This window comes from Ambystoma mexicanum, chromosome 4q (assembly GCF_040938575.1).
Source record: "Ambystoma mexicanum isolate Mex_15411 chromosome 4q, UKY_AmexF1_1, whole genome shotgun sequence".
In the NCBI taxonomy this organism is placed as follows: domain Eukaryota; kingdom Metazoa; phylum Chordata; class Amphibia; order Caudata; family Ambystomatidae; genus Ambystoma; species Ambystoma mexicanum.
The window spans coordinates 479200282-479272370 of record NC_090928.1 but is presented as its reverse complement, the minus strand read 5'-3'; positions in this window follow the sequence as shown (position 1 = coordinate 479272370).

The following is a 72089-nucleotide window of genomic DNA, read 5'->3' as shown; positions in this document are numbered from 1 at the left end:
GAGATTAGGGTTCCAAGCATCTTTTCTGAGTCATTCTGAAGCATTACAGATTTAATATACTTACAATAGTTCTTGTATGATTTCTTAGTCTTCCCTATGAACTTTCTGCACACTGCCTCATCTTGATTAGTACTCTGAATCTGCTTTATTGTTCTTCTTAACGTCTAATTTGCAGATGCTACATCAGAATTATAACAATGGGCATGCCTAACTTGGCAAAAACCATTTGTTCTCATTCCCGAAGCCATTTTATCAGTCAATGCGTGATGTATTTGTAGCACCCCGACACCACTGGCACCTCATTTAGGACTACGGGGGGGCTTTACTGTCAAGCTTGCATATACCGTTTTGCCATCCACTTTCAGGGCACGAATCTTAAGGTCACTCCACTTAATTCCGCCCTACCTTGGCCACTAAATTTTAATTTTGCCCACGTTTTCTAGTATTAAGAACCCAATTAAATAGTGCAGTGAGAACGCAGAGGTTGCTCCAATCATTTTTAAGTATTTCAAATGACAGGCATAAATTCATAAGGGAGGAATCTACAAAAATATAGTCAATCAGAGAGGAACTATCCCCTCTGTGCCAAGTATGCCATTTACTAGAATTCCCTGATTCACTGCTATTCCCAACCAGTGGAAAGAAACCCCTCCCTCCCAAATTCATTAGCCATTTCTGACCAGCCACTTCTTTCGCTGAAATACCCCCACCAGTCAATTCCAATTCCCCCAATCTATGAGAATATACACAATTTGCATTTAGATCTCCTATGACTATGAGCCTGCCATCTGGGTGGTTTTCCATCCACTCGTCCAGCACCCGACACAGGCCATCTATGAATGGACCAACCAGTTCAATACCTTTGTGCCAATAGATATTGAGTAATAGTAAAATAAGCGAACCCTCTATTGACCTACAATCGACCCCAATACACCAAAGGGCAAATTTGCAATTACTGCCCCACTGAGGCAGAGGGAAATATCTACAGCAGTCAAAAGGCCCCCTTATGGTCTCCCTCCCGTCCCATCTCTAGCCGATTGGAAAAAAACACTATAGCCGTCCAGAGTGGATGCTGAGTTTAGCCATGTCTCTTGCAGACAAATACAGTTCGCCTTTCTCAGGGTTTTCATACATACAGGATTTGTAAATAGGTTGATATTACCTCGAGTATTCCAAGATTTCAAACATAACGTTATACTCTTCCAATTATCTCCCACAGGTGGAGTCTGTTCAAGGGACCAATTTTTGCCATAGAGAGGAGATAATGGATGCCCAATCCATATCATTAGAGGCCCCCCGTGGCCAACCTATCAATGGTGGAAGCAGCCTTGGGACAACTAGCAGTAGATTGGCTCATCCCATTCTTAAGAAGTCCCTTTGTTAATTCCTGAGTCAGAGAAATTTCAAAACCCATCTCTGCTAGTTCTTCTTTTTGGGTAAAAATTAGTTCTCTTACTAGCGGAGAGGACAAATACATAATACTTGTACTCAAATCTTTTCTAACTGGGAAGGAAACTCTCCCAATATCTGCAGAAGACACCAAAGCCAAGCTTGGGATAGATGCAAAAATGGTTAAAATATTTGGCCGATTCAAACAAATCTGATAGTCTGAACCTAGAGGGCAGTGGATCTTAACTTGATGAGTTGCATGGTCCTCACCCTCACCCTCTGTTGTGTGCCTATATTCCCTGTGAGTACCTCAGAGTAAGAATGTTTTATTGGAGTGGCCCCTGCTGGACCAAAGCACGGCTCTGCATACCCTACAGGAGCACCAGAGGGCCCTCGAACAGTAGCACTTGAGGGGTAGTAAAAGTGCTGCAACAAATTCTTCATACTGGCTGACACTCTAGGGTAGTTAGATTCCGGGGGAGGTCTACCACCTCTTTGAGGAATATTGATTTTCCCATTCCAGATCCCCCCACCACCCTGTCTATAGGGAAAGAAGGATTAGGACAGGGGAGGGGCAAATGTGTACTAGGAGTATCCCCTGTATCCAACGTGGGTCTGGCAGGGTCGTTTGTAGAACCCCGACACCACCAGCACCTCATTTAGGACTACGGGGGGCTTTACTGTCAAGCTTGCATATACCGTTTTCCCATCCACTTTGTTTCCCAACATAAAAGAGGTAGTTGCCCCCTCTGATGGACCCCAGATTGACGGAAATTGACTAGAAAATGGATTAAATCTACCGGGACCTCCTCCCTGATCAACCCAAGACCCAGTTAAATATGGGAATGGGGTTATGGGAGAATCATTCAGTCTCACGCCCAGATTCATATTGGTAACTCCCCCTCCCCTTTTAATATACATACACTTTACCAGTGACTCTATGATAGGAATCTGGAGGGCCGAGACCCCAACCACACTATCTGGTATAGTTGAAATATTCTCAGATGTGTTCTGAGCTACCAACACTGGTTCCGGTAATGGAATTACCTGTTCCGGAATGGGGGATAGTCTAGCCTGAAACAGAGTCCGGTGGGCCTTTCTTAAAGATAACAATCTGTTTTTTTTGGCCCCCGCCCTCCGCTTCAAAGCTTTACCTTTCACCACAGTATTAGGTTTTTTTTTTTAGAAACTGGGGGGGTTCTCTTGCCCTTTGGCTAGGGACCCTTCACCCTCCATGGGTATATTAGCCACCGCCTCTACTGGGATTATAGCATTGGTAATATCAGTTATGTCCACCACAGTCCCAGTAGTTCCCTGTCCTGTCAAATTAGTTAAAGGGTCCATTCCACTAGATGATGACTTCGCTGCAATGTGAGTTGGCCGATCGTTTGGAACCAGATCATCAGAGATTTCAATAACAGACCCCAAGACATTATCAAAGTTTACCTTAGGCTGTAGAACAGATCTAATTTGATCCTTATCTCTCATGGGCAAGTTAGCAAACCAAATCTCAAACTCTAATTCCTCAAGTTTTGAAGTAACATTAGTCAATATAGTGTTGGTGGATTTCAATTCAGCCCATATGTTGTCATATAGGGCAACAAAAGAACTTAACACCATATTCAGAGCCGATACAGTAGGGTCAGATAGGCGAATATGTTCATCTACCTCTTTCAATGTATGGTGTAGCTCTGAGGAGCCTTCGTGAACTCGCAGGTCCTCCCTCATTGGTAAAGGAATTTGACAGTCTTCTTGGTTGTGACCAGGTCATTCCTCATTTATGACATCCACCAAGGGAGTTGGTGAATCAAAAGTAGCGGCATTATGAGGCCTCTGAGACTGTGGATTAGAGTGTTCCATATTCAGGGCCTCCAGTTCGTCTTCTGCTTGATCAGCCAATTCAATGATGCTAATGTCAGTCAGATCTCTAAGACCCCCAAAATTGGGCTGCGTAGCCATCACTGAATGGTCCAACATGGCTGTTCCCTTTAAGACTGGTAAGGATTTAATCTCAGTGCTTGTGGTAACTGTTTTAACAAAATAGTGGTCCATAACTCTTTGACCTGAGATGTGCTTTAAGAGCTGCATTGAATTAGATGCCCGCAAATCAGAAACATGTGAAATTACTGCTTTACACTCCTTCTGATACCCTCAGGGTGTAATAGTTGAAATCGGGAGACTTTCCAACATTGACTCTAGGGCCTTTGTTCTTTTGCCGATCCCTTTACGGATCGGCCCTATTGTTTCAAGTACACAGGCTGGTTTAGTAGGCATATGGACCGTTTTTGCAGATGTTTTCTGAACTTCACAAGCCTGAACCTCATCATCAGTAGTAAATGTTATCCCTGTTTCTGGTGGTAGTGGGATATTTGTCATGGTTGGAATACTTTGCCTATTCTTTGCAGGTATTAAAACATCCACCAGCTGGGTACCACTAATTCCACAAGGTAACATAATAGGCTCTTGTAAGGGTGTACATAAGCTAACTCCACTTCGTAATCCTGATCTCATTGGGATCAATCAGCAAGGAAATTACTGGAGAGAAATTGGGTCAAAGTGTAAAGACAGCAGCCTCACCCCGCAGTCCCCGAATCAAAAAATGTGTCTGAATAGAGTGAAATAAAAACAACCTCAGCCGAAGTTGTAGATGCTAAACACAATGAAAACACTTTGCTTATTCCCCTAATGTGTGTGCTGTTTAAATCACCAAAGTTACGAATAAAACAGACAATTGCATCAAAGAGGACTTGCCTCAACAGTCTCCCACTGCAGTACTCTTGCACAGCCAAGTGACCTGCACCTCGCACAGAGCACAGCAAACAGCCAAACAGCACCAGCCCTTCTACCACTAGGGTTTACGCCACGAGTGTGACGCTGGCTCCAATTTCAAGTGTCCAGGGAAGTCACGTGATACTGTCACGTGATTGGGTGTAGCTCCGCCTCCCTTCCAGCAAGAGCCGACTGCTCGCAGTGCTGTGAAGGGGCCAAGGAGCTTGCTTTGAGCGCACCAGAAACGATTCTAAAATCACACCAGTAGCAGGTCAGTATTAAACTTCTTCCAATGGAGGTAAAAACGGCACCACTCGGCCGGTGCTGGCTGCAATTTCAAGTGTTCAGGGAAGTCACGTGATACTGTCACGTGATTGGGTGTAGCTCCGCCTCCCTTCCAGCAAGAGCCGACTGCTTGCAGTGCTGTGAAGGGGCCAAGGAGCTTGCTTTGAGCGCACCTGAAACGATTCTAAAATCACACCAGTAGCAGGTCAGTATTAAACTTCATCAAATGGAGGTAGAAACACCTTTCTTTCGAAAAAAGTATTGTAGAAAGGTAAACCAATAATTTGGTAAAGGTCTTGAAACAGCATATGGATGGGGTGGATGTGGATGTCTGTTGCTTTCGTGCTAATTACAAATCACTGACTGATGAACAAAAGATAACGGAAGATGAGAGCAATTGGGAACTGCTCTAACAAGTGATAAATAGCAAGGAACAAACAGCATTTTGGAAATTGGTACCTCAAGATATCAAATATAACCCCAATGAGATCAAAATGAGTATACTTGAAAGAATTTGGTATAACGACTTTGGCACACTGTGCAAGAATGGATTACAATCTATCTCTAGTATTGTGTCCAGTTATTTGGAGCTCCATATTTATGAAGGATAAGATTTCAAATTCTCAGCAACTGAGTTTGCTATTATATTAGATGCCCAGAAACCAAGAAAAGCCCACGGTCAAATATGCTCCATGTGTAGCTTTTAAAAAGTGAACCTGTCATTTTGTCTCATTCCTGCAGAATTGTATTAATGCAACTAATATGCAGGGCGAGTTGCCAGATAGTTGGAGAAGCAAACATATAATTCTTGTTTTTGAAAAAAAGGGAATAGAAAAGGTCCTGTAAATTACATGACAAAATCATGTTTTTATCGGTTAGTGAAAGTACGGGAAAGTTTTATTACAGCAGTTAAATATCTAGCTTCTAGTTAAAAATTTCCAATCTCACAAACATGAAGGATTTAGGCTTTGTGCCAGCATGGTGGCCCATGTCTTTTGACTTTTCCTTTGCATCCAAAAACCCATCATAATAAAGAGGGACCATTTATATTCAATGATAGTAGATTTAATAACAGCTCTTGACTGAGTTATATGTGTTCTGCTTTGCAACAGCCTAAATTCCTGTATGGTACCATTTTCCCTCCTAGCCACATTTAGAAAGCTTTACACAGATAATAATGCAGGTGTGAGGTTTTGTCAAGGGGGTGTGGATACAGGTTGTGGTGCACGAGCCATGTCTCCTCACCCTTTCATTATTTATAGAATTTTCAATAAATTAGTGACTCAAATGTTACCCATTGAAGCCTATGCCCCTAGATTGAATTTGGCTAAAATAGGGATACTTCTATTTATGGGTTAGGATTTAGAGAAATCTACACTAAGAAAGGAGTAAAAGTCAATATTGGTAAGACTGAGGTTATGGACTTCCACGAATGCAGAAATATGAAGCTTCACCCCCAATTGGATAGAGCCATATTCAGTACTTTCAATCACTTTCATTAATTGCAGATTGACTTCTCCAAAAATCGTTCTTGGACACCACATCAGATGAAAAAAGAAATGTCCCTGAAATGGGAGAGTAATCACAGTAAGCATTGAAATGTATAAGGCTCGGTCACATAATGCTGTGCTTTGTGAGCAAAACTATTGGGACTAACAAGCATGAACTCCTTGGTAGCTTCGGAGCCTAATTTCTTCATGCAAATCTTGGCACTTTCATGGAGTACATCAAATTATCTTTTTACAGAAGGAGGTTCAACTCTTAGGAATTGAATATGTGGCCAGGTTGAAACTGGCATTTTACTGGATTAGATGTTGGACCTTTCAGGCACTAGCTGGCTTTAAGGAAGAGCAATGGACTTGACCAAATCCCAAAATGTTTCCTTATTCTGTGGACTCAGGAATAATGGGCTGAAACCATTGATGAGAACTTGTAGGATTAGTTCTGTAGATGAAACATTAACCTTTTGCTAATCTACAGCCAAGGAATATTCTAACTGCATTAGTGGAGTGAAGTAGCTCCAAAGCAAGTATTTGAGGACAGCATCTGATGGATTGCTCACTTTGAATGGATTTTAGAGCACCATACTTCCAATATCAAAACAATTATTACCTTCCTGATTAAAAGAAGGGTATTTAGGGACAGAGGGAGAGTTATCATCGTAAAGATGTACGGACTGTATGAACTCCCAATGTAGATGATTTAGATGTCAGCTTTCCCCATTTCAAATTGTACTATACAGAGTGCTTTGCTTTTAACATGATATTTAATGTTTCTGCACTAAGAATGGATGTTATGTCTTTTCATTTATGGATTTTCTATATTGTATTTTCGATGGTTGGAAAGAATCTGTTTGGTTTTATGTGTCAAAGACATGAGAATAAACTGAACATGAGGATGAAGATTATGATGATGATGGTATGAAAGTGTTTTACAGTTGCAAAGGTGGCACAATGATCCTGAAAACTTGTCAATTCAGTCATTTATTTGGCACATCCACCATGGCATATCTTGTAAACACAACCTCAGGAAAGTGTTGGACAGTATTGTTGTCTTGGCATTATGAAAGAGTTTTACAGTGGCAAAACGGGCATATAGTATGGGTACATTGATCATGAAAATGTGGCAATTTATGCATGTATTGGGAACCGTGAAAATGTGTTATAATGAAGATGCTGGTATATATTGTGGACACAACATCAGTATGCTTTCACTTGACCTATAGTTAGTGTCTTTGTTTAAAATGGTAAGCATACAATTGTCTGGTCATTATTCAACTGACATGCATCTGGTATTTTATTACTTTCATGAATTGGAGCTCTTAAGCAGCTTCCAAGTAACTGCTGGCCTTTATAAAAACACGTATTAATAAATGCATCAAATAAATGAAAATACTTGAGTTCTTAAAAGAGCACAAGTGCCACTTGAACATCAAATGCCGTACATCTCAAAGTGGGTCACAGCCCAGCGGAGGTGAGCCTGGGGTTAATCGAAAATCTCCCAAGAAGTTGTACATGAGAATCCTGAGGAGAATGGAACTTTTGAATGTTTGTTTGTCACATCAGGCCCTTTGAAGTAAGAGACCTTGAATGGCAAAGAGACTTTGAAATAGAAGGCCCTGATACTGAGATTTGAACTGCATCCTCGTGCTACAGAAGCCAGAGATTGTGCTAAGCTTGAGTGTGCAGCCTTGTCATGTCCTTTCTTTTGCATAACATTGTTTCCCACAATATTTTGTATTTCGAAGTAAGGATTGGCAATGGGTTTATAAGTATAGGCCCGTTTATTTTGACAGATTCGACTAGGACTGTGTTATTATTATTTGATGGTCTTAGTTTGCAACCATCTTTAGATTTAGGTTTAGATAGGTGGTTTTCAAAACAAATTGAAGTTCAGGAAACACCCTTGAACTGTGGTCACTTGGGTGTTTCTTACTGTTTGATACCATGCCTTCCTTATATAAGGCGGGGGCAGTGAGAAAAAGCAGTTAAGTGAGTAAAAACAAAACATGGCAGTACAGTGTCAGTCAAAAAAAGCCAGTAATGCATAGGAACTGAAGATTAATTTTCATTGCACACTGATTGGACATTGATGAGAGTTAGTAGGAGAAATTAAAATATGATTATTATTATATAATTATTATAATTGTGAGAGCGGAAGGATTTCGGGGAAGCGGAGGGACATGAGGAGGTGAGAACAAGCATAGGAAATTTCACAGATCAGTGATGAAAGATGGTAAGGAGAAAGTAAAATATTGACAAGGTGGTGACTGTCTATAATGGAACTGGGTATGGAAGATACCACCAAACTCATTTCCATTGACGAGACGATCCAGGCAGATGGCATCCCCCAGTCTCTGCTTGAACAACGATAACATAGAAATCCTGATTGTGGGCAGCCACACTAACCTCTCCAAACTCAACCCAACCTAACACTCACTCCTGATTGATGGGGCCACTATCCATGTATCCCCAGTCATCAAAACACTAGGTGGATAATGCAACGCTACCCTCAGCATGACACAGTATATAAATGCCATAGCTTCTTCGGCTGTCCACACCTCAAAACACTTGAATGCCTGCAAACCCTTCCTCACTTCTGAGAGCTGCCTTGCTATTGCATGACCCATCATCGGCACAGAACTGGATTATTGCATTGTTCTTCTCGCTGAGCGAAGCTTGAACAAATCACAAGTTATCCAGAACAATGCCCTTACAGTTGCCTTCAACCTCTCAGAATACGATCACATCAATGCCCACAAGAGAAACGTCCACTAGATTCCAATTCAAGCCTGTATTAAACACAAGACCCAGGCCATCACCCATCAATGCCTCTCCAAAACTGCACCTTCCTACCTCTCACAAAGACTGCCCCAACTAAACATATCAGACCAACACACTCCTGCAACAGTCACAAGCTGGCTGTTCACAGATTCAAAAGAGCAAGAGCTGTTAGATCAATCTTCCCTGTCACTGCCCCCTCCTCTGGAACCCCCTACCACTTGCTCTCAGAACGGAACCTACTTACAATTCCTACAGGAAATAACTTAACATGTGGCTTTTCAACTGACAATTCCTCCACCTGCCATGACACTTTGCTGACTTCTTGATCCCGCTATAACGCCCTGACATTGCAACTTCACCTTTCATTGAAACTTGCTCCTCTCATGTTTATCAACTGTACCTCATGTAACTAGCGCCCAGTTGCCTGCGGGCTCACTCGTGCTTTACAAATGCAAAATTAAGTAAATCATTACAGGAGGACTTCACAATATGCCATGAAAAAGGTGAAGCCTGACAAGCAGGGGCAAACAGGGTTGAGTAGTAAATACCCTTAGGAGTAGCCACCCTTTGGAGGGGATCCCTGTGTGGGGGTTCCATGGAATACCAACTATATACTGTAGTAGGTCATGAGAGTGAGCCATTGACCAAGATGGAGGCAGGTGGAGGGGCAGCATCATGTTCCTCGAAATGTTAAGTAGCTTGTTTCAATTGACTTTTCTAGAATACTGTTTAACATTCTGACATGTCCATTGAGTAAAGGGGAGGCCTCTATTTTCAATAACGGGGAACTAGAGAGCTTTAGATAGGCTGGGAAGTCATGACTTAATTTGACTTTTAACAAATGAAAGCTTTGTCCTGGACCCTCATGCATTTTTCAATCTATGGTGCATGTGCATCCAGGGTAAAAAAACGGTACATATAGTGAGTGATATGTGTGTTTACAAAAGTGTATTCCTATACATGTAGCATTGAAAACTGAGGTGGCTAGTGTATTCCTCACTCTTCATCATTGCCTTTGGAAGTTTATAGATGTACAATCTGTTTATATTTAAATTGATTCAATTGTTTCTATTTTATTAATAAATAGAACCTCTGTGCAACCATGTGTGTTTCTTATCCTGAAAGGGGATGGATGATGGAAATCAATATTATTAAATTTGGGGTCCCAGGTTGATAAAAAGAACTTTATTAAAGAAATGAAAGTTGGACTAGTCTCATTTGGGGTAGTTGGAAAATTCCCTCGTAATACATGTCACCTGATTAAAACATCCTACAAAAGAGATGTAAAACACTGCATTAGGAAACAGACATGCAGCAAGGAACATAGGTGACATCATATATCATAATAGATGTAGAAAACGGTTACATTCACAGCAGGTGGTAAAGCAGAAATATTTTGGTGCATGATTGCTGACATATGAATGGTGCTTGTAGGCATAGACAATGATAGTAAAGAGAGATTTTCGGATATATAATTGTAAACATACACAAAGGGTACTTACTGGACATGGAAGAGAAATCATGTATTGTGAGCCTAGATCCCATAAGTTCAAACAGTGAGTATGGTCGTCCTGCATTACGTGGCAAATATACACGTGCGCGTGCACGTGAGAGAGTGTTTACTAATGTAGACAGAGGAAGGAATGTAGTGCAGATGGAGAAAAAGGGGTGGTGTGAATTTTCATGGAGTGCAGGCTCCCATGCAAATGCTTTGTACCCCTCGGTGCCGCTGCGTGGAACTGTACACTGTACGGAATGTCCTGCTGGTGAAGAGAGCAGCATCTGCCTGGAGGTAACTGTGTTTATAGTGGGCATACAACTACTACCCATTTCAATAGATATGATGGCATTTGTAACGCGCCTATACACAAGTGTTTACAAGTGTATACAATAGTGTGTGCTTGTTTGCTTTTACGTTAGTGTGGACTTTCCTGTGGGTGACCAGGTAACCGCCTTGTCAGAGGGAAACACATTCTGTGTCCTGGACTTTTAATTGCACAAACGGAGGCATTCTGCTAGTCTTAGTCTTGGATTACTGCAATTGGACATATCTGGCTTGATAGCAATGGGTTTCCAGCACTGGAAGAGAGATGCCTTCGTGAGAAGGAATCTTCTGGCCAACTTATCTTTTGAGATATTGGGGAATAATGGATTAATTTAACTTCATTTGAATACTGGGTCTTAATGCAAAGTTTTTTTTTTCTACACCTTTGGTGATCTGCCGATTTGTTTTTTACTATGGTTTAAATGCTGCACGTATTTTGTGTAATTCTCAACATATGTTCCAGCTAAACACTGTGCGAGGCAGGTCGCAAAAAAGAGGTACTTCTTTGCATTCAAGACATCTTTTTTACCCAACAGTGTCAAAGGGCCTCTCCCCTCTCTTCTTCAATCCTTTGAGAAATACAACACATGCCTCACACGCATGACCTCTTGACGAGGAGGTCAAGCTACGGAAAGCATTCAGCACATGCCTGGTCCTGTTGCTGCCCTAATTGGGAGAAATGAGTTGCTATGAGAGACGGTTTGTAAAAATTATAAAACTGCATATTCAATTTACCCCTGACTCTCCACCTTCGATATGTCTAAGACAGCAGCAATTTCCAGGAAGAAACACATCCTGCCTCGGCTTTGACAGGAAGTTCCTTTCCCCTTCCTTTTTTTCTGTTTTCAGAGACACAGTTTTGCCATTAGCGATTATTGATGATCTCTTTTCTCATTAAATGAATGCGATGCAGACACCAAAAAAAAGCAGACAAGCACTAATAAGCAGGCGCTATCTATGTGACAAACAAGGCGGCTTTGCTTATTAATGCATTCCAATGCTCCCTGCGTGTTGTTATTTATGCACTCTTAGGTTTTCAAGGTTTCTAGTTGGTATTTTGAGAAATTGGGTTTAGTGCGTCGTCATTTCTCTAGCAAGGTGTGTGCTGTTAGGAATGAGTTTCATGGGGCAATCCCAAAACAATTGTAGGCGGCCGTGAAATGCATGACGACAATACAGGCGCACTCTGACCGGAGTGGCACTAGTATGTCATGCTGTGTTTTGTTCACAATGTTGTAAGCATGCGTTCCACAGGACAACCCTGTACGTGTCTCGCTGTAATTGTTTATGAATGTGACATATTTCATTTTCATTGAACTTATATACGGGGATGCAATGACGAGGAGACACGATTGGACCTGTAATAAAATGCCACTAATCCCGTGGCAGGCTTTACGGTCAATATAGGATTATTAGGGTGAACTAGTTATAAACACATACTGTTTCCATTGCAGAACACATTTTCTTTCATGGCACACTTTCAATGAACATAGTGCAACAGATTGAAGCTATCACAATTGACCATCATATGCAACTGCATGTTCCCATTGTTTTCAATGTAGGCTCATCCCTGTGGCATGATGTTCAGTGAGGTTTTGTAGGCTTCAGGCAATATTGATATTACCAAGTTTTGTACTCAGTGCTTCGTGCAGTAATATCCCCCACTTCTACCCGCTTTAATACAAGCTGTTATCATTGCCAAATGTAATTGTACTCAAGTTAATAACCTCGAAAGTATAACAATCTGAGTCGGCCATATTGGGAGTTGAATCTGTGCTGCAAAGGCCCTGTTGCCTGCTCCCTGCACTAACGTTGACACTCACCCAAAAAAGTATTGGCAGTCAAATGGAGCTGGATTATGTCTGACGTCTCTGCATCTCAAAAGGTTGCCTGTGTGCCTTAGCAAATCAAATCAATCGAACGTCACCGATAAATGTGACCCCTATTGATTTTTGAGTTTGCATTATCTCTTAGATGTCATTTGCTAAAACATAGTGGCACTGGCGGCCCACTCGGCCAATCATGAAACTCAAAAACAGAGAAAGACCTATGAACCATATAGTGTGTGAATAATTTAAAATAAACCGAGATGTTATAACTATACCTTACTAATTAATTGAAATATTCCTTCTAATGGTTAAATACATTTAATGAAAATTGCATCATTACTAAAATAATATGACATCATAATTGAACGCTCCAGAACAATAATCAGACAGATTGGGAACACATATCTAACAGTTGTGTGCTTTGAGCAATAATTATACAGAAAACAGTAGTTATACAGAACAAGACATTGCACATTAATTATACAGCACCTACATTCATTGCATGACCCTAAAGAAAGTACAAACAAATGCCAGTGTTACTTTTGTCACAAAATACAAGTGTAAGCATATGATTCACTGTGACGTTATTTATGAAGGGGAACACAACAAGTGATCATTTATGTATTCCATGCACACAATGGAAGGAATTAGCCAAACATAAACAAATTCAACTTGTTGCATTAGCAAAATATGTATTAAAGGAATTTGTTTCCAACTCCACTTGTTTGAAAGCAACAAAAGATTTTTGGTTATTTAACATGGTTAGAGTGATATGGCTAAGCAATTGATGTGAACATTCAGCCTATTCTCAAACGTCGTTATTACAATAAATCCTCGTGATGTATCCAACACATGTTCTTCACTGTGTGCCCGCCTTTGATAAATCAGTATGATTCCTCACAAGAAAAGTATTTGTCTTCTTAGCTTTATTTCTGAAAACATAAGTGCTAAAAACGGACAGACTATCACAGTGAGTAAGAGCCAGAACAGTCTGCAGCACGGCTCAGGATGGTCTGCAGCACCAGTGGATTCTCACGGCCAGGGTTGGATTGCGCAATCAGTCTTTTAGCCCGTGGCAAACAACTTTGAGCGCCCGGGAGCTGGTTTTATGGACAGCCACCCCTGGGCTGGTTTTATGTCCAATATTGACATTATTGGTAACTAATGTTACTTAAAGTAACGTTAGTTACTTTTTCCCTGGCTGCCTGGGGAGCGGCGAGCCAGCTCGCCGCGGACTGGGGATGGCTGCAGGCAGCAGCATTCATCAAAGCAAGGTAACACACACACGTTACCTTGCTTTGATGAATTATCATGCAAGGACAGGACTGGAGACAAGAGGGACTGTGCTTGCTGGGCTGCCTCTCAGTGCCTGGCTGGCCATGGAATTCACGTGGTGCCAGTCAGGCAGCAGGCTGCGCTCCTAATTTTTTGTTTTGTAATATCAAAATCACTAACACTAACCCCCTACCTCAGCTCGCATCTTACACTGCACTGTCTGCAGACTGCAGACACAGTCCATTTGCAAGTTGCTTTCAACTTTGTAGGTGCCAACAATAAATTGTTGTTGCACTTGCAAAGTTGAAAACAACTTTGCTGTCTGGTTGCCCAGGGCCGGCGAAATTGCAGCACTGACAGCACAGCGAGTCAATTAGACTCTGTGTGCCTGGGATAACGGAGGTGATTAATTGGCTGGGCCTGGTTGGCCCGGCATTTTCATTTGGGCGCACGCACGCACATGCACACTGTGAAAGCCATGTGGGGCTCTATTGGCAGCTCATAAGCTCTAGCACACCCTGAGCCCCGTCCACGATGCAGGAGGTGTTATTTGTGAGTACCAATTTTCTAAATGTTTCCCTACGTGCATGCGCAGCATTTTGTGGGCAGGATTTTTCCAAGAGCGCTTATTGTTGGGAATATATTTTAAATGCAAGTTATGAACGCATTTTTTTTTTGTAGCTGACCTATTTCCTTTTTACTGAAAATGGTTGCGTTTGGCAATTCGGGGCGTGGGCATGCTTGGGCACTGCAAACAGAACCTAGGAGAGAGAGGCTGGTGTGCTGTGAAATAGGCTGATTGATTTCCCCAACTCTGTTTGCAATATGGATTAAGCATTGGGTCTGGGAGTCCCTTGTCATGTTTGACCTGTGTGACCCCACTGGACCGGATGTGCTTGCAAAGCCTGTTTACAATCCAGGGTATGAGGTACCTTGTCAGCCTCCGTGATGTGCAGAGGGACAGCCCCCCACCCATCCACGAGCTCACCCATTTGACTGAGAGCTGTTGTGTGCCCAGGGTTCAGGCTTTGGCGGGAGTGGTGTGGGAGGGCCCGTGATAGATCAGAGGCTGCTTCCAGCTGTTTTGACAGGTTAGGTTCTCAGGTAAACTGGGATGGTCACTATTTGTTGCAAACATCTAATTCAGTCAGTGCAACACTCGCATAGACACTCTCAAGATAGAACTGGTTATGGAAGGAACCGGTAGCTCGGCCATGCTACATCGTGTCTCCGCTAACGGGGCAAACATGCCGCATTTAGCAAAAGAGAGACTCATTGCGATTAACAGTGTTAACTTATAATTTGTATTTTGGTCGAATAGGTATGTGCTGTGTTTTGCAAACCCGAAACAAACTGTATTTGGCAGATTATTGGCTGGGGTGTTGCTTTTATTTAGGGTTTAGGAGCCCAGTGGTGGGGGGCTGAGAAGCACATTAGAGCTCGGTGCTGACAGAGTGAGTGGAAAGATTTCTGGTGAAATAGCAGCCTCCATCATACCGTAAACCAAAGCATGTCAGTTCTGGCGTCAAGACTTGACATTGCGATCTGTGTTGATGGACGGTCCAGTGTCCAATTGGTGCCGGTGGGAGGTTTCTCAGTCATGAGGGGTACCCAACGCTCCTGCTGTGTCTGGCAAGAAGAAGCATTACAGCTCATAATATCTGTATGGTACATAATACTAGGACCCACAAACTCCCTTATATCCATGACGGTGACATATACTGGCCCATGATCATTGTGTATTAATTAGGACTAGCGACTTTCCAAACACAACAGCAGATGGTGATATTTCCAATTAGTGTGAGATGGCCTGGTTGTCTGAGGGCCTCATTCATTTGAAGGTGACCACACTCATCTACAAGTCACACTAAAGCTAGTGACTGCGCAGATAGTCTGTCTGCAGAGTGCTTCATGGAAGGAATGTTTTTGAGATGAGAGGGCATTGGGAGTTGGGATTGTGCCCTCCCAACGTCAAGGTGCTCGCTAATTGGCTTTTCTGACCTTCCCAAACTTCTTATTTCATTAGTCGGTTTAATACAACTTTTAAAGCCATGAAGAAAGTGACAAAAAGAGATCTGAAGAATGCAGGTGTGACTGGGCACCATTGCCATCTGTGAAAGACCTCTTGAATGGTATGGCCTCGGACTGGCAATTGCTACTCATAGTCAGCTAATGTTAAACATTGCTATATTAGGTATTCGGCCAGCAACTTGAGGAGTTGAGGCTGTATATGCGAACTCAGGTAATTTGTAGGTGCCTGGTGATTACTTGCAGATGACTAAAGGTCCTGGCAGTACCATGATATAAAATAAAACGGAAACGCAGAAAAGAAAAGAAATCTGAAAAGAGTGGTAGAGATAAATGCAGATAGAAACAGGGAAGCGAACAGAGAGAAAAAGTGAGCGATGTAGAAAGAGTCAGTCATTCGGGGCATCAAGACAGACGTAATCAGACAGGTGCATTGACGGTCATCAATGTATAGAGCAATAAAGAAATGGAGTGATGGAGTGAATGTGTAGCAGCATGTCAGACTGACAAAGAGATGGACACTGAAAGAGGGAGAAAGCAGTTGTGAGAGTGACAGGGATGTCTAGACAGACAGTGCCAGAGATTTGCCTCTTGCTCATCTGTCACACTCATTTGTCTCCAAATAGCTCTCCTCCTATAGCAAAATATTTGGGAGACCATTATACATTTTGCAATCAGCCCCTGAGAGTCCCATTTTGAACCATTCATGACTCTTATGTTTGCAGCATGAAATTCCTGGGATGCAAATTATTGCCGCAAACGATACTGAATTAATTGAACCCCCGGCTGTTGACAGCTGCACTAACTGGATGATCCTCACCTTGATGTCTTCTGTGGTCATGGACCAATTCACCTCTTTTCACTCAACTGGAATAGGGTGACATGTTCTCCCCATGCCGCAACTTTGTACAACTACGCATCTTCATTTTACATGGCCCGCCTCTCATCCAACAACACAAAAGCGCTTCTCTCATTTTGGACTTTACACGTTAGCATTTATGTCTGTGTTATATTGAATGTACTGCAAACCTCGCTAGGAAGCAACAGCAGGCTGTATTTGTATAGAATACAGCAATAGGGTATAACAGGAATGGAAGAAGTATTCATGTAGAATTAGAAATAATGGAGAGAGCGCACTTAGAGGTTAAAAGCAGGAGATGTTATGGACGATTTATATACCCAGTGTTAGAAGGGGAGCTGCCATAGGGTACTAATGTTCCCTCTACTAGAACAGGTAGTTGTGTGGTATGATTCAGTTGTACAATTATTTGATGCTGTGTTCATTGGTATTTGGCTACTACTATGCATCTACCAATGGCAAGGCCTTGTAATAATGCAGGCTTGTTCAGGGGATTCATTGCTCCGTGGTTCAGGCTTCTGAATGCAGTCTGAGGATGTCATTCACTGATACCATGAAACACACAGTAAACAGTTAGGACTTCATTATGAGTTTGCCCGTACGGAAAAAAGGCGGCATTCTTTAATACGGTCTGTTTATATCTCCCGTCTGATATGGGGCCTAGCACAATTATCGCATTAACTATGCCACAGGAACATTTCATGCAGTAATTACACTGGTAATGATGATATCAAAAACCTTTTTTATTGTACTACACTTTTTGTTCTCGAACCAAGAGGTGGAGTTAAACATTACAAAAAATCCCTTGAAGTTACCAAACTTTTGTCCTGGTACTGAATGAAAGTGCAAGCGCTTCCCTTCTGTAGAGCACAATATGTTTTCTAGGGTTCATGGTCATGGGAGTGAAAAAGTGGCCATCAGTGATGCCTATTTCCTCGCCACCATTGCTATGCAAGGGGACCATGTGCTGTGGCTAATCCTCCCCATCCATCAGAGTGGATGGCTGATCTCATATAGCGAGATGCCCCATACCGAAAACCAGGCACTCCTGCACCTCAGAGCTGTGGACTCTCTCACAGAACTGTATGCAAAGTTGTGTTATTTTATGAGTTACTTTCCAATGTCATCATTTGGCTGTACTGCTTATTAAATGCAACTCTATTTTCATTACTGGTGGCAACGAGTAGACATGTCTTGAGTCTAGCTATGTGATGATAATTTTTTTAAAAGGAAGAAAAAGGAATGTTATCCATTTCTCAAGCGTTTACGCAAAACATAACATGCAGACACATGCATCCTCCATAAGTAGCAATTTCTGTAAAGTTGTGAATTGATGCAATTCACGGATGAAGGTTTGATGGCCACTTTTTGAGGCAAGGGGGGGGGCACTTTTTTTTGGGTGTACAGGCCTGTTTCTTGTCCCAGTCGATCCCTGGTCATGGCCTGGTATGCTACGTACTCCATTGGTGGTCTGAAGCACCACAGACTCTTCTTCCTCTTCTGCATCTGGTGCCTCTTCACCTGCATATGGACAGAAAAAGACATGTGGAGTCATGTGCAACATGTCTACTGTAAACATGTGTATCAAACTGCTTTCATGCAACAAAATGCAGGGCATGTCACCATAAGAAAAACAGCATCCACACACTATGTAAAAGAAGATATCTGATCATGGCATATGCAGATTGGCAACAACATTCCCTGCTCAGGACAATGCTGCCAGTGGACACATTGCCAACCAACAGGGTCGTTAACAAGCACATTACGGCCCATGGCACATCTAACTATTGACTAATTCCATTGAAGTGGGCATGGCCATGTGGCTCTGTGATGTGCAATTACATACATGGCAACAGGCTGACACATATGTCCATATCCAAGTCTGCATCTGTCTTATGCCACACCAGTGTTGATCTGGTACAGGGACTTTACACAATGGGAACATGCCGTTAGTGTGTGAAAAAGGAAACAGCCCCAGTTGATATATGGATGTAAGAGTACCCCCTAGCCAAGGTCTGTGATGTGGAGGGAGTAAGTCAATGGAGATGAATATCAGAACAAGATACAGTGACTCACAAGAGGTAGAGGGGCATTGACCCATGGAGTTTGTGCTGAGTGTGGGAGAGTAACAGGGATCAGGCCTCCCAGCGATTTGCCTCAGCAGTCATTGCCATTGGGGCAGCAGGGATCTGCACAGTCTAGACATATGCACACTCACTCAGGGCACGCCGTAAGGCATGTTGCTTGTCCTCTTGGATGTTCTATGTAGCATGGGAGCACCTACGTACATTTGTGAAAAGAGAAATGCTACCCTGCAGGGAATGAAGTGTAACTCATATTTCGTATGCAAGCACATGTCTAGCAGAGCAGAGTCACAGACATCAAGGATGCAGCTGACAAGAGGGCAAGTTGTGGTATCATGTTGCAGATGCTGGGAGGGTACGGTAGTGGGGGATGAGTACTGCCACATGGCCATGTTCAACTGATGTACAATACATGGGTTGTATCCACTCTTGTGTACACTGGACAGGTGTCAGTACACCACGACATGGTTCACCCGGGGCAGTCATTCAAATGCAGCCAGATGTACACCACAATCATACATCTTGGTGATGCTTCACTACACGTACTCAGAATGCACAATCTTGGTCACTTACCGGACGTGTCCTCATAATTTTTCAGGCCTGCCAAGCCTTGCACCTGCTCCAGTAGAATGAATTGGCTCATAGCCTCTTCATGCTCGGTCAACTCCTCCTAATCTGGTGACCCCCCTCCAGTTGTCAGAGCAGAGGTGAGTTTGGCACCCAGCTTGGACTTGGTGCAACGGGTGAGGTTATTCTAGCACTTCACTACCTGTGCTGCAGTGCGCTTCTCAGAAACTAAGGCTTTGATCTCACCCGTGACATGCTGCCAAAACACCATACAATGAGCATGTGTATGTGTGCTCCCCAGTTGCTGGCACATGTCACTGTGGTGCATGGTCACATAGTCCATGAGGATCTGGAGTTCTTCATCATGGAAGTTCCTCTTCCTCAATGTGCAAGTGTCCTGTGCGGTGCCATGGGGTTGAACCTCTTCCTGCTGTGCAGGCTTTGCCTTCTTGCCACAAGGTGTTGGTGTTGCCCCTGTGTGGCTGGGACTACTCTGGGGTCCCGATGCCGACCACTAGAGGCCTGAGGCATGGCATTACCCCAGGGGCTGGGGCAGCTGCTTCCGCTGCACGCCCCTTACCCTTTTGGGCTGGGACAGCTGCTTCTGCTGCACATCCCTTACCCTTGTGGGCTGGGAGAGCTGCTTCTGCTGCACGTCCCTTACCCTTTTGGGCTGGGGCGGCTGCTTCTGCTGCACATCCCTTACAATTTTGGGCTGGGACAGCTTCCTCTCATGCACGTCCTTTACTGTTTTGTGCAGGGGCTGGGACAGCTGCCTCCACTGCATGTCCCTGGACCCTTGGGGCTGGGACAGCTGCTTCCGTAGGATGTCCCTGAACCTCTTGGGCAGGGACAGCTGCTTCTGCTGCACGTCCCTGGACCCTTGGGTCTGGGAGAGCTGCTTCTGCAGGACGTCCCTGAACCCCTTGGGCTGGGACAAATGCTTCCACAGGACATCCCTGACCCCAGCTATGTCTGCCCCCTTTCCCTCTTGGGGCCTTTCCACTCATGTTCCAGGTGTAAGGGAGAAATGGAAGGCACACCAAGCAATTCTCCTGGGCAATTAGAGTGAGGGGGCAGTCTAAGTGATGGAAGATGTAGTTCTGTGGTCCAGCAAGGCACAAAAGTACCCCAGGTGGGACAAATATGGTAAATGTAACGCACAGGCATCCCAAACAAAAATAAAGATAGCTTCCAGAAAAATAAAAAGCGGTATACGAAATGCAGTGACACCCAGCAGCATAAAAAATGTGTACCCAAACCCCGGAAAGCTACTACAAAGGTAAAAATAGAGGTACGCTATAAACAGGGACACTCAGAGTTGGAAGAATGTGTACGCAACTCACCGTTAGCCTCGCAAAAATCTAAAGAATATGCGCCTATGTGCGGAGGCAAATCCCCCACCAAAATAAGGAGTTTGTATGGTCCCTGAAGTGAACGGATTGTGTGGCACCCCAAAATACACAGTACTCCACTCATCCATCTCCTCCCCTTCACACGCACGTTCGTAGTTGCTTCTACACATACTAATTATGGTGTGCTCAACGCCTGTGTGCTTCACGTGTCACCTAAGTTACACGGTGAGGACCTTCCCTCAGATTTCACGTGCACACACTCATTTTGTACACGCAAAGTCCCATCACTCTGATTTCGGCTGCCATCAAAGATATTCACAAAAGACCCACGCTCCTGTCTCTGTGGCTTTTTACCTGCCTCCTACTGCCCTATGCTGCCTCCTACTTCACGGGAAAACAGCCGTTCTGATAGCACAGTGAGTAGAGCGCTCGCTTTGACATCTGTGCAGAGCCTGCTAATGCAGGTTCAAATCCTGGTGGGGCCAAACTCAGCCTTTCATCCTTCCGAAGTCGATAAATGAACACCATACACCGTGGGTAATAACAAGCAGCGCTCAGATACCTGAGGATTTGTAACACTATATAAATGCTAAATTATTTTTTATTATTTTACTTTGCCATCTGCTGCTGCCTGTCCAGTGTGTGTGCCTGCTGCCCACCTACACTGTGTTTGGAGTGCCTGCCATCCAGCCATTGCCTCTGCTCCTGTCCTTGGCCCTGTGACCATCTCAGCTGCTTCATCAGACTCCCACCACACCATTCCACCACCACCACTCCACAGCCCAGCTCCAGGACCACCTTGCCCGCTCACACCTGCCCCACGGTTTGCCATTTCTGAACCATCATCATCAGACCAGAGCAGCAACTCCACGGCAGCGAGGCAGAGGGCTGTCAACTTCACTGCCAGGGAAGTTTACATCTTGGTGGAGAAGGTCCTGGAGCATTATGATGCCCTCTTCAACCCTCTGCTGCAACACGTCTAGGAATGACGTCAGCAGATCTGGGACGGGATAACAAATGCCATCAACGCAGAGAGGGTGGCATCCTACACCTTCAAGACCATGCACAAGCGCTGGGAGGACCTGAAATCTAGGACTCACAGCATGGCCCTGCACTACATCCAGGTCGGTGCCACCATAGAGGTGCACCATGCGCGCAGGTGCCGAATGTCAGCTAACAACATGCGGGTCCTGGAGAAGTTCGACCCAGTGCTGCACACCTAGGTCTGCGAGTTACGTGAACGTCTGGAGTCAAATGGTGAGTAGCTATGTGGTGCAAAGCTCTACGGTGCATGTGCTCTGTGCATGTAGCAGCATGTTGACAGTGACCACCTTAGGCTTGAAGCAAGATGCTTCTGAGACAGATGTCTGCATGCATGCCCCAGACATTGCTCTCCATGTGTGCATTCAGCCGATATGTATTTTGAGTGTGCTATCACTTGCATTTTGTGTTGTAGTACTGCGTTTCAGACCGTGCACATGAAATGTTACTTGTGTCTGAGACATGCCAGGGTGACAAGTGTGACAGTTGAGGTAGTGTTGCCCACGTCATGTGCTTGCATAATGTTCATGTGTATGTGCCAAAGTTCACACGTGGATGCAACATGTGCATTTGGATGGCTGACTTAGTCATGCAGAGGCATTGCAGTTCACAGGACTCCAATGTGATTGGTCATCACACTGCTTTGGGCCTCTCAGCTGATGTGTGTGCATGACATGTGTATGTGCTTGTTGCTGTGGCATGCTCAAATGTGCATGTGCAAATGATGCATTTATGTATAGCATAGGCAATTCATTGGTTGTGATAGTGGCAAGTAGCCTGATGTGAATGTGTGGAGTGATAGCCAGGCAAGTGTCTTCATGGATGTGGATTGCATGTCCATGTGTGTGGGTGTGGAGGTTGATGGTTGTTCCCTTGACTAGTCATGTTCATGTGAATGTTGGTGTTGCCACACACGATTTGCTGCATTACACTGATGTTTCTGTTCTGTGTCTCCTTTACCCAGTTGCATATGATGAAGAGGGCAGAACCAGTGCTGTGGAGCATGGCAGCAGGGATGCCCCTCCACCAGACAGAGGCAAAGGGGCCCAGCCACTCCCCGTGACAGCTCATCTTTGGGGAGCCATGTGACTGTGGCAGCGCCAGTGACATTGGGTATGGCTGCTGGGGGTATGTCCAAGAAGGTGAAGGTGGGCGTGGACTCCTCAGCAGTGGTGGGCTCAGGTGATTTCACACAGGGGCCATCAATGGCAGAAGATGCCGAAGTGTCATCCAGGTTGACAGAAGGGGAATTGGAGGAGGTGCCCATTGCAGCCCAGCCCATGGGGTGAGGGGGTGTGAGGTGGGAGTGCCTTCTGCAGTCCAGTCCCAGGGCATGAAGCTGTGCAGGCCACCATGGAGGTGTCTGTGCAAAATCCTGTCCCTGGGCCATCAGATGAAACAGTGTTCACCTGCCGAGATGCCTCCACCCAGACCCACCACCCGGTGTTGGCCAATTTTTCAACCCAGACCGACACCCCTTTACCATGTGATGTATGCATCCGGGATTATGTGCTAGCTCTGCCTGCCGGATTGACAATGCTTACAGGTGTGATTCGTGATGATATGCAGGCAAATCATAATATGCTTGCCTGTCATCACACTGAGCTGCACAGCCTCATCAGCTGTCTTGCAGTATGCCTGTTCTGCTTGTCCTTCATAGGATGTCCACTGCTGCAACCCCCTCCTAGTCTTCCTCCTCTGTGCGCAGTCATCCTCCAGGGTGCCTTCCAGCCCATATATCAGCAGGGCCCCTCGTGCACCAGTCCCACCCACATTGCCCAGTCTGGTGGAGCCAACATCCCTGCCCGAGTTGGGAGTCCAAAGCACATCAGTTGCGGTGGTCACAATGCCTACCCAGGCACCGACAGGGTCACCGGCAATTGAGGGACAGCAGGCAACAAGAAGCAGTGCACGTGCTGTACGACCCCGGGTAGCATCATCAGCTCGGAGAGCGGACAAACATAGCAGGCAGTGTGGCAGCAGGTGACAACAAGGAGGAGGCTATCTTTTTCAGGGCAGACCATCCACAGGGGGAAGGTGCAAGAAGGTGTGAGGCGGGAAGCACATGTGGATTTGATGGGCAGGATGTCTTCCATGTTCAGAGGATATGGAGAGAAGATCAAGGCAGCGGGCCCGGGAAACAGGGGTTGTGATGGCCAGGGCTGAGATTGCGCTGTGTCGGGCGAGGAGGCGAGCTGCCATCCTGGAGGCCACTTGCAGGGAGGCCGAAGCGATAGAGACACAAATGCTGGAGATCCTGCAAGCCCTCCAGGCAAGAACGGAGGCCCTCATGAGGGGTGAGGACGTGGTGCCGGACTCAGCCCTGGCTGAAAGGCTTAGTGATATTAGAGAGGAGGAGGACTAGCTTGCTGCCTGTTTGCATAGTTCTTTAGGTGTAGGTTTCCTTTTTTACGTATTATTTTCCCCAGACTTTGAAGACATTCCTTCCCTGTTTTATAGTGTGTAGTTGTTTGGGTGTAGGATATTAATTTTATTTCATAGTTCCCCTGGACTACTTTGAGCTTCATTCCCTGTTTATTTTTGTACATATATAAGCCCAATACATCATTCTGTTAGTTACATTCCATGCTTCATGCAGTTCATTTGTGTGTTGGCCTCTTTGATAGTTCTATTTTCAGCCAGTAAATCTCTCCATTGCAAGTCGTATGTCTTGTGGCGTGCATGCTTGTGTGTTGTTGCTGGGATGGTTGCAAATGAAAGGATGCACATGGGCCTGACATATGGGGGTGGGTCAATCAGACGACTGGGTCTGCACTGTATGCTTTCATTAGCATTTACCTGTGCAGCATCACTGTGTGTTTGGCATCAGTGTGGTTGTGGTGGAGGGAGGTGGTCTTACTGTGGGAGTGTTCCATGGTCAGATTCATAGCACATTAGTTTGTCATTCCTGTGCAAAACCCATGTCATGCAGACACGTTCACCAGCATGTGTAGTCACTCAATGACTTCTCTCATGTGTTTCTCAACCTCTACCTCTAGAATGCAGTAGTGGGCCATGTTTGCTCTTCCGGAGTGGCAGCACAATTATCCAGTCTCTGTGTGTCATTCTCTCTTTGACTGCCCCACCATCACCCATGCATGGCCATGTCATGTGATTGTTCCCTCACATGTATTTTGCCACCCGGGTCACTCATGCTCAGGCTGTGACATGCCTGGACATTGTTTGTGAATCTTGCAACAACTTTTGGTAGGTTTGCTTCTGTCATGGGCACACATTCAGTCACTATGCGCTGATGCCTTGGCAATGTGCCATGGGCAAAATGCACATGTATTTGCTTTCACTTGTCACATGTGTATGGTGGGGGCTGATTAAGGCCTGCAAAGGTGTGTCAGCAGATGCGCCACTCGTGGATGGGCCTCCTGTGATTCTAGTTTGTTGTATTTATGGCTTACATGTTGGTGTTGCACTTCGTGGCGCTGCCAGACCACAGAGGTTCAGGTGAGCTGCAGACATTCATTGCACTGGTATTGTGGGAGACTATCAGGGGGCTGCCTGGGGGGGTAACTGGTGTGGGGGCTGGGGTGTGGTGTCCAGTCTGGGGGGAGCTGTTGTGTGTTGTCCAGTCTGGAGGGGGCTGCCTGTGGGGGGTGTCTCAGGTGAGTGGGATGGGGTGATGTTCAGTCTGGAGGGGGCTACTGTTGTTGTCCAGTCTGGAGGGGGCAGCCTGTGGGCGTTGTCCCAGGTGTGGGGGCGGAGGGTGATGTCCAGTCTGGAGGGGGGCTGTTGTGTGTTATCCAGCCTGGAGGGGGCTGCCTGGGGGGTGTCACAGGTGTGGTGGTTTGGGGGGTGGTGCCCAGTCTGGAGGGGGGCTGTTATGTGTTGTCCAGTCTGGAGGGGGCTGCCTGTGGGGAGTGTCACAGGTGAGGGGGGTCGGTGGGTGGTGTCCAGTCTGGAGGGGGCTGCCTGGGGGGTGTCACAGTTGTGGGGGGATGGGGGATGATGTCCAGTCTGGAGGGGGCTGCGTGTGTGGGGGGCATCACAGGTGAGGGGGCCAGGAGGTGGTGTTCAGTCTTGAGGGGGCTGCCTGAGAGGGGTGTCACAGGTGTGGGAGGCTGGGGGGTGGTGTCCAGTCTGGAGGGAGGCTGGGGGGTTGGTGTCCAGTCTAGAGGGTGATGCCTGGGGGGGGTCACATGTGAGGGGGGCTGTTGTGTGTTGTCCACTCTGGAAGGGCCTGCCTGTGGAGGGTGTCACAGGTGAGGGGGATGCGGGTGGTGTCCAGTCTGGAGGGGCTGCGTGGGGGGATCACAGGTGAGGGGGCCTGGGGGTAGTGTGCAGTCTGGAGGGGCCTACCAGGGGGGTGTCACAGGTGAGGGGGGCTATTGTGTGGTGTCCAGTCTGGAGTAGACTGTTTGGGGGTGTCACCGATGTGGGGGGCGGGGGGTGGTATCCAGTCTAGAGGGGGACTGTTGTGTGTTGTCCAGTATGAAGGGGGCTGCCTGTGGAGGGTGTCACAGATGTGGGGGTATGGGGGTGGTGTCCAGTCTGAAGGGAGGCTGGGGGGTTGGTGTCCAGTCTAGAGGGTGATGCCTGGGGGGGGTCACAGGTGAGGGGGGCTGTTGTGTATTGTGCACTCTGGAAGGGCCTGCCTGTGGAGGGTGTCACAGGTGAGGGGGATGGGGGTGGTGTCCAGTCTGGAGGGGCTGCCTGGGGGGTTCACAGGTGAGGGGGCCTGGGGGTAGTGTGCAGTCTGGAGGGGGCTGGGGGTGGTGTCCAGTCTGGAGGGGCCTACCAGGGGGGTGTCACACATGAGGGGGCCTTTTGTGTGGTGTCCAGTCTGGAGTAGACTGTTTAGGGGTGTCACCAGTGTGGGGGGCGGGGGTGCTATCCAGTCTAGAGGGGGACTGTTGTGTGTTGTCCAGTATGAAGGGGGCTGCCTGTGGAGGGTGTCACAGATGCAGGGGTATGGGGGGTGGTGTCCATTCTGAAGGGGGTTGCCTGTTGGGGGTGTCACAGGTGAGGGGGGTGGGAGGTGGTGTCCAGTCTGGAGGGGAGGGTTGTTGTTTGTTGCACAGTCTGGAGGGGGCTGAATGTGGGGGTGTCACAGGTGTAGGGGTCGGGGTGGTCTCCAGTTTGGAAGGAGCTGCCTGTGGGGGCTGTCTCAGGTGAGGGGGTTGGGAGGGGTGTCCAGTCTGGAGGGGTGCTGTTGTGTGTTGTCCAGTCTGGGGGGCTGCCTTGGGGGGGTGTCACAGGTGTTGGGGCCTCGGTTGTGGTGTCCAGTCTGGAGGGGGGCTGTTGTGTGTTATCCAGCCTGCTGGAGGGGTCTGCCTAGGGGGGTGTCACAGGTGTGGTGGTTTGGGGGGTGGTGTCCAGTCTGTAGGGGGGGCTGTTATGTGTTGTCCAGTCTGGAGGGGGCTGCCTGTGGGGAGTGTCACAAATGAGCGGGCCTGAGGGGGTTGTCACAGGTGTGGGAGGCTGGGGGGCGGTGTCCAGACTGGAGGGGTCTGGGGTGGTGTCCAGGCTGGAAGGTGCTGCCTGGGGGGGCTGTCACAGGTGGGAGGGCTGTTGTGTGTTGTCCAGTCTGGAGGGGGCTGCCTGTGGGGGGTGTCACAGGTGAGGGGGGCTGGTGGGGCTGTCACAGGTGAGGGGGATGGAAGTGGTGTCTGGCTTACAGTGGTTGATGTGCAGTGGGGGTATGCAGACAGCATGGGTGCCGAGGGTGAAGGAGGGGACTCACATTTTGGTAAGGGGTGTAGCCTCCACTTACGAGGGGGGCCTGCCTTATTGCTGGGGTGCAGCCTGGTTTTGCAGGGAGGGCATGCGATTTTGCTGGGGTGCAGCCTGTGCTTGCGAGCGAGTCCACACGTTTTTTTCTATGGGGTGTGTCCTGGGCTTGTGAGTTGATTTGTGCAATTTCACTGGTGTGTGGCCTGGGCTTGCGAGGGAGGGCATGCGTTTTCTCTGGGGTGCAGCCTGGGCTTCCGAGGGAGGGCAAGCATTTTCTCTGGGGTGCGGCCTGGGCTTGCGAGGTGAGGTGCACATTTTGCAAGGGTGCGGCCTGGGCTTTCGAGGTGAGGTGCACAATTTTGCTGTGCAGCGGCCTGGGCTTGCAAGGGAGGGCACGTGATTTTTCTGGGGTGCAGCTGGGCTTCCGAGGTGAGGCACGCCTTCTCACAGGGGTACTGGATGCTGGGCCATGGGTGGCGTGGAGGTTTGCACTGTGTTAGTCCTTTCTCTTGCTTTCTGCTGTGCTTGGGGACGTGTTGCGGGCGTTCCTCGCGCAGCTTGTTGTTACTTGTGCGACGGCAAGCAATGCGTCTTAAAATCCATGAATACGTGTGGCGTGCAATATTATTTTGCCGCCACAGCTTGCGCAGGGTTCTTCTTGCTGCAAGAACATTGTGCCATTTCTGCGCCCCATTCCATGAATCGGGCCCAATGTATCTAAGCAATTTGTGATTTAACACTTTTAGCTGTAATGTTATACACTATATATTTTGTGATTAAAAGCAATGTTTTGATACATTCATGTTGTATGGTGTTTTAGCTGTTGAAGGATTTTTGTTGCCGTCCCATATGCCATATTATAACACAACTATTGAATATCTCTATGTTTTGCAGTTAAAAGTATAGATATACTGGCGAGAAATAACCAACAATGTCTTTGGAGATATAGAAGTTCAGCAAAAAAGCAGCATACTTTTACAATAAAAGTACAGCAGGCCTGCTGAAAAATGTGTGCTCTTCCGCATTAGAGGTATAGTAGTTCTGTTAAAAAATGGAAGGTTAAGTCAGCTCAGCTGGGATTCATGACTTGCATTTGAAACACATTTCTGCAGTGGGCACATTAACCATCAAAGCTATCTCGCCAAGACTGGAACCAGCAGGTTAAACCTAGATCTTTGGGGCAGGTGCATTAACTGACTTGGGTATATTTCTCACATCGCTTCTGCCAATGGCAGGCCTGTAGGACTTGACAAGTGTTAGTAACATATCGCACTTGCTTAACTTGCTGTCCCAGAACTATTGGCAAATAAATGGTATTCCTTCAAAGCAAAACTGGAAATGTAAAAATGGTCTGATACCTTTCTAAAGCTGCTCAGTTTGCGAAAGTGTACCCCTACGTGGGTTGAAGAAGCTATGAAAGGTTTTGGATTAAGACTACTATGTCAGGAAGTCACCTAAAGCAATACAAGATTCTCACACTGCCCGCCAGCGTCCTCAATATAAAACATGAAGAGGGAGGTCAGAATTCAAACGATTGTACCATTCAGTCCTTTGGATCTTTGCTGAAACTGGTAACAAATGTCAAGACATTGTCATAATAAGTATAGCAAAACCTCTGAGACGTGTAGACACGATCTCAATAAAGAAAACCTATGTCAGTCATACTAAGAAATGGTGGCACTTTGTCATTTAGCCTGGCATTCTTTGTGGAACTGTTACTGACTCCTTTAGCAACCCTGCTAAGAAGTAATCCGTCAATGCATTTAGAATATTAGCCCCAATAGTACATATGGGTGCGCTGCCATTAATAGTATAGCTATTTTACGAGCATTGATAGATCCTTACAGTGCCTACCAAAAATCAATATACTGCATGCCAAGACAATACTTCCCCTCTCTGTTGAGAATGCCAAACTGATTTTCACACAGAGGGCTTTTCATTATTACATCCATAGCAGGCCCCCATCAATCTCCCTTACATCCAAAACTCCAAGTCATGAAATGCTGCTCCGAAATAAGGTGAAAGAAGGGTATGAGGAAATTCCCATACAAAGTTATTACTCAACCTTGTATTCTAAACATGCAAACAGGCCTGAATGGCACTTATAGGAATATAGTATTGCTCAAAGAATAGAAAAGTCAGGTTAGTGTTTGCCACTTTTGCGGTCCATTGTGGGACACTATGATGGCTTAGTTCATAGTGCACCTAGTAATTTGTAACAGTATTTGGCCTAATGTGCTTAAAAGGAACCATTTGTCACAACATTTCCCATAATTGCAGAAGTATGAGCCAAGTTGTTTTGGGTGAACACGCCTATTTGTGTCCCAATCAAACCTGAATTTCCAAAAATACTGGTTGACTACTTACAATACTGGACAGAAAACAAAAGAAATAGCAAACCAAAATGAAAGTCCAGTAATTATTGGATAAAAACGTACCAAAGTCTCAGACAATAGAACAAACTAGAACAGAAATGCTGCTAGCAACATTATGCTGCAACAGGTGCTTTGATGTAAATTAACAGAAAGTTGGCAATTGGCAAAGAATCAAGACTGCTGATAAAAATGTTCAATCCAGCAGTGAATCCATTAACCTTTCAAATGACAAAGCATCTGACAACAAACAGCTAATTGTTATCTAGAATGACCTCCTTTATAGGTGAGGCAGGGGTTAACAAAACAGAGGGCCTCATTACGACCCAGGCAGTCCGGAAATAACGGTAGCGGTAAACCCGCCGCCAGGTCTGACCTGGCGGGTTTAACACCTCCCGCATGCAGGCGGACGAGGAAACACTGGCAGCATTACGAGATGCTGCCGGTGTTTCCATGATCCCCATTTCCATCGAGTCCCATAGGACTCAATGGGAATGGGGATTTACACCATTCCGCCTCCGTGATTCCTGGAAAACCGGGGTTGTAATGCCCCGGTAATTCCGGGAATCACGAGGCGGAATGGCAATACGAGTCCGGCGTTAACCAGGCGGTTTTACCGCCTCGGTTAACGCCGGACTTGTAATGAGGCCCAGAGACCTTTTAACTTATCTGCCACCTCCTCCTGTTAAAGGAATAGTGCGCTCAAAAATATTATTGTCCCGAGGATTCGGGCATGTGTTTTTAAGCATACGTTGTTCAATCATACAAACATTTCATATGCACCTTGCCATAGTTTTCCTCATTTTTACATATGCGAAATCAGGCAGCAGGGTGTGGCCATTTTGTGATAATCTTATCCGTTGCCGCATCGCCCAAGGTGGACTGCTTTGGCGGCACTAAATCATATCCCCCGCCCCTGAGGCTGACATCACTAGATGCGTACCGCCCATTTCACAATGCCAATGCACGTCTTGTGTCAACATTCTCTGCGCTCCAGCTAATGACGTGTCTCGATGGAAATGGCAGAACGCCTCTTTCCTCAATAAGTATAAACAGACAGCTTCTCATCAGACAACATCAGAGTTGCTTTTCCAATCGTTTCACTGTCTTTTTTTGAGTATTCTGAGCCTCGTTTCTGTTCTCTGGTCAGCTACCTTCGTTGCTCGTAGTCCGTGCGAACAGATACTAGTACCATTACTATCCATTTTCATTTTGCACCATAATGGCAACAATACAGCACTACCAGTATGAGCCAGAGTATTCCAAGGCAGAATTAATCAAAAGAGAAAGATGCGCAAACAATGGGACTTTGGATGACAGTTGGGAGGACGATTCAACAGATCAAGAGCATGAGCCTAGTTGCATGGACGACGTTTCCACCTGGTGTACCTGCAATCGGTGCGCGCTAATGCCAAACGAGGAGGAGAACTGCTGCTGCCGTGAAAACTCTGGATGCTTGTCCAACATATCGGAAGGCGAGACATGGCCGCAATGCGTTACCGAGCTGCATGACTTCAGGGCAGCCTGCCTCACACAGTCCGTGTTGAGGATTATGATGGTGCTTATGCACAAACTTCTAGCAACAGTTCGCCCTCGCAATCCAAGTAACAAGTAAGTGTACTCTAGCTGTGATTTCACTTAGGCCACTACCATTTCATGGTTGTCTCCTATATTGTCGTAACTTTGATCTATCAATGCCAAATGAATGTAGTCTTGCAATTCTATACATCACTCGCAATTTGGGGAAATCATAGTTGTCTCCTTATGTTTATTTCATGTACAACCATGAAGCAATATTTCTTTGTGTCCTAAATTTAATGAAATGCATAGTTGTTCAATATTGTACAGTGTCTAAGTAACATTTGTACTGTCAACAATGCCACTGGAAGATTGCATTTTCAACTAAAGTTTACTACACTTATCTTGTTCATTTAAAAACAGTTTGTATCTTTCTCTTTCACAGGTGGTACAGGCTGGTGGCCTATCGTTCGTTTACATGGTGGCTTCATGGGAGGCTTGGACACCGTGTTCGACGAGTAATACCCGCCTGTGTCGTTGGTCCTATTAGAGAAACTTTCCCCAGTGACAGCGATCAGTACAGGGGATTTTCCCACACTGTGCTGAAACCCAAAGTTTTTAATGCATAGTACAATTGTGCCATCAAAATCGGCAACAAAATAAAACACAACAGAACTTTTATCGATGGTTGTTTCTATTTTTCAGTGAATCAAGTGTGTCTCCGTTCAGCAGTGTTTTGGGCCTTTCCGGCACACCTCAGGCCCCTCCATCCACCCTCCAGAATCAATGACTGTTAGCACCTGTGTATGTGCCCTCCCAATGGGGGCTGGCAGGGGTGGGAATGGCCAAGGTGCCAAACACCATGTACAGTTCAAAGGTATCTTACGTGCCGGGGTCATTGTTCACATGCCCTCCTCAGACCCTGTGTCTCCAGGCAGGCTCCCCTTGAAGCAGGCCACGTCCCTCCTATCCACATAAGTGTGTCTCCATGCAGCAGTGTTCTGGGCTTTGTGTGCATGCCTCATGCTCATCCATCCCCCCTCCATTATCAAAGGCAGTTGGCACCAGTGTATGTGCACTACCAAAAGAGGCTGGCAGGGGTGGGAACGGCCAAGGTGCCAAACACCATGTACACTTCAAAAGTATCTTGAATGCACTCAGACCCTGTGTCTCCATGCAGCAGTGTTCTGGGCCTTGTCTGCACGCCTCATGCCCATCCATCCCCCCTCCATTATCAAAGGCAGTTGGCACCAGTGTATGTGCACTACCAAAAGGGGCTGGCAGGGGTGGGAACGGCCAAGGTGCCAAACACCATGTACACTTCAAAAGTATCTTGAATGCACTCAGACCCTGTGTCTCCAGGCAGGCTCCCCTTGAAGCAGGCCGCGCCCCTGCAATCCACATAAGTGTGTCTCCATTCAGCTGTGTTCCGGGCTTTGTTTGCACACCTCATGCCCATCCATCCCCCCCTCCATTATCAAAGGCAGTTGGCACCAGTGTATGTGCACTGCCAAAAGGGGCTGGCATGGGTTGGAATGGCCAAGGTGCCAAACAACATGTACACTTCAAAGGTATCTTACGCACAGGGGTCATTGTTCACATGCCCTCCTCAGACCCTGTGTCTCCAGGCAGGCTCCCCTTGAAGCAGGCCACGCCCCTGCAATCCACATAAGTGTGTCTCCATTCAGCTGTGTTCGGGGCCTTGTCTGCACACCTCATGCCCATACATTAGCCCTCCATTATCAAAGGCAGTTGGCACCAGTGTATGTGCACTGCCAAAAGGGGCTAGCATGGGTTGGAACGGCCAAGGTGCCAAACAACATGTACACTTCAAAGGTATCTTACGCACAGGGGGCATTGTTCGCATGCCCTCCTCAGACCCTGTGTCTCCAGGCAGGCTCCCCTTGAAGCAGGCCACGCCCCTGCAATCCACATAAGTGTGTCTCCATTCAGCTGTGTTCCGGCCCTTTCCTGCATACCTCAGGCCCCTCCATCCACCCTCCAGAAGAAATGACTGTTAGCACCTGTGTATGTGCCCTCCCAATGGTGGCTGGCAGGGGTGAGATCAGCTAAGGTGCCAAACACCATGTACACTTCAACGGTATCTTACGTGTAGGGGTCATTGTTCACATGCCGTCATCAGACCCCGTGTCTCCAGGCAGGCTCCCGTTGAAGCATACCGTGCCCCTCCTATCCGCATAAGACCACGCCATATACACGTCATTGATTCACATACACACCCACTTTTCTGTTTCTTTATAAACCACTTGATATTTATCATGAGAACATCTTTGAGCACTGAAAGTCAACTCGTGAAGTTGATACTTGAGAACTTCTGTGACCATTGCGAGTCAGCTCGTCATCAGGCTACCTGTGAACATCTGCCTGTTCTCCTGCTACTAACTACCCTGCTTGCTGAGTCTAACTGTTGGTCAAGGTAAGGGCAGGTCAAGTAATCATATATCCTTGATCTTTAAATTTCTATCTATTTCGAACAAACGTACCCAGTAGTGTAAAGTTCAATCATCTCATTGCCATTGACTTGAGTTTAATTTGTTATGTTATCGATATATAGCAATTGTCATTAGTGTCAATTGGGATTGAATTGCATCCTTTGCAGACCGTCTCTATAAGCATGTTTCCTTTTGATGCACGATAGTACATTCAAGGGACGAGTAACATGTTATGCTTTGCATCACATCAGTGAATTGTGTATGAAAGTAATCCTATAATACAGCCGGCTACGCTACACAGGTTTTGTTTTGGTGACCAAATCATAGATTGCATAGAAAAATGTATGATATAATTCCATCTTTCTCATGTTTTTATGCAAAGTAATTTTCTAATAATGTTGACCTTGCTTTTTTACAGAATTTCCAACAATGCCTGCATGTATGATTTACGGTTGCTGCTCTGAGACCCATAACAAACCTAAAGGCACTACAATGCATGTATTCCCGAGGAATATAGATCTAATAAGAGAATGGGTCAGATATTGCGGATTTGCACCGGAAGAGCTTGAAAGTAGAGCCTATGAAGTCTTGGGGGACTCGAGGAGTGATCGATTCTGCATCTGCAGCCTGCACTTTGGCACGAATATGTACGACCAATCGCAGTACACAAAGAAGCATCGACTCAGAACATCTCATAAATTGCTTCCAAATGCAATTCCGACTCTATTCATGGACACGCTGCCTCAGGTGAGTCACGGTTCCTGATTTAGCTGTAGGCTTCGGGGTACTGAACAGGTAACTACATGGACGGATTGGTGTTTTAGGTGTAAATGTCCCATATAATACTTTTCATATTTACAAGATTGTATTGCTTTATAACTAAACCACATTTTGCTAAACATCTGTCCTTGGTTTTAGGAGCATCATAGAAAACGATTTATGGGCACAGATAACTATGTATAGTGCCCTTGGAAATAAGCATAATCTTTTCGTAATTGGTTGCTTCACATGTCAATTTTTTAGGTTAGCATTTCTAAATCAAATCTAATTTTCCCTTTACAACTCCATGGCAATGCGCTGAATATGAAGGAGCAAGATTCTGCATCCATGTCTTTTCTGGAGTCAACAACACTTTGAGCACGCATCAGGTAGTTTTATTTAGCTATTCAGTTCCGGAATTGTTTTATGCATGGAATTTGAGATAATATTATCGAATTTACGTATCCTGTTGTTTGTTTACATCATGTTTCATTTATGGGTTTTTATTGACATGTACCATTGTCTGCATCACATTGTGTGTGTTCAATTTCATTTTTTCATCCATACTAAAACAAGTACTGTTTTACAGGGTGATGCTGGTACTTCGACTACAATTACATCATCTTTCAGAGCTGATACGGAGCCAGAGGTATGCCTACTAACAGTTCCCTCGAATGAAATAAAGTTGGTCCTAGATCTGATACCATTAGACATTGACATTATTATAAATGAGCATCTTTTGCAAATTGCTTCAGTGCAACATTTCAATCAGTGGGTTTCGCACAGTCATCTTTTATCGAGTAAACTAGCCATCAATCAGGTGAAATTCGAAATGTATATTTTGACTAAGTGACGTACACGGTGTACGAGGGTATCTGTGTAAGCCATGTGTGCGATGGAATAATTTGGTTTAAAATAACTTATCTTTAATGGATACTCTTTTCTAGGGATGTATACAAGATCGGGATATAGAAGAGTAGGCACATGGATCTGAGTCGGTGGACCTGCTTGCTGGTGCAGTCGTTACAGTAAAGAAGAAGAAGGTTTCACAGAAAATCAAGAAAGCTACGGTAATTCACAAACAGTTTCATTTTCAAACAGTGTTTTGTGCTGGTGCCTTCATAACATGCTTTTAAAAAAATCTAAAATACCATATACTGTATGTTGGATTTACATTGAACATGTTTTTCCAACCTGTCTTCTAGTTGCCCGATGGTGTACGAACTATGCAGACACAGACAGCTACAGATGCTGCTTGCAAACTGATTTGACCATGGAGCAACTATTATTTGAGGCGCAGTGTGTTCAAGTCAATAAGCAGACTCGAGATGCTTTTGCCCAAAGGCCAGAAAATGAATTGAATGTGACTGGCAAATCCAGCATAGTGTTGTTGGACCAATGCTACAATGTGAGTGCTCCACCAGATGAAGACGAAACTGAATGTAATGAAGATGCTTTAGAATTAGACGCAGACCACTTGACACAATCGACACCCACCAAAAAAGGGCCACCCAAAAAACAATCGACATTGAGGTTTTCTCCAATTCGTGTTCAAGTAACAGAAGCTGAAATAACAGAGACTGAAGCATCAACACAATTGACCGAGGAACTAGCCAAAGATCTCAACTGCAGTTTGTTCAGTTGGGCTGATATGTCAAACACAATTGAGTCAGAAACAACATTCATGTAGGATGATAGTCTAATAAAGGAGCACAAATACATTGTATTCGACAGCTGCTAGATGGAGATTATAATGATGCTGAAATGTGTGCATCCAGTGAGAGGGGAAGTATCTGGGAAGCCATTGGTGAATGTGACTCGGGTATGGCAAGGCAGTAACCTCAAAATACAAGCCACCTGTGAAATGCTCCATGCAAAATGTTCATGGTCTGTTGAACCGATGCTGGAAATCTACTGTGTGCAGCTGCTTTACTTTTCAGTGACTCTAGTTTCAGTAAGTTTTCTAGTTTCTGTCAATTTGTGGGACTCCAGTTCCTTTCTAAAAAGCAGTACTACAAATATCAATGTCAATATCAATTCAATTCTATTAGTGAAGCTTGGAAAATTGAACAAATGTCTATTCAAAGTACATTCTCCGAAAAACGGTTCAGGCTAGCTGGCGATGGACAGTGTGACAGCCCCGGAGTTTTAGCAAAGTACTGCACATCAGAACAAGGAAACTAAAAAAAAATGTGAGTTTGTTGGTCGTGCAGGTGTCCGAATGTAAATCCTCAATGGCCATAGAGAAACTTAGTTTTATAAAATCCCTGGAAGATCTACAATCGAGGAGAATACAAATTGACCTCATAGCCATGGACAGACATGTTTCAATAGCCAGGACAATGAGAGAGCAGTTTCCAAGTATTCCGCCATCAATTTGATGTATGGCACGTTGCCAAATCAATGAATAAAAAAATCTCAGCTGCTAGGGAAAAAAAAAGATCTGAAAATATTTTGCAGTGGCCCCAGTCTTTCAGCAGCCATCTTTGGTGGAGCTCCAAAACTTGTGATGGGTCTATGGAAATTCTACTAGAAAAATGATTGTCACTAATGCGCCACTGTTCCAACGTTCACTCTTGGAGAGAAAACCAACATTTCCACCAATGTGCACATGGCCCTTTGTCGCCGGAGCAGGAACGGAAGAAGAAGTGGTTGAGTCCATCTTCACCTCCACACAAAGCTCTTGAGAAGATTTGAGTTTGATAAAACTCTATAAAGGGGTCTGAAGGGACTCACAGAATTCTGTCACACAGGAGATTTGGAGGTGTTCCACAATATGTGCTAAAGTACAGGCCCAAGAGATTGCATTTTCGGCATAGATGGGATGCAATATAGGACATTACTAGTGGTATTAGTGCATAACGAGAATGTGGGGCGCGAACAATCGAGGACAGTGGGAAACTTTGGGATGCTTCGCTACTCAATGGCCTTTACGAAAAGAAGCAAAAAATGGGTGGTCAAGCCAATATATAAGGAAATGGAATTCGATTTTGTGAAAGATCTTATTAAGACTGCCTTGGACATACATACTCACGGAATCGCACGCGATTTTGTTCTGAGGACACATACATTGCCATAAAACATTGCAAACGTGCCCTGTCCACCTAAAGCAGAGCTCGTGGAACAGTTCACTTCCAGGTACAAATGATTAGCATCTTTTTTTTATCAACAATGTTTATATAACATGTCCAAATAAAGCATTCAATTTGTCTTTTGAAATCTATCCTCCATGTCAATTTATTTTCCAACAAGTACCATTTTTACGAATGTCATACAATGTAACGCTGTGCTTTCATACTTCCCAGTTTCGTCGAGCTACTGTGGGACCTTCACCGATCGTGGGAGGGCTAGATGGATAACAGCATGAAAGCAACTTTGGGGTTCTGCAGTTGCCTTACCAAACAGTTGCCCAAATAGCTGAATAAGTACTCGTCCCACAGAAGGGATGAGACCTAGGCTAGATGAGATACTCGGCATGCAAGAACTAGTGATTGTGAGCAAAGCAGCGTATCAAAGTGGGTTGTTGGTGAGAAATAGCTGGACTCTGACCAATATATTCATGGGGGCCTGTGTTGGGGGTCCTTGCTAATGTGAGGAAGGAGTGGGTCAGTTGAGTCCCCGGCCCCCATACATTATACGTGAAAGTGACACTCTGCTCTTGCACTCGTGGGGGACGCCTCCTTTGCCTTTCTGCAGCCATGGGGAAGAAGGCCCTGACATAAGCAGAGGTGGGGGTATTGCTAGACACACTTGGACTCCATTTTGTGTACCCTCGAATCCAACTTTGGACTAGGCCGCATTCTGTCATTGCAAAGTTTCCCCTCCCCCTCAGTAGCGCCGCGAACAGCAAGCACTGACAGCCCCCACCTTTTTCAGCCTGTGCCTGTGCCCAAGTCCCTTTCTCATGGATGCGCAGAGACAAGATGTTGCGAACAAAGAATGCATTCATGTAATTCTTCCTCTGAGATCACGGTCCTGTATGTGTTAGGGCCAAACTATGACTTGTAGTTGTTCATCCATCTCAACAAATGTTCTACTGCGCCTCTGTCCCCCGCTTCTGGAAAACTACATCTTGTTCAACCTTGTGCCTCTCCAAAGCTATTCTTTTCATGTACTAGAAGTGTGAACTTTCCTTGCTGACCACCCCAGAGTGCCTCCCAATAAAACAAGACCCCAGTCACAGTATATTCTGTCCTAAACTAACATGTGTCACTCCACCCACTTTCTAGCTCTGATGTGCCAGACCTGTCAGCTATCAATCCTGACTCCCGCTGGTTACTTCAGGGGAAAGACCCCACACCCTTCACCTCGCTAGTTACCCAAAGTGGGATAGTGCAAACACACTTGTGTAATTTATAGGCTTCTAATACATAGGTTGAAATGGTGCAGGGTTAGGGTCTGGAAACCAGATGCGTTCAAGGAGAAATGCGGTCATGGGTTCAGGGGACCACTGCCTGGCAGGAGGGGGTTGCAGCAGGGCTTGCTCAGACATTCCCGTACAAGCACATTTTGTCAGGCCTCGAGACTTGCTCCTTGTGAAAAATGTTTACGTGATTTGCCGTGTGAACAGGAGATGGGCTGTCCTGACGGGTGGTGTGGGCTGGCTGTGGCAGTCGCTGGGAGAGTGCAAAGTTCACTAGAAATGTTGCACGCCATTGGTGGATGGCAGCAAACAAATCATATGTTTTTCAAAAATATTTCTAATGCCACTATGGTCTGAAAGGCTATTGGCTCCCATTCTGAGTGAAGGTCAGTGGCTTTGAATTTTTGCTTGCGAGCTCAGCAAACCCACGCATCAAACACAGTATAAGGTTCAAATGTGTTTTGACCTTGAAAGAAAGGGAGGATTCCAATAGGAATGAAGGAAGGGAGTTGTGTAATTGTGTCAAATATTATAAGGTTCACCATCCCAAAACTGGACAAAGGAACATGTAATTTCATTTTATGAAAATGTGTTGATCTGAACGGAGTCTCTGCGTTATGCCGAGAGAATGGAAATGCCGAATATTATGTAAGTTTTACTTGCAACGATTTTATAGACCATTGAGTCAACGTATCATTAGCCGACTGTTATTGCTGGCTTACATTGTACTGGGTTGTTCTTTGTGGCATATTGCAATGACACGCAAATAAAACCTGTGTGTGTACTTGTCTTTGTCCGGGGCACATGGGCAGTCCAGCATTGAGATGCATGTAGTCCACTAGTGGGTTCCCCCAGGTTCCACAAATGCCAAATTCCATGCTAATATTTAGTTACAATGCCATCTATGTGTTCTTCGAATTGTAGTGTCAACTTCTGCATCCCTTTTCGAGCTGAACATACTCCATAGCACTAACCTGTGAAGCAAATTGTAGACTAATTTCCACCTTGTTTTCTCTTTGTTCCCATTGTTTCACATCTGTGTTCATCATAAGTTTTAACACGGGCCAAAGTAATGTGTAAACTGATAAATTGTAATAAAGATCGGCTACTGAGACACATTTCTGTTATGTTTTTAAAACAGCTACATCCTGACTTTCTGCGATTGTCATCAATTCCAGATGACAACAGAGGGATTTTTTAACCGGCAGCTGCAGATAAACTTGAATGGCTGGATCACAATGACGATTTTTTGGGACGATCGCAACGGGCCGATATGCCCTTAAGCGGTACCAGCGATAACGAGCAACCTGACATTGTTTACGGTGGCCTTGCACCAAGCTGATGCCCAAGCCTTGCGATTCACGGTGCGTCCAATGCGCCTCTTATACCCAAAAGGAACACTGCGTTACTCACGATAAACATTTGTGGATCGAGAAAAAATAAAAAAATTACCCATTTGCTTGAATATGGAAATCGGCGGATGTTCTCGGAGCGTTTATTGTGAAATAGAAGTACTTTACAAATTGTACAGTTTTGCTATTTCCTTTAAAAGTATAGTTTTATATTCAGAATTGGGACGCGCTGTGTTGTGAGATTATGTGGGTTGATATTCCAGGTTTTGCGTCAACTAACGTTAACACGTAGCTGATGACTGGGCGCGTTTGTCTTTGCTGCCCAGTAACGTCATGGAGATAGGCGCAGAATTCACCAGGTTTGGTGATGTCAGCCTCAGGGGCGGGGGATATGATTTAGTCACGCCAGGGCAGTCCACCTTGGACGATGCTGCAACGGATAAGATTATCCCAAAATAGCCATGCACTGCTGCCTGATTTCGCATGTGTAAAAGTGAGGAAAACTATGGTAAGGTGCATAGGAAATGTTTGTACGATCGATCAACGTATGCTTAAAAACACATGCCCGAAACCTCGGGACGATAATATTTTTCAGTGCACTATTCCTTTAAGGAATCTGAGAATCTACCTCTTTTACTCATTCAAATAAATTGAAGACCCTGGAACACTTACAGAACGTGCTGTCAACAGTTAAATTATTTGTAGATTTATGGGGGTGTTGCAGCACCTCAAGCACCCCTACTTCCAGCTGCACTGCGCTGGAGTCCAGCACAGCTAACATACGATAGTTGCTGGGTTCGGAGTTTAGCCCCTTCTTGAAAACTGGGATGATAATTGACTCTCACCAGCTTCTTGGGACTGCACCACATTTTATAATGTATTTAATTATTTATTGTGCATTTGTAAAGCACTTATACATCAAGAAATGGTGTTTCAAAGAGCCTACAGCGCCCGCAAAGAGTTTGTGTAGAAGGGAAGCCTAAAAATGAGGGTTACTTTTAATGACAATGTTAGCTATGCTGTCTGCCCCAGGAGCTCGAGAGGCTTTTGAGTTTAAAGATGGCAGCCAGTATGTCATCTACAGAAAAAGACCAAGGTGACTGGGGCATGATTGAAATACCACTGCAACTAACAGTAGGTGCCAGAGATGCAGCCCAGTAAAAGTTCTGAATATGCATAGCCCAGTCATCTTCAGAAATGCAATTAATTTCATTTGGACTCTCAACCGCTATAAAGGTGCAGTACAAGTACCATAATTTCTTGATATCGTGGGATCTCAGCAGACTAAATAGAATGTTTCCAATTTGCATTGTTTAAATTATATTTGTGGCCATGGGCCAAGTTCCTATATCGCATACTTAGTAAATCAATACGCCCTTGCTTCTCCATCCCAGAAATGGCTTTAGATCTCTTAATCTGGTGAATAGAGGAGCAAAGTTGCTTTTTCTCCGAATGGAGAGCAATAGCTAAAAGGGTGTGATGGTCTTTGGAATTGTGCAATGCAGCCACATTACGTACCGAGTGGGGCCATAGGCTATTTAAGATGTATCTAATATCCCAGTGATTCTTGTCTAAGAACTCCAGAGGGGATAAACACCAGTGTGTCAATAGTGAATTGAATTTCAAGATATTTCATATAGGCCCGATACCCTGAACATTCATGGCAGCCTTGCACAAAGAACTATTACAGACTGTCATCTTCTTCATTTAAGGAGAAAAACTCAACTGCTAAGAGTAGAAAAAAATATATTAAAATCTGTAGCACTTGGATATATATGGGAAAATTAACAAAGATATAATCTAAGCATGACATTTTCATTCCAGTGTGCCAAGTAGCATTAGATTACTGCTGATGGAGCAAGAGGAGTCAGTTCATATTCAAAGAGCATGTTTAACCATAATAGGCCCCTCTTGTGCAGTGCCTGTTGATAATGTCTCTCGGGATCCTCTCGACTGGAAATATAGTCACACGTGTCATCATTCATAAAACAAGAGGAAGTGCAATGTGGGCATTGAAATCACTGGTTAGTGTTACCACTCCCCGGGGTGATGCCAATTTCCAATCCTGCAGTGTCCATCTAACACTACACAATAGTTGTTTATTAATAGCATCACCCGCAGGATCATATAAGGTCATAATTAATGTTTTTTACATCTAGGGTAGGGAAATCATCCATAGTTGCGCAGAGAAGATTGGAATGAAAGTCCATTGAATAAATTCTTTCAATTAAATGAACAGCTTTGTCCACAATACTCAAATCACCCCTGTGGCACCCGATAGGGAAAGCAACCGCGTGGCGGCAGAGGATCTTATATCCCTGAAGAGCAAAGATATCCAAAAGCCACATCTGATGAAATAATAGAAGTGAGCTCATTAACATTTTCTAAGAAAGAGCGGAAGCCACAAGTGTTCCAAGACAAAAGATGCTAATGATCACTAATCTTCTCTTGTCAATGTAGTTCTGTGCATGGATATCCATGTACCATCCTCCTGTTCAATGGCCAGACCATTGCCATAAGCATTGTGAGAAACCTGAAGGTGTCTCTTTTACAAGTCCCCGGGGATCTGTCATCCAGGTGGCCAGGTCATGGCCATTACTATTGGATCCAGTTCCTGGGGCTGGACCAGTGGGGGAGGATTACCTGGCTGAGGGTTACTCGGGGAGTGGAAGTGGGACGCCGACGGGTGAGAGCTTGGTACCTGCTTTCTTACGATACATTTTCCTCAGCCTACCCGTAGGATATTGAGAAGTTTGTTAGATGGGAAATCATATTGTGCCTCCTTTATTGTATATATTGGCCTAAGCCCAGTCGCTCTGCGAAGAAATCTGTGTTGCAAGGTTCTGACCTTAGATTGATTCAGCCGCCATTTCAGGTTCATCCGCCATTTTGATTCTCACTCCAAACTCACCCTGTGTTCTAAGATGGTGGACAGTGTTCTTCTGTTTGTAACATGGCCGTCTTGACCTCTGCATACGAGTTAATGCCTAAACTGCCCATAGGCCAAATGTTAGGGTCATGTAATCAGACCTTGTCCTTCATTGACCTGTAGATTGAGGATTACCTGTGCCAACGTAACTAATCCACAAGCATATATTAAGCACAATGTTGTGTAAATACTAAACGAGAACACTTGTTGAACTGCATTGTATTAAAATATGTACTAAGGCTTATGTTAGATCCGAGAATATACTGTCTCTATTGTGATTTGTTGTACATGTAAACTGAAGGTGATCTATATGCATCTAGCTGAGCGAGTCAGAGGTGAACTCGGCACGAACCCTAGATTGTGAATTATTAACGTACAGAGTGGCTGCACATCATGTTACAAAACTGTATAAAAAAGCAAATATTCTGGTGTACAGTCCCACTCACTTCACACACTGAACAGGGCTGGTATTCGCTGTGTTCTACTGAGGGCCTGATAGCTATCTGTTGCTTTGTCCTTTGAAAACTGTTCAGTTACTTTGAATAAAGATCTGTGTATCTTTATAGCCCGTACTCAGCCTCGATATTCTGTTTTTGCTTTAACAAGTTCTCCCCCACCCTTTTCTGATATGAACACTTCCTTACACCATGAAAGACAATGGACTAACATCAGAGCGGTTTACCTGACATATCCCAACACAAGGTTCAGGCAGTGTCAGGCAATTGACAATAACTATGCACCCCTGATGGCCCTTTCCCTTCCCCACAGGGACAAAAGGCGGAGCACAAGAGCACATTTTGAGCAAAGCCAAACCAATGAGAAAGCAGCTATTCCAGACCGGCAGTTCAAACGGAGGAGAAAGGTGATGAGACCTGGATGGACGACGAGGAGGGAATTGCTCTGCCCTTTTCAACTCAGACCAAATAAGCCTCTGAAAGGGAAATAATAAGACCGGGAAGTCCAGTTGGCGTGTGGGGTGATAGGTGGCAACGGCACACAGGGCCCTACCCTGCCGATGCCAAAAGCAAGGAGAAGTGCTTACCACTGTGGTGCCTTCCTTGACTCCCGAGACAAGAAACTCCAACAGTTCAGCACAGCCGGTGAGTCGGAGAGGACTGATAGCAAACCGAACTGTGCTGGGCCCAAGATTGCAGATGGCAACATTTGTGAACAAAGAACTTGTGTATTTGAACCTTGAAAGAAACTCCAGTCAAGGTCCAGAGGCAGAGTGGTCCAGCAACACAGGGCGTTCATTCGAAGGACTCTGGCTGGAGAATTTTTGCGTTGTTTTGTTCAAACTATGAGAACCAAGAGGGCTTAGGAGAGGCCGGTGTGAAGTGTAAAAGTGGTCCTGTAAAGGAATGACTATCCCCCTCCCTCAAACTGAATTTAGTGGAGGTAGAACCTCTCCCCCTTAAACCGAGCATAGATAACTTGGTGGGGTGATCTTTGCCTTCAAAAGTGCAGAAAACTGGAATTATGGTGCTTCGCAGCAAAGCGCTTTAGAAACCGATTTATGTTTATAAGGTCAGAATGTTTTAAATAATGGAAGGCTTGTTGAGTAGTACATGATAAGTATATTGTACTAAAAAACTAGACTTGAAATGGACCAGGTGTCAAGATATGACCAGAAATAGGGTAATTCACAATGTTGTGATAGGACAGGCAGAGTCAGGTGATTCCTAAAATGGTGGATTGCTGTGAGTCATGATGACACGAGTGGGGATCTTTTTTATAAGAGTTCATGCAAAGGACAAAGGAGGGGAGGAAGAAGTGAGGAGAACCAGTTTAGACTAGGCTCGAGTGGCATATGGGCCAGTTGAGTGGCAGAGAGGTCAGCCAATCATAAAGTAGAAATAGAAACAGCTCATTGATCAGGTCATATGAGTTAACGAATCAGAGATAGGAAGGGGTTGTCTTTGTGACCAAACGATTAGCTGAACTCCCTAAGACTGTGTATAAGGCTGGGTAAACTTAGCAATTGGAGCAGAGTTCCAGAGGTGTCCAAGATGTATGATGTGTACTGTCGGCTTGAAGAAAATAAACCTGATAGCTTCTGAAACTTGCCTGAGTCTCCTGCTTGCTCCAGGGTCACCCTTTTTGACCCCAAGATATGCCAAGGCCCAGCAGATGGGGGTTTTGAGACCCTCATGAACAGTCCTACGAGGGTTGAGCAAAACCCCTCTTACACTCGAAAGTCTTTGACACATTGAAGAAAACTGAGTGAACTGTGAAATAGGCAAATACGAACCCGATTGAGAGATACCTACTAATCAGGGTATCCAGTAACAAACCCAAGAACATTGTATAATTAATAGAACTGTATAAAGCCTATTAATTCCACTGTTTTTTTTCTCCAATTTTTGGCAGTAAAGTGGTGGATTTACTTACAGCTTTTTACTGGAGGTAAATCCTCCACTTCACTGCTGAACTTGCAGCAAGGCAATATGGTAATGCTGCATTAACAGAATTATCACTCTGTTGCTGCCGTTTTTTTATTTCACCGCTGTACTTGTAACTAACTAGGTCATGATGAGCCTTAGAATTGTTGCAGCATCTTGATTTGTGGGGTTATTGAAGGAAGCACATGAGGTCAGCCTATGTAGGATGTGAGGTACGGTGAAACACAATAACTTGTTTCTTAACATGTACCTTTTTAAACTACCACACTGAAAAATACTTTTATGCTAGGTTTTCTTGTGCCATAAATTGTTTCTAAAAAACAAGTTCCTAATTGTATGTGTTGCTCTTAAACTAAGTCTTGTATGTAATGCATGTAATGCATACTTGCAATCCTGCCGTATGCAATTAAGTAAGCTGCAAGTTCTTTTAACATCTTGTTAATGTGTAACACAAGCAGATACTGTATATCAAAAACATGGTCTTATCAATCATTAACAGCACTCATCTATCTACACAATATACAAGGTAATATCATGATTTATAAATCTTAATCCCAATTGGTTTGGTTTTTCCAATACAACCCACTTCCACATTGTGCAATGACAAAAGGGATTCAGATACAGTATCAATCTGTTATTGTAAATCTAGTGACCAATCACCAGTCATGCGTGGTGTTGGCTTCTCCTGTAGGACATGAAGAGTGGCTTTGGCTGCTTCAGTGTTCTTACGAGGCACACTCAAAAACACTACAATAGATAGTGCAGTTCAATTAGTATAATACATCTCACCCCAGCAAATGAACGGGAGCTGATGAACTGAAAAGGAAAGCATGTGTGTCAGTGATGGGACAAGAAGTAAGGACTGGAATACTGGATAGGCCTCTTGCTTTCACTGTTTCAGAGGACATAGAAACCGAATTGATGATTGATTAGATCCTGTATCTACTGGGCAGGGGATAGCTTGCTTGTCAACTTCACCCAGAACATATGGCCCATCCTGATCTACAGGTGTCATTGTGTACAGAGTGAGGTGATCTCTCAGGACAACTCAGTATTTCCATCTTCATTCTGCATATGTGGCCATTCCTAGATTGCATAGCTGACCTTAACTGTGATTCTATTGTCCACTCCAATTTACCATGTGCCTGGACGGACCATCACCATATCACATTTAGCATCCCCACTAAAATCATTCACCCAATCCCTAACATAGCACCTGCCACGTCCACTAGGAACAAGCACAACATAACATGTGCTAAACTTATCCCACTCATCCTCCCCGCCCTCAATGATCTTGCCTCTGCATGTTCGGACCCTACTGTCCTGGTCGACACTTACAACCAGACTATGCTAAAGGCACTTGATCTTATCGCTCCTTCAAAACTACAGAAACCTAAACCCCAGGCTCACCTTAACACCTGGTTCACGCCTCAGCTGAGAACCCTACGTAAAGGAAAAAAGGACCCTTGAAACTCGTTGGAGAAGCCACCCCACAGTATCCAATAAAGCAAGCATGGCTCTAGCCACTTTAAATTACAATGAAGCCATACTGGCTGCTAAAAAAGAAACATACAATAAACGTATTGAACAGGCCCAATCCAACACCAAGGAGCTATTCAAAATTTTAAAGGAACTGGAATCCCCTGCTACTCCTCCAGACACCTGCTCCAAAAACAGCGCTTGGTGCACAAACATCCAAGAGGCTCTCTTGGGAAACATGACTATGCTCCAAACCAAAATCCATGAGAAAAAAAACAGTCTACACTCCTTTATAGCACAGCTTGCCCCTCAGGCTAACTACAAACCGAATACTGCACCTCAGCAACCTTTCTGCTTCTCACCCCTCTCTATTTCTGAAGTTGAACACATCATTAACAGTCTTAAGCCCTCTAACTGTCAGGGTGACTCCTGCCCTGCCACTATTATCAAGGAGGCCTCACAGCACCTGGGGCCTTTCATCACTACACTCATAAACTCCTCCTTCAAGTCGGGGATCGTCCGTGACAACGTCAAGGACGCCTGGGTTATTCCCTTACTGAAAAAACCTACCTTGGATGCTAACACTCCTACCAACTACAGACCTATCACCACAGTGCCATTTCTTTTAAAATTTCTCGATCGAGCGGCATACCTGCAGATCCAAGATTATCTTGAATCCAACAACCTTCTGGGTTTTAGGCAATCGTGCTTCCGCCCTCGCCATGGTACAGAAACTGTGTTACTAGATTTAAAAACACAAATAGAAGTCTTAAAAGATAAGGGAAAACTGGCTCTCTTACTCCTTCTAGACCTCTCCACAGCATTCGATTTAGTCAATCATCAAATCCTCTGCCACCACCTTAAATAAGTTGCTAACTTCTCAGAGAAACCCACAGCTTGGATTACATCATTCCTGGACAATAGATCTATGAGAGTCTTCTCCCCCTCCCCCACTGCCAAACCTTCCCCTGTCACATGTGGTGTCCCCCAAGTGTCATATGTGTCCCCGACACTCTACAACGTTTTCACAAAACCTCTATTTGACATACTGGACCGTATGGGCGTCACGTACACCAACTACGCTGACGATACCCAAATACTTATTCCCATCACGGGTGACCACAAAATTGACTCCCTAGCTATCAACGCCATTTATCAAGTCATCCAGGCCTGGATGGCGCAGCACAAACTGTGTTTAAATGACGAGAAGACTGAGCTCCTCATTTTAGGTTCACCCCAAAAACTCAGTAAACTTGACTCCTCATTCAAGTCCTTCAGCATTGATGGTAACTCCATCCAAGTGGCCAAGGACACCAAGACATTAGGTATTTATCTTGATTCCACCCTCTCCCTATCCAGGCTAATGCAGTCTCTTCAGCCACATCTTACACATGCAAGCTTATTACAGCTTGCCGTCCTTTCCTGTCTCCTGCCAATTGCACAACTCTAGCCAGGACTCTTGTACTCTCCAAAATCGATTACTACAATGCCCTCTATCTGGGCACTAACCAATGTAATATCAGAAAACTTCCAATCATCCAAACCAACGCTATTAGAGCGGCCCTGTACATACCTAGAACTGCACATATCTCTGAATACAGACTGAGCCTTCGCTGGCTCTCAGTTACCCAAAGAGTCTCTCTTAAAGCCTTGGCACTCAGACATAAAAGTATCGCTAACCTAGCCCCCAGCTACCGTTCCAATATGTTCACCCCGCACTCAGCTGCGAGACCTCTCAGAAGCGCACACACTAATTGCCTTGTCATCCCACGGTTCAACCTCCAAAGATCTGGAGGTCGCCGTTTCCCTGTCCTAGCAGCCAAGCTGTAGAACCTACTACCCAACCCACTCAGAGCTGAACCTTCCTTCACTGCCTTCAAGCGTAATGCCAAAGCTTGGCTATCCACCTTTGACTAAGGATGACTATTGACTGTAACAATATTCTATGACACTACAGGCTATTTTTATGTCTCTGCCATAGCATTCTGCCCTATCATGTAAATTGTATACCTTTGATTATGTCACTTGTATATTGTAAATTGTATACCTTTGATTATGTTACATGTATATTTTTTATATTCTAAATGTAAATACTTCTATGTAAACTGACTGTAACTAAATAATGCGCCTGGTTGCCCTCGCGTGTTGCATTCTGCTTGACTCTCACTGGGTACTAATAATAATTACATTTTCCTTAAGCTCCTGCTCCCATGACCCAAGGGCTCAACTAGGGTAAGCCCTCCCCTAGGGTCATGCTCAGTCATAATAACACCAGATGTCCTGCTATCCGTGTCAATGTCTTTAATAACTGCTCTCCCTTTCACTAAGATCATGATAGCATGGTGTACGTATGTCCTATCTATTTTTCTCTGCATGAAGGCATTTATTCTGATTTGGGATCCAGTCTATGATCCACTCCAGGGCTTATGTGTGTAAGTTACACTCATTGAGGAATCATACTCTATAAGTGGACTTGTAGACTGAGTACAGCATGAGTGGAGGGCTTCCAATGTATAAGGGATTCTGTTCAAACCTTTCCTAAGACCAATCTTCTCTGAGTTTCTTCCTTCTATTTTCCTTTTTGATGTGGCATTATATGGCACAAGACCTCACTTCTCATGCAATATATTTCATGGTGGGCTACATTAGGAAAATATTCTTGAAGGGCTACTGCAGGGTGCATTGTGAGGTGTCTGAGTGGAGGGCTTTTGGGAATCTTCTTCTACAGGATTCACAACATAACTGGTGTCTTCTCCTGCCCACCAAAGTTCCATGCTCTGACTCTATGGCCTTTTCAGAGGTGTCTCCTTAACAGGTCCCATATGCTTGTGGGGTGCCTTGCAAAAGCTGCACCTCACAGAATCTGAACTGAGACTTCGAAATCATGTGAAGGGTGGAGTAGCACTGTGGGCCCTGTGCATCAAGAGGAAACCTCATGATGCAAGGCAGAGAAGACCAGAAGATGGACAGCAGAGTTGGAGAAATATGAAGCTTGCAAGACAGCTCCGCTGGATCCTGTATGCTAGCAGATATCCCTGACAACACTGACCAGAAGAAACTGAGAATCTACAGTGGGAAATACAGCAGTGCCGCTGGAGATAGGAACACCATGACAGGGCCAAAATCCTGAAGAGTGGAGTTGACAAAGGAAAAACAGAACTTTTGACAAAATCAAAAATGCAACCAAAATATTTGATGCTTCAGATCTCCGAGAACACACATCAGCAGGAGCAAATAAGATAAGTGGAGAAAAGTTCCTATCCAGATAATAAAAACAATGGAGAGAAGAATGTAGCCAACCAGGTGCTCCAGTGGATGGGACCAAGAGAGGAGAGGTAAAGGCTAGAGCAAGTAAATGTTAGGGAGGCAGTCAGCCATGTTTTGGTAAGCAACTGGGATGGCAAGCACCAGAAGTAGACTAAGCTCAGATGCTGAAGGGATTGAGGGGACTATGTGACCTGAACAAACTGGGGACCCTGATTATTATTATTATTATTATTAGTAGTATTATTAGCATTGGGCTGAAAGGCTTGCAAGCCTGAAAAAGAAGGGCTGACAACCCTGAAAAACATGGGACACATAAACAATTCAAGTTCAAGTTAACTGGGCTCGATGCTCCTGGACATTGAGCTGGGCACTTTAACCTTGCCATTGAGCTGTGCAGTACATATCCGGACAATTAGCTGGGCTCTATATCTCTGAGTGAGCTGGGCAATATATGCCTGAGTGTCCAGAACACTTTATGCCTATGTTAGCTACACACTAGATATTTCAGGTGTGAGTTATACACCATACTCAGAGCAGGAATAAGTGAGCAGGGTAATAACACCCTGAAGGGTTTGCATATGCAAGTTGGGTGCTTTATCCATATGACTTGGTCAAAGAAGTGAGCTGAGTACTGAATCCATTTCACTTTGATTTAGGCAAAGAGGTGCGCTAGACTGTACTGGGATTGAGATCCTGAGGGAGATCAACATCCCCACGATGATGAGGACCATGACACCTTGCAGTTTACCCCATTCTAGCCCTGTTCCCTTAGTTAGGACAGGAACTTCTTTTTGGCGGTCGCATAGTCGTTTCCCCACATCATCCTCCTAATGAGAATGAAGGGTTGAGAAACATACTGTTTATTAATAGTTGTGAACTTATGGTCCTTTATCAGTAACAAGTCATGCAATGGATGGGATGCAGAGTAACTCTAACTCCAAATAATAAGACTGACTCAGGAAGTTGATAAAATCTCAGCCAACTGTTTTAATGTCAATTGTCTAAAACAGGGAGTTACAATAGACATCACCGGTTTGCTTGTGTTCTCTCAAAGCATTTAAAAAAAAAACAACACTTGTATAGTAAAAACTCATCATACTATGTGGCAAATAAGAAAAACCTATGCAGAGTTGTGGTTGGTTCAAAAGGAACATCTAAGTATATTTTCTATATGGGAACAGGTTTATGGGATATCTATCAACAGGTGGACAATTTAAGCCTGCCTCTAGTGCAAGTCATCCTCAACACTTATTAGGTATACAGGATACCATTGGTTGTTAAACTATAAGGCCCTTCGTTATATGGCTCACTACAATTGGTTAACACCCTTCATGCCATGTCTGGAACATCAGGCTCACTAGCAGCGCGTAAACTCAGACCCAGGTGCCAGGGGGAGAACTTGACTTCACCTCCCCACCCAATTAGCCATGCATCTCTCATCGCCCATGCCTTCTGCCTTGCAGCCTTGTCTTTGAACTTGGCCTTGTAGTAGTTTTGCTTCTCTGGGAATGCTAGGGAGTATGGGTACATGCTTGTCACAGTTCTGGTCCGCATGCCCTCCTCCTATTTTTATCCTTGGCTCACATGACAGGAGACCGTGATTCAGCCCATTTCATAGCATTTAATTGTCTTGAATTAATAAACTTGACAATCATGGTGTTTCTTCCTTGTGCCTTAATAAAGGGATGATCTGCCTTCTCACTTCTTCTGCCTTGGAGAACAGATAACCAGTTCTTGGCTGGTTCTGGTCTTGTCATCGGGTCACGCAGCCTTTCTTTCTTCCTTCATGCTCCCGGCTAATTCTTTGCTGTGACACAGTTTTCGATCCTTTCTCTCTGTGGGAATGAGTTTACTAAAATTGTGACACATGTGTCCAGTTCCTTTATATATAATGGTTGCTTTTCCTGCAATCTATTCACTACATATAGCTAGCTTCTCTGATCACTTAATCTACTTGCGTTACGGCATCTGTACAGTTATTGAATGGTTAGCATTGCCTTCAGTGCATCACATGTACGCATGCATTATTTTTTCCTGCATAGGTACATTTACTCAATTCCTTATTTCCTCATCAAATACCATAGATTCCATACATCATCTTCTTCAACCACCTTTCTCAGTGCATCATACTCATCTTAGTGACGTCACCAGCTTCTCTTCTTTTTTTCATATTCCTTCGGAAACCTTTTCCAAGAGATTATCCTCTCTTCAGGCATACATCTGGTATGGCTTTCTTAACATATACCTTTTCTCGAACATTTGTCACGGTATGGTTACAATTACTGGTGTCAAACATGGTGCAGGTCCAGGCTTCCAATATATGGGTAGTAGGGGGGTGGGACTTCCTGTAGAAGCATTTGGCTGCTCCACTACACTCCCCCTCTGCTTGATTAATCAACCACTCCTTCACCGGTCTCCACATATTGGCTTTTTCTTTTGAAGAAGTGATCCTTTGGAGTCCAGATCTTCATCACTACGTTCAGGGAACCTGCCGATTTTACATGTTCATCAACATTCCATGTAATGTCGCTGCACTTTCCATTCGGGCTGCAATAGACCCATTGTCCGACATATTTCTTATGATTTCTTGGATGCGGGAAATGTGTTCCGTCAGGTGCTAAGTTGCTGGCTTCTATATATTTTCTGATCTCCTCATCTGTCAGTCCTTGGGTCCAAAACCTGATTCGACATCGATGATGATCTTCATTCCTACTGCCTTCTTTGCTGTCTTCTTGCACTGCGCAATTATTATCCTGATCACACAGAATCCAAACATCACCATCACCAAGATTGCTCCAAGAAACTTGAAAATACTTGCCATCCAATATGGAACCCATGAGAAGATAGAAGCAAACCAGCTGTCATCTGCAACATCCCTCTGCCTCACCTTCCATCTTATTATGTAGGTTCATCAGCAACGTTATGGCCTCTGTCAAGGACCCATCCTCGTCATCATGAGAATGTAATAATGTGCAACATGATGGCCCAATTTTGGCGCAAAATCCTCCTTCCATCGCTGTGGTCATATCCAGGGCATATCGGTTCTGTAGGGTTATAAGTCATATGGCCCTCAATTCTTCCTTAATAGCATTGAATCATTTTATAGTAGTGTTGATTGTCTGCAGGAGCTTAGAGCAAGTGATTTGCAACGACTTTGCAATTTCCATCGTTTGGATCCCAGGCATAAAGATAGTCATGAAGATTGAAGCAGTTTTGCTGAGCAGTCTATGCTCATACAGAATAGCCTCATATGCATCTATCAATTTTTCTGAGAAGTAATTGACCCTCTTGGTTCTATTGAGGAATCCAAGCGATCTTCCACCTTCTCAAATGGGCATCTGCTTTTGGAAATTCTCCAATGTTCAGGTCACTCCAAGGAATTACTAACGCTGGAACATGAATGATTACTAAATAACACATTCCTTCCTTAATTTTTGGGCAGCTCCATGTAGGCTCTGGACCCACAAGCCCAATATGAATCCATCTGGATGCCCGTCCATGCTCCCATCTTGGAGACATCAACTGTAGTCTTACAACCTATGTTAACTCCCACATGCTTTCTTCCTTCTCTCCGAAAGCACAGCATCGCATTTGCCAGTGGAATCGCGATTATTGAGCCTGACTCATCTTCTATCTATGTCAGTAGCTTAGCATGTTCATCCCACGACTTCAGACACTCATCATTCACTTTTTGTACTTCTCACACATAGTCTGACTTCAATAAATGACCTGCATAGGACATCAATCTTTCTTCCCATACCTTATTGGTGTTCACTCATCCATAGACTGGCAGCTGAGACCGTTCCCAACATCCAGGCTCCCAAGTGGTCTCTATTCTATCGGGACAGTCCATTCTCTTCCTTCCTTTTACAACCACTTCATCCTGTCCTGCCCTATGATATGTGAGCATCTTGCTCTTCAATGCAGGCTCCTTTTCCATTTGGTTTTAGTATAATTGTCCTGAAATGGAAAAGACCATGCCAAGCTCCATCGTAGAGTGGCCCAATTTCCTTGGAGCTGTCCTAGAGTCATGCATGCAGCTAGGTTAACAAGACATCTAGCATCATATTCTGGAATTTTCCTGGGAATGAAAGTTCAGGCTGCATTCATGGCATAAGGTATGAGGGCACACACGTAACAACTCGCTTTAGATGTTCTTTCTCCTACACTTTTCATGTGTTGATACCACATGTTGTGACCCAGATGTGCTGCATTATCTGAGTACAAATTTATCAGCTCATTATCCTCCTCCACACTTCTCTTATGTCTTCCCAACATAATAGTTGCAGCCCATGGAAACAATTCTAAAGCAGCTCTACTTTGGGGAGACAACACAAGTGGTTTTGGCTTTTTAGTAATGGGCAAATCAACAATGGTTCCTGGGGTGGGGAAAACCAAAGTAGTCTCTGTTTTACTTGGAACATTACTATAATAGGGAATGGTTACCAGGAGAAATAAGAAGACACAAAGTATAGTTGTACATACATATATCAGGAACCAACATATTAGCCCACACCACTTGTGCCATTCTGGAATTTCTTAGGCTTGCTCATTCCTCATAATTGTGTTTTCCTCCTTATTTCTCATTTCTACTGTAATTTTTCAAGGAAAAAGAGACACGTTTGCTTCTATAATAACAATACTTGTTCAATAATTGCAATTAGCAAACTTCTGATCTCTGGTCCATTTTTAGGTTCCTGTAAAAAAGTGTGGATGTCAGTATTTCTTCTGACAAGAGCAGGATAAGCTTGAAGAATAAACACAAAAACAGAAAGGATAAGGTGATTTGCATCTCCGTTGGTCAGGACCATAGGGCAAACCAAATAGATACTCATTGAGAAACTACTCGGGGTACTGCTCTTGTTTCAAATGATCAAACTCAAAATCCAAATTAGGCATACTCGTGATACATCAATGTGTTTCTAAAGTTCATTTTCAAAGATTCCTGTGACTCTTGGCATGGATTTGCACTCTTGCTATAATATCTATAATGAATGTTCAAGGGGAGTCCCAGCCCAAATGCAATCTGCATTTATCAGCCAGTTGTTTTATCGTCCTTCTTCTTTGTCACTGATCAAGTCTGCACACACTGAAATTCTCCTTCCTTTCTTGCTTCTACATCAATAGCTGGGGGGGCTCCAGTCTCGCTGATGTGTAGCTTTATGTTGTTCAAATGTATCCACGCTCATCTGCCTTGAACTTTTACTGCTGAAGGAGTGTCATTTTCAATAATGTATGCTACATTAAAGCGCGGCTTGTGCCACTTCCTGGTGAAGTTTCTGATTAGCACACTATCACCAGCAAATAACTTGAATGCTGATAATAGTTCAATAGGTCTAGTTTCAGAATGGTTTTTATCTGTGTTCTGAGACTAATCGCCCTGGCTCTAGAGTTGATCTGAAATGAGAGAGAAACTAGCGGTCATACATGTTAAATAATCACGTAACTCATTTGCTAACATTTTTGCTGTACTCTGGGCATCACTTCTACTCCTCGATGGAGGTGTAAGAGGCGTTCTCATTCACCTCCCAGTTACTAGTTCATGGGGTGTGAGGTGGTGGTACAAACCAGGCTGATTCCTTAGGGCATGTAAAGCTAAGGGCAGGCAATATAGCCATCTCTTTTACAATGTCAATTTAAGTTTGATAATACTTTCTTTAAGGAGGGGGCCGAGTCTCTCACATATTCCGCTTGCTTGTGGGTAATAAGCAGAATATGATGTATGTTTTATGCTCAATAATAGTCCTATCTGGTTGAATACTTCATTGACAAAATATGGCCCATTATCGGATCTCAGCACTTCACACACACCCCATCTTGGAAAGACTTCACATACTAAAACCTTTGCTGTGCATGTGGCATCAGGGTGTGTACACGGACCTGCTTCTATCCACCTAGAGAAGGGTCACACCACCACTATCAGATACCTGTGTCCACTATACACCTGCAGCATATCAACATAGTCAATATGTAAATGGTAAAAAGGAGCATTTGGTCAAGTAATAACTCTATTTTTTGCAGTGTATGCCCGGTGGTAATCCTTTGACATATGATGCAGTTTACTTCATAAAATGCAACATGTTCTAACAAGTTTGGAACAGACCAGTCTTCCACAATTGTTGCTGCACGACTTTCCCTAGTTACATGCGCAGGGTAGTGCAGTTGTTCAAGCACTACCTCTAATAATGCTACTATCATCACCGGCTTTCCAGTGCTGTCTTGTCACCCTAAAGCTTCTGAAGGGGACAAAGAACACCCCCTTTGTTTCCATAATTCCTGTTCTTCCGGTGGTGCACTTCCTTGAATCTCAACTAATTGGGTCATTGGTAATTTATTAAACCCTGCTTGCATCGCCATAACTGTAACTACCTTTTCCTTAACATTAGGTATATCAAAACTTGAACTATCTGGGGAATATGCAATTCCTTTGGCTTCTTTATCTGAGCTTCATTCCTCGAAGAGATAAAATCTGTACGCTTAGTATAAGCAGCGCATTTAACGACCTCTATGGCTACTGGGGGCTGTAGTGCCTTAATAAGCCTGTCCGATAAGGATGCGTGATGCACTGGACTGCCATCTGCACAGAGATAGCCCCTTCTTTTCCAATTGCTAGTCCTGCGTGTACTGTTGACGTCACATAGGCAGTGTCACTGTACACTGTCACTTCCTGCCCTTCATGATTCTCGAACATGACAATGAGCGCTACCAATTCTGCTGCTTGCACTGAAAAGTGAGACGTAGTCTTGCACTTTCTACCATCTCAAACTGGCCATAGGCTCCATGCCTCACTGCAGCTGCGCCAAAATGCTTTTCTCCACTAGTTTGATCAATTCTCGAAGGACCATCAATAAAGAGAATTTCTCATCCTGACAGTGCATTCTCTTTCACGCGCGGTATATCATCATAGAACTCAATGTAGTTTGCACATTCATGCACATGCTCACCCTCTGCCACTGGCTCAGCTAAAAATGTGGCAGCGTTCACTATTTTACATCTGACAATTTAATCATTGGGTTCAAAATGATCACTTCATATACAGAAGCTCTCTGAGATGTCAATGTGCCCTTGGGTTTTTCTAAAATGGCAAACAAAGCATGTTCCACAAAAAGTGTCATAGAGCAGCCCATTACAATACTTGTAGATCTGTCAATTGCAAACGCGGTGACTGCCAATGACTGTCTACTTTTTTTTTTTTTCCTTTATTTTGGTTGGTTAAAATTAGATAACCTTTCAAAACAAACATTTACATAAACAGATCAATAAATGTACAACTATATAATTTCTTTCTCAATATACATTGATTTGATTAATCAAAGACAGCAAAGAGTGAGACAAATTTACGAAATTCTCCACAGGAAGAGATATACTTGCATAGATGTAAGTCAATATTACCTGCAGTACAATTCAATTGATTAATTTGCAAAATCTCGAAAAGCCATAAGATAAGGCAATCCACAATAGGTAGCTGTTAGTTCTCATTATTATAGTGCATCATCATACAAGAACGGTCAGCTGATTGCATTACCGATTCCAAGAACTGCATCGTGGCTATTCTTATTGAGATTTTAGTTGTTGCAAATAATTCACACCACAATCCATTATCAGAGCGAGCTATGTAATGCAAGTGTGTTAATTTCTGTAAGATTGTTTCTCTTTGTTTCTTTAATGAGCCACAATCAATCAATGTTTAAGAGTCTCTTCCATTCCGACAATTTTGCAGAATCGACAATACGCGACTTCTGATTTTATTATACCTCTCCTTAATAAAATCTGATTCGTTGGCCAGAGATTCATACGAAATCTTAAAATTTGAGTTCGAAGTTTAGATGAAGGACATTTCAAAAGATAATCATGTTCCACAAAAAGTGTCATAGAGCAGCCCATTACAATACTTGTAGATCTGTCAATTGCAAACGCGGTGACTGCCAATGACTGTCTACAAGGAAAGTACCCATCGAAAAGAGGAACAACTCCTCAGCATAATTGGGAATTCCTGAAACAAGAGCTGTACAAATTGCTTTTTTCAACTCTTCAAACCCTTCCTCCATTTCCTCAGTCCATTCTATTGTAACCTTGTCCACTTGTGCCTTTTGCAAAGCCTTCACAAATGGTCTTGTGTATAAACTATAATCAAACACCCAGGCGCTAACATAATTACATAATCCCAAATAATTGTTGCATCTGTTTTACTGTTTGCGGTTTTGCAGTTTTCATAATTGCCTCAGCCCTTTCAGGTTTCACCTTCTTTCTCTCATTTGAGATTAATTGTCCTATGTACAACACTTCTTCTTGACAATACTGTAACTTCTCTTTGTCTACCTTGTATCCCTTGTCTGCTAGGATAGTCATTAACTGAATCAAATCTTGTCTACGCTCATCTTCTGTCGTGCTAAAGATTCAAATGTGATCTACGTACTGTATCACGGCAATTTTCAAATCAATATTACCTAGGTCCATCTGTAGGACCCTGTTAATGATAGATGGAGACTCGCAGTACACTTGGGGAAGTCAAGTGTGTTTCAGACGAGTCTGGCGGAACGCAAATACATTCAAGTCCTGTGAGTCCTTTTGCAACGGGATTGAGAGAAACACATGTTTCAAATCAATCAATGTGAAGTATCGAGCTTCTACTGGGATGCTACATAGTATCGTTGCCGGAATAGGAACTAAAGGAAACTCTGCCGCTACAATCTGGTTAATCAGTCTCATGTCCTGTATAAATCTCCACGACCCTCCCTTTGATTTTTTCACAGGATACACTGCAGTATTACATGATGATTCTGACAGTACTAGAATGCATTGTTCCATCAGTGCTGAAATGCTCTTGAATATACAAGCATCACCCTCACGAGACACGGGGAACTGTTTTGCTTGAGGTAGAATTGCTCCTGGTTTCAGCTTTATTTTGACTGACCCTTCTCCCTTCCATAGTTTGACCTCATAAGGGCATGTAGCCCAAAGGACGCTTGGCACCTTCTCTAAGACTTCATCAAAGAATTCTGGACACTGCCGCATTACTGCCATTCTCTGTGGGACTTTCCTTTTCTCTATCCGTGTCCAATAATTGATGCTCATATGAAACACTACTTCATCATCTGTAGGATCATCCCTAAACATGTCATTGTCAGTGATATCAGTTAGCCCATACCATTATTCGAGAGCTATCACTGTCTTCTGTCTTGCATGGCTTCTCCTTGTCATCTGTTCCTTCGAGCATTGTCATTTCTCCTCGTACTATGACTGCTTCTAACTCTAATGGGATAGTCTGCCCCCCCCCTTCGTCCATAGGCATATGTAGTCTGAACAAGAATTTGTCAGGTATCCTTAACGTCTTTCCCACTAAACCAGGTAGCCAAGTTAACAGAATGCTCACCCAATAAAAAAAAAAACTCTGGCTCCACTGGGGCGTCTCACAGAGCCACTTGCCCTGTGAATGCCAATATAAATTCACCCATTCACCCACATTCATGTAATGTATGCCAGGAGTGGAACACACTATTCCTTTGTCAGTAAAAGAAATCCTCATGTTGAGTTTTGCCATCAAATTTCCTTCCAATATGTTAACTGGTGTCTGTCATAAATACAACAATGGAACAGACATGTCACACTCTCCTATAGAGACTGGTAATTCATCAGAAAGAGGAATTTGACTCGTAGCTCCAGAGAACCCTTGAGCATTCATGGCAATTCCCGACATTGGATATTTTCCCTATCGTATACATGAACGAGTAGCCCCAGTGTCTACTAAATAAGAAAAAGATTTGCCTCCTATTGTCACATCGACACTTGTTTCCTCTTGGGGGTCTGGTGTCACAGATAGTACTGAACACATCAAGTCGCCTGTGAGCGGTCCTATTGCGGGTATATGCATACCCCTGTACCTGTGAAAGGATTTCCTCTTACTACAGTGACACCTCCTATTCTAGGTGTTAATAATTGTCCCATCTTCGCATACTGCTGTGTCTGTATGGGGGCGTGTTGCGATTGCCCTTGTGGTGGATTCATTTGTGCTTGCTGTAGTTGCTGTGCCTGTTGCATTTGTGGCACTTGTGTCTGATACACTGTATGATCTTGGGCAAACACTTCACTAGTTTGTGGGCTATATGGTGGAGGAGAAGCTGTCCCCCCTCTTGTGAAATGTCCATTCTGTACATTCCCTTGGTTCCCACATCAACGTGCAATGTTCACTACCATCCCACAGGTCCAACATACAGGGTGTGACTGTCGGAATAGTCTCCCTTGGTTAAATCCTCCTTCTCCATTCTGATTCTCATTTTGCACACTTTGAACCCCACCTTGATTATTTTAAAAACCACCCCTTCCTCTATATCCAAAATCCCTTCCTCGTGGCATGAACCATTTCCTCCTTGGTCCATCAGGTACTGATTATTCGTCTGTGATGCCCCACTGCTTGCTGTATCGGCAGCCCTTCTCCGCTTGTCAATACTGCCCCTTCTATGGCATATTTTGTCCATTCTTTCTGAACTAATTTAGCTTCCTCATCCTTCCTAGCCTCATCTTTCTTATTATTTTTCTCCTGCAATATCTGACAGTGATGCACTATTGGCAACTGTATCTCAGATCAAGGTTTGACTTCGATCCCCACTAATAGTTTCATTTGTCTCTGCACTTGCTCTGGCAATCCTTGGTACCAACCACTTTCCGAGATAGATAGTATAACTTTTTAACTTTATCTCAATTTCTTACACAACTGTTTGTGTCACTCCTCGACACATTACTTCAACATAAACACATAAACAGACAGACCAGTCGACTCTTTACATAATAAAAAACGAGGAGGCTCACCCTTATTCCTCTCTCTGCCCCTAATCAATACTCTAATCACAGAGTTTAGGTTGTCTCTTCATGCAGACATGTCATGCACATAGCCTAGTTTATTCCAATTGTAGTGTGAGACAACCTCTTCTGTACTCCTTGAGTCTGGACTCGTCAGGCATTGCTTCTATCTCATCTCACAATATTTCCCATTTCCCCTATTACTCTTTAAATTATCACAACCCTATTATCTTAATTTGCCATTCCCCTCAATCTACTCATTATTCGATCGTTTGGCGGAAGGCCTTTGGTATCGTCTCCTCCTCTAATAAACCACTTTCGCCTTCCATCTGCAAAGCGCCTGTGGAAACCAGAGGCACTGTGATATGATATGATATGATATGATATGGTATTTGTAACGCGCCTATACACAAGTGTTTCAAGGCGCGACGAGGCAGGGAGGGAGGGAAACAAGGGGAAGACAGACAAACGATCCTACTAGGCCAGGTGTCATTCAGATCGGGCAAGTGCAGAGGTAAGGGGAAAAGGAGAAAGTGCAGGGGGAGGAGGTGGGGGGAAAAGTGCAGTACACGGTAAGTAGCGTAATAAAATAATAAATAATAAATAAAAGGGCCAGCTGGTGGCAAGTGCGAGGTAAGTGCAGAGCAAGTGCTAGGAAGGGGGCTGTAGGGATACAGTGACAGTCCCACAGTGCAGGGGGAGCCAGGGAGGCAGTGCAAGTGGAGAGTGGCTGGGCCCTGGACCGAGGTCGCTGAGAGTGGCCAAGATGCAGGTTTAGTGCAGAATTTCAGTGGGGAGTTAAGCAGGTTTAGCAGGGGAGAGGGAGAGAGAAGGCAGAAGCGAAGAGGAAGGTTTTGAGGTGCTTCCGGAACCGGAGATGGTTCTCCTCAAGTTTCAGGGAGGCAGGAAGGCTGTTCCAGAGGGAGGCCCCTGCTGCGGAGAGAGATCTACCCCCAGCTCGTTGCTTCGAGAAGCGGCTGACCATGAGGGAGTTGGAGACGGATGAGCGAAGGGCTCGTGAAGGAAGATATTTAGGAAGAGAGAGTTGAAGGTATTTAGGCCCCAGGCCCCAGAAGGCCTTGTGGACAATGCAGAGGGTTTTGAACTTAATCCTCGCAGCCACTGGGAGCCAGTGAAGAGATTTCAGTCCTGGAGAGATACGGTCCCTGGGCTTGAGGCCAAGGACAAGTCTCGCAGTTCTGTTCTGGATAAGTTGCAGAGGGCGGAGAGTGGAGGCAGGCAGATTAAGATAGAGGCTGTTACAGTAATCCAGCCTTGAGAGAACCAGGGCTCGGGAGACAGTGAGCTTCTGGGGGAAGGAGAGGAAGGGAAGAATACCTCTGAGGAGGTGCAGCTGGTAGTGTGACTTCTTAGAGACGTCAGATATATGAGGAGAGAAGGAGAGTGTGGAGTCGAAGATGACCCCAAGGTTTTTAGCCTTGCAGGTAGGGGCAGGAAGGGGGCCAAGGGAGGCCGGCCAGAGAGCTGCAGGGAAGGAGGGAGTGGGTGTGCCGATGAGTAGAATCTCAGTCTTACTGGCATTAAGGCAGAGGTCATTGGCGGCACACCATTCCTGGATAGCAGACAGACAGTCGGAGATGAGGGAAGAAGAGGAGGAGGCCGAGGGTAGCCTGAAAATGAGCTGGGTATCGTCCGCATAGCACTGGAAGTGGGGGCAGAGAGCGGCGATGCGGTGGGCAAGGAGTGCCAGATACTGGTTGAAAAGCCAGGGAGAGAGGTTGGATCCCTGGGGGACACCACAGGTGGAGAAAAAGATGTCGGAGAGGAAGGAGCCCATTTGGACCTGGGAGGGTCGACCGGAAAGGAAAGAGGTCAGCCATGCCAGAGCCTGACCAGTGATACCCAGGTTATCACGGAGACGGTTGAGCAGGATGGAATGGTTGACAGTGTCAAAGGCAGAGGAGAGATCGAGCAGAATGAGAACACAGGGAGTGTTGGAATCGAGGTTCAGGAGCAGGTCCTCACGGATGTTCAGGAGAGCAGTTTCCGTGCTTCTGGCCGCTCTGAAGCCGGATTGATGGTCATGAAGGTTACCAACATATTCAGCATGGAGGTTAAGCTGGGAGATGGCCAGTTTCTCCAGGAGCTTGCCCAGGAAGGGAGTAATGGAGATTGGGCGATAGTTGGCCGGGCAGGAGGGGTCGGAAGAGGGTTTCTTGAGGAGGGGGTGCACAAGGGAGTGCTTGAGGGGGGATGGGAAGACTCCAGAGGCGAATGAGTGGTTGCAAAAGTCAGCCAGGGCAGGAGCCAGGGAGTCGATGTGGTCCTTGATGGTTTTGGAGGAACAGGGGTGAACCTGTTTAGACGAGGCTTTCATAGATCGGACTTGTCTGGAAACCTCATCAGCAGAAAAAGGTGGAAAAGCAGAGAAGGAAGGCGGAGGGGCAGCTGCAAGAGAGCAAGAGGAAGAGCCGGGAAGAGAGGGAGGGAGGTGAGAAGAGGAGAGCGAGGACAGGATGTCCTGAGTTTTTGAGATGAAGTGCGAGGCCAGTGCCGTGCAAAGGGCCTGGGAGGGGACAGGAGAGGTAGAGACTGCAGCAGGGTTGGCCAGCTCCTTGCAGATTTTAAAGAGTTCGGCCGAGTTGTTAGATGCCTCAGAGATGCGGGCTTGGATAAGGGCTCTCTTCTTGGTGAGAACGGAGAGCCGGTATTGCCTTTGGAGCAGGCGGCAGGCCAGTTTGTCAGAGGATGAACATGAAGCACGCCATTTCCTCTCTGCCACCCTGCACTTGCGTTTTAGGGTGACGAGATCCGAGTCATACCAGGAGTTACATTTGGCTTTGGGCTTCAGGCGGATTCTCATGACGGGGGCAAGGATATCGAGAGTATCAGATATAGAGGAATAGAGCATGGAGAGGGCTGTGTCAGGGTGGGAGTCAGCCGAGGGGGGAGAAGGGGGCGAGAAGGTAGCAGCGAAAGCCTCAACTGACACGCGCTTCATGGGTCGGATGACCGAGAAGGTGGGAGGCAGTGAAGAGGGTGGCTTTGCCTGTGGGTTAGGGAGGGAGAGGTAGGAGGATAGGAGAAAGTGATCGCTCCAGGAGAGAGGAGTGGAGAGAGGGAGGGAGAGGGGAAGGTCAGAAGAGATCAGAGCATCAAGAGTGTGCCCTGCAGAGTGAGTAGGCCCAGACGGGAGAATAGAGAGTGAGAGAGAGTTACAGAGTTCGCGAAAGAGACCAGTGGGGGGACAGGAGGCATCGAGGTGGATGTTGAAGTCACCGAGAAAGAGGAGTTGGGTGGTTGAGGACAGGAGTGAGGAGGAGAGGTCAGCCCACTCAGAGAGGAAGGAGGAAATTTGACCAGGTGGCCGATAGATAGTGGCCACGGTAAGGGAATGGCTAGGAGAGAGAGAGAGTCGGCAGACAAGACATTCAAAAGAGGAGTAGGTCTGCGTAGGAGTGACAGTGGCAGGAATCCACTCAGGGAAGATAAGGGCAACACCACCCCCTGAACGGTTAGGCCTGGGCACGGAGAGGATCTTGTAGCCATCAGGTAGGAGTGTGTCGAAGCTGGTGGCAGAGCTGGCAGTGAACCAAGTCTCAGTGAGACCGAGGACGTCGAGGTCCAGTTCCTCAAGAAGGCGACAGATATCAGAGGAGTGCTTGATGGCAGAGCGAGAATTTAGAGTGGCAATGTGGAGAAGGTTGCCACCCTTGAAAAACTTCCGGGGAGGGGTACAGATCAGAGGTACGCCCTGCGGAGGTGTTGGAGAAGGAGTTGAAGAGGGAGCAAGAGAAGGGGCAGGGAGGGAGGGGAGAGGCAAGGTAGCCGAGGACAGAGGAGGGGGGACAGCGGGAGCGGAGAGGAAGTTGATGAGGCATGGGAAGCGTCTATCAAAGAGGTGAAGGTTGGCCTGAGGGCCTTGGACCAAGACGGTCCCGTTAGCATAGACATTAATGTGCCCACTGTCTGGATTTTCTTTCAAGTTTTCTATTTGGCTGCTCGCCACAGGAAACCCTGCGATCTTCCGGACAGATGGCGGAGGATGTTCGATCGTCCGAAACTCTAGGGTTCAAAAGGTTGATGGGTCTTACGAAACCATCCGACAGTGCTAACAAGTGAACGTATGGTCCTTTATCTGTAACACATCATGCAATGGATGGGATGCAGAGGAACTCTTACACCAAATAATAAGACTGACTCAGGAAGTTGGCAAAATCTCATCCGACTGTTTTAATATCAATTGTCTAAAACAGGGAGTTACAACGGACATCAACAGACATTCGCTCATGTTCTCTGAAAGCATTTAATAAAAAACTACACTTTAATAGTAAAAACTCATCACACATGACGTCATACTACATTGCAAATAAGAAAAATCTAGGCAGAGTTGTGGTTGGTTCAAACGGAACATCTAAGTATACTTTCTATAAGGGAATGGGTTGTGATAGGATATCTATTATCAGGTGGACAATTTAAGCCTGCCTCTAGTGCAAGTCATCCTCAATACAGGATACTATTGGTTCTTAAACTAAAAGGCCCCTATATTATATGGCCCTCTATAATTGGTTAACATGCTTCATGCCATGTTTGGAACATCTGGCTCACTAGCAGCACGTAAGCTCAGACCCAGGTTCCAGGGGGAGAATGTGACTTCACCTCCCCATCCAATTAGCTCCACATCTTGCATCGCCCATGCCTTCTGCCTTACAGACTTGTCTTTGAACTTGGCCTTGTAGTAGTTTTGCTTCTTTGGGGGAGTATGGGTACATGCTTACAACAGTTCTGGTCTGCATGATCACCTCCTATTTTTATCCTTGACTCACGTGACAGGAGACCGTGATTCGTCCCATTTCATAACATATAATTGTCTTGAATTAATAAACTTGGCACTCATGGTGTTTCTTCCTTATGCCTCAATAAAGGGATGATCCGGCTTCTCACATCTTCTCCCTTGGAGAACAGGTAACCAGTTCTTGGCTGATTCTGGTCTTGTCACCAGGCCAAGCAGCCTTTCTCGCTTCCTTCATGCTCCCAGCTAATTCTTTGCAGCGGCACAGTTTTCGATCCTTTCTCTACGTGGGTATCGGTTTACTAAAATTGTGACACCCGTGTCCAGTTCCTTTATATAATTAATCGCGGCTTCGCCTGAAATATATTCACTACATATAGCAAGCTTCTATGATCACTTAATCTACTTGCGTTACGGCATCTGTACAGTTATTAAACGGTTGGCATTGTCTTCAGTGCATCACATGTAGGCATGTAATCTTTTTTCCTGCACAGGAACGTTTACTCGAATCCTTATTTCCTCATCAGATTCCATGGAGTCCATACATCCTCTTCTTCAACCACCTTCTCAGTGCATCATACTCATCTTAGTGACGTCACTAGCTTCTCTTCTTCTTTTTTTCTATTCCTTTGGGGACCTTTTCCAAGAGATTATCCTCTCTTCTGACATACATCTGGTATGGCTTTCTTAACTGAATCCTTTTCTCAACATTTGTTGCGGTATGGTTACAATTACTGGTGTCAAACATGATGGAGTTTCAGGCTTCCAATATAGAGGTAGTAGGGGGCGGGACTTCCTGTAGAGGCATTCGGCTGCTCATCTGCAGTTGATTAAGTATCATGACATGTTATCATTCACAATATTTATTTAGTCTGCATGGAGAGAATACAATTTTAAGTTATAGATAGGCTTCTACTCAATGACTCCATGCCAAATCCAGGCAGACAGCGTTAAGTAGGCTGCTTGTCACGTGACCAGGCACTGCAACGCAGTTGCTCTACCCACCACCACTTTTAACACCTTCCTGGCCTCAATTTAAAGACTCTAAGCCAGCTCCAGAATGACAGCATTGAGTTGCCTGCCACTCGTCTTCTCCGACCACCACCTATTTCACAAGTCCCCCTTAGGCATCCTCATCAACACCGTCCTCAGCAAAGGACAGACAAAGACAAGAGACTGACCCGTTTGTGCCTCTTGGCAGCTCCAGAAAGCAATCCTAGCAAACCTCATCAATATCGCCCACAGCATAAGCGGCCCCTGCACCCCATCATGCACCCTGTCCCTCTATACCAAATTCTCACCTCTCTATCCCTTTGATCTCCTAAAAGCGATTGACTCCCTCAAACATACTTCTTACTCTGACAATATCATCCGAGCCTCCATAATTAAACAATGGACTGGCCTGTTGCTCAACGCACTGCTGAGTGTCATTAATGCCTCACTCACAGAAGGGTAATTCCCAGATATCCTCAAGACTGGAGTCTCACATGACCTCTTTTGAAAAGTCCAACCCTAGATCCAGATGAATGAGCCAACTACTAGCCCTTTATGAACCTCCAGTTTATTTGCAAAATCTTGGAAAAAGTCACCACACAACTACTTGCCAGAATCATACAACTTTACCTCATAAATCACTATCAGTCATGGTGTCATGGTTCCACCCCAAGTGTAGCATCCAGGTGGAGGACGTTGACCTCCAAATCATGGATAAGGGGTGACTTCTCATCCTCCTTGACCTTTGGTCTGCATTTCACACCGTATACCACTGTATCCTCCTCCCCCTCCGTCCTGACAAGATTGTATTCTCTGGCACTGTCCTGAATTGGTTTACCTCCTAACTTCTCGGGCAGACACCAGACCATACAGATGTACTTGTTGCTTTCTAACCAACTCTAAGTCTCCTAAAGAGTCCCCTAAGGCTCCATCCTCTCACCAATCCTTTTTAATATTTGCATGGAGCATCTGGGGACTATCCTCAAAGATCCCACAATAGCCATCCACCAATATGCGGACAGTACTCAGGTTTTAAATAAGTGTAAAAAGCGTGCAGGAAAGCATTCGTCTCTGCAATTGCCTAGCCATCATTCAGTTCTGGATGTCAATGGCCTACCGGAAACCAAACCCATCAAAGACTGAATTTGTCCTCATATGTCTGCTAAAAACCCACCCAGGACTGAATTTGTCATCACTGCGCACCGCTAAAAAAAACAACGTGTCCAGCAATGGCTTAAAGATATGTGGCTCGAAAGATTTGATCCACATTTCTCAGACTCAGTAAAATCCTTAGTCTTCACACAGCAGCCTGTCTTTCAAAAAATCAAATCTTTCATCCTTTCGCTGGACTTCCAGGCTGTAGTGCAGGCCACTTTGGCCTCACACATCGATCGAGGAAATGCCCTCCCGATGGGGCTCCCAACAGCTCACTTGGCTCCTCTAAAAGCAGCCCACCACACTGCAGGACTCTTATTACGGTGTATGGAAATTTGATCGAATCACCCCTGCCCTACGCAAACTACATTGGGGCCAGGGTACTGTTCAATACAGCATGTATTATCTACAAAGCAGTCTCGAGTAGCACACCAGCATACCTGGTGGCTAAGCTCCAAATATCTGGTTGCACAAGCTGCTCGCACAGCAAACTGACCAACTGGCTTCAGCCACACCCTGGAATGCACCTACAAATCTCTCAAAACATAGCTTTTTCATCAAAACCTGATCAAGAATTATTTCCAATTGATGCACATACTGACACAAACCTCAACTCACAGTACTGCACTACTGTTAAAAGATGCTATCCCAAAGTCTGTCTACCCACACTGTACCCACACTGTACAATTATCTGCTGCTTTCGAGCTACGGCTGATCTTTAAACGATAAAATAAAATAATAGATAAGTGCTTAATACCCATATGCATTTATCCCAATCGTATCATGACAAGAAATTACAAGAAATAAAGTGTTGAAATGTGTACTTTTGTGTAATATGTTTTATAGGTACACACTATATAAGGGTACCTTAAAAACTGAAGGTCCTCCAGGTAAGAGTCAAAGAGATAAACAAAAATTGACCTTAGCTATTAGGTTGGAAAGATACACTTTTTACACACAAAAGTCAAATGTATTACAGAAAACCAATTCAAATAGCCATGTACTGTTTGCTTATAAAAAAACATATACATTCCCATATTTCAACATCACAAAATTAATTCCACCATATATACACATACTGCAATCTCACATCCAAATCAATTATACAATTACATGGGTTATCAAATCCATAAAATCCTTTCAACAAACAAAAAATCAGTCAATTGTTCACACCCTTCCAAAACACAAGTGTGTCCATCTGTTAAATAGCACAAAACAGCTTATCAACATTGTCTACACGTGTTTTGGTCGGTACAAGGGGCTGTTGATGTAGCCTTGAGTTAACCCGACATTCTTCAGGACGATAGACAGGGCTTCAATGTCCCATCACCCTTACACAAAATCCAGTGGAAGATGTCTTCAAAAACACTATAAAACAAACAATACAACCTAGTGTCAAATCAACCTCTTAAATTATAACAGAATGGCACACATAAGTTGTGTGTATAGTTCTTACATAATTATACATATTTACACTCACCTCAAATATGAAATCGTGGAGGTAGTGTAAACCGTGGAACCAATGCCTAGTGCTCCAGTGATTTGACCAAATACCAGTATAGCCTATGAAAGACAGGAACACAGGTTAAATGAAATGAAATGCTCCCTCTTCTGTCAGTAGATTCAACACATTCTAATTATTGCATGACTTTCACTGCCCTGACACGATGTGCGGACTGTCATCACTTACTTCCAGTCTCTCAATGCCAAATTTTGGATGCTGGTGTTACTTTGTGTCCACTCTCTGTGGTAACGCTGCCCTTTGTGCATTTACTTCGTACGGTATAGACTGTGGAGTCATTCACCTGTACTCAGTTGCTCTGCACGTAGATAAAGGAGGAGAGGAACCCTTCACATTGTTACAAAGTTAAACTACATGGTTATTGCTACTGTGTGTATGAACACCGCCATAAGTGCCTATCGACATGTACTTCAAATTGATTTGCATCCTGCGATATCCAGAGCTAATTCACACCCATGCCGTTCATCACACTTCCTAATCCGGAAGTCAAAAACTGAAATTAAAACTATAGAGCACAGTTCTAAGTATGCCTTAACGCTCGGAAGACATGTCTATTCACTACTTTATAAATGCGACATTTGCTGTTAAAGCAGGGCCTTACCTGCAGTATAACCATATCTGCTCAAGTCTCCTATGCAATACATAATGATTTGGGCGTCTCGTGTTCCACCCGATTCTTACCACAGAAAGCCATGGAAGTAAATATTGGACTAATCCCTGTGCGGGAACAAGAGACACAGGAAAACATTGTAATATATTGATGTCTATGGTTTGAGTGATGTAAAATTACTACATGGTTCTAATGTTGACTAGATAAAGTGAATGTGATGTTCCCCTCTTTTTTGAACCTCACCTCGTTCACCTGCCATCTCACTGGTGGATTATGGGAGTTGAGGTCCCTCAGCCCTATTTGAAACTCTTTAAATCGCATAAGATTGTGGTAAATTACTGCACCAAAATCTCTGCCTCATTTCCTCTCTGGGGTCCATATAGGTTCACACCACTAGCTGTACAAATACATTAGCGCCCCCTACCCAAAATATCATGCAACCCACCCTCTTTTTTGGGGGGATGGGAATGTGGGTGTCTCTCTTCTCTAATAGAGATGCAAAGTCAATGCACAAGGAATGATCCTATATAAACATATTGAAAGCACCTCACTCCACTCGAGTCTGTAGCCCATTATGTAACCTGTTTGCATGTCAGGTGTGGCACTCAATGAAAGCCGGCCAAGGCTCTGTCGCAGTGCCTACTGTGCATACATCAATTTGTTCCATTCCACTGACACATTAATACCGTGTTGTACAGTCTCCAGAGAATAGATCCCCTTTTATTCTATCTTGTGCAACATGGTAGCGATATCTCCTCCTCATGTTTGGACCCTTGTAGTTTGTAACACAAACCACTTCATGTCTTGGTCTGTGTGGTCTGCTCTTACAAAATGGTCCACCAGAGGTTTATCCGGCACCTTATTTCTAATGCATGATCTATGCTCTGAAATCCTCTGGCAGATCTGTCTGGTGGTTTTACCCACGTAAATCAAGTGACATGGGCATGAGATGATGTAAATTGCATTCTTAGTGAGGCAGTTCGTATGTCCCTTTAGCTGCCATTTTACTGTGCCATGTTTAAAATGGTGCCTAGTTTCCGTAAAAAGGGCAGGCTGCGTAATTGCCACATTTGTAATGGCCAGTCACCGGGGGTAAACCCCACTGATTCAACAATGTTTGCTTTTTCTTGATGTCCCTATACGTATGCACTAGTTTCTGCCTAAGATTACTGTTCCGCATAAAAGCAAACATCGTTTTTTTTGCTAGGCTCCCTGTTTTTTTAATGAGGTGCCAATTTGTACCTTCATGTTCTCAAGTTCAGCATTATAATATCCACTGCGCCCTCATATTGCACGAATACCTTAATATTCCCATGATCAGCATCTCCTTCCTTACTGTTAGATCGGAGAATAAATGTGAGACGTGTGCTGACCTGCCACATTATGGGGATGCATCCACCCTGAAACAGAATAGCTAGTTGATATTGACATCCCTATTGACAAATGCATGCAGAAAAAACTATGTCCTTTAAGTCAATCACTCCACTTGAAAATGTTAAGGTTAAAATAATAAAACCTAAAATTGACATTGTTTTACACATAGACTGAAGGCTGGAGTTATTCACCATGACATAACCACAGGAAATAAATAGTCAGGGCATTAACTAGTCCTTTTGCTCATTCCAAGGATAGCCCTGGTTTGGGAACATCCCTGGTTACGTTTTCCACTGAATCTGCATCCCCATGCAGACAACCCCTAGGCAGCAACGGTTACTACCCTCACGGTACTATGAGGGTGGTGATCTAGTCACCGTACAACAGTATTCCTTCCACTGATCAGCTCAGGACCTCTGCTGCTTCCAACCTGGCGCAGTAGTGTGACAAGAATCTGGTGTAATTTGTGCAGATTGGCTGCAGATTAATGTAGACCCTGTACCACATAGGGTAACATCTGTGATGCCTTAGATGGCGGGCTAACCTTCTCAATAGTCATGGGACATGAATGGCGGCTAGACACTCCCATCCCTCTCCCCGGGTGCACAGGAGCACCTGCTGATCTCTGCTGTACATACACTATGTTACTCACTAGAGGCTGTGCATGACCCTTGTGCTGGTAGCCATTGTCTGTCTCATATTGTCAATTATTGATGG